Source organism: Glycine max, chromosome 8 (genome assembly GCF_000004515.6).
Source record: "Glycine max cultivar Williams 82 chromosome 8, Glycine_max_v4.0, whole genome shotgun sequence".
NCBI classification, from domain to species: Eukaryota; Viridiplantae; Streptophyta; class Magnoliopsida; order Fabales; family Fabaceae; genus Glycine; species Glycine max.
In genome coordinates, this window is record NC_038244.2 from 7214186 (window position 1) to 7285472 (window position 71287).

The 71287-nt window shown below is 31.3% G+C and overlaps 9 protein-coding genes across 11 annotated transcripts in view; 3 read left to right on the top strand and 6 right to left on the bottom strand.

The window, feature by feature from the left end:
• The window catches only part of LOC100795769 (cysteine-rich receptor-like protein kinase 10), a 4028-nt gene extending 147 nt beyond the window's left edge, over positions 1-3881 (bottom strand). Inside the window, exons 1-6 of one of the 2 annotated variants that reach the window (XM_014778796.3) lie at positions 3577-3881; positions 3334-3505; positions 2825-3035; positions 1474-1708; positions 970-1120; positions 1-453 (exon numbers count right to left, since the gene is read on the bottom strand). The exon at positions 1-453 is cut by the window's left edge and continues 147 nt beyond it. In XM_014778796.3, the coding sequence (XP_014634282.1) occupies positions 49-453; positions 970-1120; positions 1474-1708; positions 2825-3035; positions 3334-3444 (1113 nt within the window). In that variant the 5' untranslated portion in view covers positions 3445-3505; positions 3577-3881 and the 3' untranslated portion in view covers positions 1-48. The remainder of the gene's footprint in view (positions 454-969; positions 1121-1473; positions 1709-2824; positions 3036-3333; positions 3506-3576) is intronic. The other variant, XM_003532644.5, reaches the window with a different exon arrangement.
• A 5002-nt stretch (positions 3882-8883) lies between these two features.
• On the bottom strand, positions 8884-13343 carry LOC100796290 (myosin-binding protein 2). The gene is made up of 4 exons (XM_006585018.3): positions 11529-13343; positions 11240-11425; positions 9745-11148; positions 8884-9516 (listed from the first exon to the last, which is right to left on the bottom strand). Exons 1-3 carry the CDS (start codon positions 12955-12957, stop codon positions 9782-9784), a joined length of 2982 nt encoding a protein of 993 aa, XP_006585081.1. The 5' UTR covers positions 12958-13343; the 3' UTR covers positions 8884-9516; positions 9745-9781.
• A 7741-nt stretch (positions 13344-21084) lies between these two features.
• On the bottom strand, positions 21085-30465 carry LOC100794160 (putative clathrin assembly protein At2g01600). The gene is made up of 15 exons (XM_003531098.5): positions 30166-30465; positions 30007-30076; positions 29805-29902; positions 28826-28964; positions 28584-28711; positions 24267-24359; positions 24088-24138; positions 23553-23618; positions 23399-23464; positions 23222-23302; positions 23038-23118; positions 22691-22867; positions 22534-22615; positions 22313-22434; positions 21085-21656 (listed from the first exon to the last, which is right to left on the bottom strand). The coding sequence occupies exons 1-15, from the start codon at positions 30253-30255 to the stop codon at positions 21294-21296; spliced, it is 1707 nt and encodes a 568-aa protein (XP_003531146.1). The 5' UTR covers positions 30256-30465; the 3' UTR covers positions 21085-21293.
• A 2867-nt stretch (positions 30466-33332) lies between these two features.
• On the top strand, positions 33333-34980 carry LOC100500619 (uncharacterized). Of its 2 annotated transcripts, NM_001401292.1 has the most exons (5): positions 33333-33525; positions 33627-33729; positions 34123-34211; positions 34316-34410; positions 34649-34966. In NM_001401292.1, exons 1-5 carry the CDS (start codon positions 33388-33390, stop codon positions 34800-34802), a joined length of 579 nt encoding a protein of 192 aa, NP_001388221.1. In that variant the 5' UTR covers positions 33333-33387; the 3' UTR covers positions 34803-34966. The 2 variants fall into 2 exon arrangements, with proteins under 2 accessions (NP_001388221.1, NP_001236906.1); NM_001249977.2 differs by lacking the exons at positions 34123-34211; positions 34316-34410 and having other exon boundaries at positions 33627-33716; positions 34649-34980.
• Positions 34981-35526: 546 nt separating this feature from the next.
• Positions 35527-40570, bottom strand: LOC100795409 (uncharacterized). Its single transcript, XM_003531101.5, has 10 exons — positions 39933-40570; positions 39676-39813; positions 38786-38974; positions 37799-37936; positions 37552-37670; positions 37326-37458; positions 37108-37237; positions 36924-37003; positions 36271-36405; positions 35527-36124 (listed from the first exon to the last, which is right to left on the bottom strand). The coding sequence occupies exons 1-10, from the start codon at positions 40437-40439 to the stop codon at positions 35894-35896; spliced, it is 1800 nt and encodes a 599-aa protein (XP_003531149.1). The 5' UTR covers positions 40440-40570; the 3' UTR covers positions 35527-35893.
• Positions 40571-49043: 8473 nt separating this feature from the next.
• LOC102666897 (agamous-like MADS-box protein AGL8) lies at positions 49044-51088 on the bottom strand. Its single transcript, XM_006586297.4, has 2 exons — positions 51019-51088; positions 49044-50166 (listed from the first exon to the last, which is right to left on the bottom strand). The coding sequence occupies exon 2, from the start codon at positions 50157-50159 to the stop codon at positions 49338-49340; it is 822 nt and encodes a 273-aa protein (XP_006586360.1). The 5' UTR covers positions 50160-50166; positions 51019-51088; the 3' UTR covers positions 49044-49337.
• A 6637-nt stretch (positions 51089-57725) lies between these two features.
• LOC100306146 (protein BCCIP homolog) lies at positions 57726-61281 on the top strand. Its single transcript, XM_003531103.5, has 8 exons — positions 57726-58084; positions 58174-58236; positions 58334-58558; positions 58667-58879; positions 58993-59058; positions 59184-59273; positions 59348-59404; positions 60991-61281. Exons 1-8 carry the CDS (start codon positions 57896-57898, stop codon positions 61087-61089), a joined length of 1002 nt encoding a protein of 333 aa, XP_003531151.1. The 5' UTR covers positions 57726-57895; the 3' UTR covers positions 61090-61281.
• An 863-nt stretch (positions 61282-62144) lies between these two features.
• On the bottom strand, positions 62145-63714 carry LOC102667033 (agamous-like MADS-box protein AGL82). Its single transcript, XM_006586298.2, has one exon. It carries the CDS (start codon positions 63066-63068, stop codon positions 62145-62147), a length of 924 nt encoding a protein of 307 aa, XP_006586361.2. The 5' UTR covers positions 63069-63714.
• A 4873-nt stretch (positions 63715-68587) lies between these two features.
• Positions 68588-71287, top strand: part of LOC100797350 (putative ubiquitin-conjugating enzyme E2 38) — a 4570-nt gene continuing 1870 nt past the window's right edge. The window contains exons 1-4 of the mRNA XM_003532646.5: positions 68588-68756; positions 70174-70677; positions 70789-70852; positions 71152-71287. The exon at positions 71152-71287 is cut by the window's right edge and continues 4 nt beyond it. Coding sequence (XP_003532694.1) covers positions 68700-68756; positions 70174-70677; positions 70789-70852; positions 71152-71287 — 761 coding nt within the window. The 5' untranslated portion in view covers positions 68588-68699. The remainder of the gene's footprint in view (positions 68757-70173; positions 70678-70788; positions 70853-71151) is intronic.

Below are 71287 nucleotides of genomic sequence, written 5' to 3' on the forward strand. Positions count from 1 at the left end.
ACATTGCAAAAAGAATAACAGCAATATAGTGAAGCTAGACTAAGCTAACTAACCCTCCCGAATTGGACGTTTCCCTTTTGGGTCTGTTTCTGCAGTAGCTGAGATAGTCCCCGTGGCACTAGTAGTAACCGTGGTATTATAATTATTACTAGAATCAGAAGTGTGTGAATCAGAGGCACCAGAGGTACCCACTGTGGAAGACAATGCAGAGTGTCTCCGAGGTCTTCTGTATCTTGAACCTGGTACTCCTGGTCTCGTAGGTTCTTGCATGTTCCCTGGCTTCCTCGACAGCATCACAACCACGCGCCTCATCGTGGGACGTAGCTGAGGATCGCCTTGAGTGCATAACAGACCCAGCTGAACGCACATTGCTACTTCTTCGGCTACTATCGTAGATGCTAATGCAGAATCCACAATTTCTAAGCTCTTCCCTTTCTTGTACATCTTGTATGCCTATAACGAAAAGAAAAAATATTGCAAGTTTGATTCTCTCTCTGTTAATAAAAAAAATTAACATTTGTCCATTAAAAAAACAAAACACGAAGGCAAACATCAAATTGGGCTCGGTACTTTTTATAATTTGGGGTCAAAAAGCAAAAGGTCTAGTTCTTAATAGGAATTTTAGATGCAGTTTGATTATGTAGGCATGAGATAATGCCGTGACGGTGAAGTTAGGTTAGGGGTGTTGAGGTTAGAGCTAATTTTGTAAAGACTGAAAAGGTGCATTTAAGTGGGTTATCAATCAATGTCCAACGACCAGTTGCTACTAATTAATTAATTGATCGATGTCCATTGACCAGTTGCTACTAATTAATTTATTGATAAATAAAAAGTCCTCAAAACTTATGGAAATGTCAATGAGACGCATTTTCTTTCTAGAAAAATACAATAAATATTTTGGTGATAGAGAAACAACTATAACTAAACCCTCAGTGAAGGAAGTAAAAAATAAAAAATAAAAACTCTTACCCAATCAAGCAGATTTTGCGCATCCACGTCCAAATTAAAAGAAGAGTTTCGTTGGCCGGTGATCAACTCCAATACCAAAACTCCATAGCTAAATACATCTGCCTTCACCGAAAGATTTCCATGCATCACGTATTCCGGAGCCATATACCCACTGTATTATTCCCAAGTATTAGTATCAGTATTTTTATTATAAGAAACATAAGAGTATTAATTGGGTGATTTGATATATGATGTGCCATGGGTATTTACTAATATTTTAATGTATATTAAAATTTAATATACATTATCATTAAGAAAATTGATAGGCATAAAAAGTATATTGCCGCCCCTCTTTTAAATATTATCATATGATTTTTATGTTTTTACTATAATCAATATTTTTTCAATAAAAAGTTTTTTTTATCCTCTTAGTATCAAACCATGGCACATCATATATCAAATCACCCAATTAAAAACTTGCGTGTTAGCTACGACTCGTCTTGGGAAATAAAAACATAGGCTTACTTGGTTCCAGCCACACGTGTATGGACCTGGCTTTGATCTTCCGGGAAAAGACGAGCCATCCCAAAATCTGCAATCTTTGGCGTCCATTTATCATCAAGCAAGATGTTACTCGCCTTGATATCGCGATGGATGATGCAATTGTGTGAGTCTTCGTGAAGATAAAGCAACCCCTTTGCCACGCCTGTGATTATTCCAATCCTACGTTTCCAATCAAGCTGCTCTCTCTTTTGTGATTCTGCATCATCCATTTCAACTTACTGTTAAACAAAAAATTAATTAATCTCTAACAACAACAAGCACGATTTTTTTTTTTTAAAGGAACAACCATCATAAATTCAATTGTCAATTATTTTAGTAGAATATTGTTGGAAATTCTTGGTAACTACTTGTATTTGATTCTTATGAATTAAAACAAAAAGTGCCTCGCATAAATCATGATTCCTAAATTTATATTAACTTGATCAGATTTAGTGGATTAGTAATTATTCCACGACAACTAATATAGTATCTAGAAAAGAAGAGTTCAGGTTTAGGAAGTTTCCAGCATCCTTCGTAGAAAGTGGAAGCGTGATCCAAACTTGAAAGTTCGTTTTCTAACTCCAAATGCTACCTTTTAATAATTAACCCATGTGCTTGTTTCACAAGGAAAAGAGAAAATGGGAGGGATGGTTCATTCAACAAAAGTCGTCATGGCTTTGATAAGATGAATGAGGAGTTTCGTCGTGAACATTCTATTGTCTACGCAAGATATCCGATGAATCAGATAAATGAATAATTTTATGTGCATGAAAGTCAAGGTCTCGGGTGAAGTCTCTTTCAGAGTTTCAGGTCCATCATGGGTCGACATAATATAAAAAATAGTAAAAAAATAACTATATTTGAAGAAAATAGATTTGGTAAAGGTGAAGTTAAAATTGAACGGCACATAATTATAATTATGCAAATAAAAGTTGATTCTGATAGTGGAATGGAAAAATTGTTTGACCATTAGAAGATTTAATCACAAGGAAAAGGTACGCACGGAAAGACCATGTTCCGCAGTCGGCTAGACCAAATGAAATTTGGGCTGAAGGGAAAAACTCAATTCACATCCTTCATGGTAATTGGTAAATAATATGGACTAATGCTTAATTATCTTGATTGAGACTGTTAAAATTAAAATAAATTTCATCTTCTAGAAATAACGCTCACCAATTCAAATACCAGCACACCAAATCTTCCATTACGCTTCACAGACAAAAAGGCATGGTTTAAAAACAATCCTAACTGGAAGCAACTTTTTGAAACATAGGATTCATTTCATCAATGATTTTTGTTGGACAGAATAAAGGGTTGGCATAGAAGAACTTACTGAATAGAAGTTTGTCTAGGCTTTCATGAGCAACATACTCATAAACAAGTAGTTTCTCGGTGCCATGGACACAATAGCCCACCAAATTCACCACATTCCGATGCTGCACACGAGCCAACAACTTTGCCTCATTCATGAACTCCTTCTTCCCTTGGTTCGAAGTGTGTGATAACTTCTTCACAGCAATCTCTCTCCCATCATTCAGCTTCCCCTGCAAGGAAACCCCCAAAACACAAATTCCACTTATTAAAATGAGTCTTAGGTTCTCTCATTTTATCAAGTAAGCCACAATAATAATAAATAAATAAAGCATTTTGTTTTTGACGAATTTTGCGCAAAAGGGGGGAAAACCTAATACTTGCAAACCAATCAAGTTATTGAATCCAACCATTAATTTGATTCATTTTCAGAGAAAAGCTTTCTCAGTTTTTTTTTTTTCTTTCATGCCACTCATGCTAGCAACATAAGATAAAACAAATAACAAAAATGGTGATTAATTTTGAATTTACCTTGTAGACGGGTCCAAAGCCTCCTTCACCAAGCTTATGAATAGCACTAAAATTCTTAGTAGCAGCTGCCAAGGTTTCGTAGGCGAAGATCTTCTGCTCCTGTGCAGCCATTTGCTGTATGTCAGCTTCATTGTTTCGCTCTGATAAAACACGACAGAGCAGAAACAGAATCCTAGTATAATCAGAAAACTCATCGACCACAAAATTAAAACGCATGTTGAAGAAGAAAGAAAGGGAGATTACCTTTAGGGGAACCGAATTTGAAGTGTTTAACAATACTGTGAAGAAAGCTGTGAGTATTAGACTTGTCCTTGTCCATGCCTTGCGGTGTCTATGATTCCCGATTCCAAGAGATGCCCATGAAACAGGAACGGAAAAAGAGGAGTCTTCTAGATTGAAGCAAAGTTGTGATCTTTTTGGAAAAATAAAATGGGTTCGTGGGGAAATGAGAGGTGTGCACGAGTAAGAGAACAAAATAGAGTTTTTTTTGGGTTCTGAGAGAACAATAAACACAAACAAAGGGAAAGAAGACAGAAGCGTGTTGCGCTTCTTGACTTAGTGACACGAGCTTGACTTTTCTCTATGATCAGATCAATAATAATAATGGATTTTTTTTATTATGTGCCATTGTCATATATAGTTTAAAAGCATTAATATGATCTATTAAAATTATTAAAAATTTTAAAAAAATATTAATATGATTTTTTTGAAGCAAAATATCAATATGATAAATACTATTTTAAATAATTTTATATCTTTGACTTTATTATATTTTTACAGATATATTGTTAAAAGTAATAACAATAATAATAATAATAATAATAATAACAACAACGAGGATGAAGAAGAAGATTTGAGTGTGAAATTTGCTTGTTTTAATGCGGAGAATTTAAAGAACATTATTATTTTCAAAGAGGCCTCAAAAATTCAAAACAAATGTTAAGGAAAATTTTATGTAAGTAATTTCTATGTCTGCTTTTGTATTAGTATACTTAATTAATTTCATTTATTATACCATGTTTTTAATTTAATAATAGCAAACATGTTCCTATTTTTTTATATAATTTCAATTGAATGTGTTGAAAATATGAATAGTTTTTATATTGTATATGATATAAATTAAAAATTGTTTTTATATAATTATTTTAAGTTATTAAAAAAATAAGTGATTAACAATTTTACACTTATATAACATCAAAACCAAACCCTTTTTAGTAAGTTATTTATATCATAGATACCAACCCATCAAATTAGTTGGAGAGGAACTATATTTAAATTTCTTAAGATTTTATATTCAAATTTTATTGATGAAAAAATGATTGGAGGAGAGACTCAATAAAAATTATCAAATATATTTTTAAATAAACATTAGTTATCGATAAAATTAATAGATATTATACACTAACAACATGGTGACTCAAAAAATATTATATACGAAATTTTATATTATAAGTTATTTGATTTGATAAAAAAATACTCAAAGTGAAATATGATTATAGACTTATAGTTTTTTTTTAAAAAAAAATACTATATGAAAATATTACTTTATTACAAAACCATTAATGAAAAAACTTATTTAAAACAATAATTTTTCTAAAATTAAATCTATTTTGTCATTGTGTTAATTAGTTAATATCTTTAATCCATTCATATAATATACCTTGACTGAACCTTGATTAATTTATGAATAAATAGTTATTTTTGTTCTTAAATGTGTAGAGTGTCGACAAATTCGTCTCTCAAAGATAAAAATTTAAATTTTAGTTATCGAAAGTGAAAAAAGTGCGCCAAATTCATCAATTTGTTAACTTTCATTCGTTACCGTGAATGAAAAAATAATTATCAACATGAGTGTTGAATAGATTGGACCAAAATGTCAATAAGTTACTATTGGATAAAAATGTTAGTAAGTTACTATTGGATTAAAATGTCAATAATTTCTCATTGGACCAAAATGTTCAATAATTTTTTTTAGATCAGAATGTGTGTATGTTTCCATTGGATCAAAGTTAACATTCGATCAAAATGTTAATAATTTTTTTTGGACCAAAATATTAATATGTTTCCATTGACACGGGAGTTAATACTTTACCAAAAATATGAAACTCAAACAAACGATAAAGTATTGTCACATTAAAAATTTTATAACAACAAATATATTATGTTTATAATTAAGTTTGTTCTAACTTATGTTTGTTTCCTTATTTTTTTTAAGTGTTTATTGTAATGTTATGTTTTCAACAATAAAAAAATGAAAGAAAAATGAAGATTAAATCATATTTTACCCTTAAATGAAACGAAATTTAGGATTCAACAAATTAGTCTAATAGAAACCTACTGACATTTTGGTCCAATGAAAAATTATTGACATTTTGGTCAAATGGTAACTTATTAACATTTTGATCCAATGAAAACGTACTAATATTTTGGTCCAACAAATATTTTGGTTCAATAAAAAATTACTAATATGTTGGTCAAATGTAATTTATTGACATTTTGGTCAAATGATAATTTACTAATATTTTGGTTCAATATATTCAATAGTCATGTTGACAATCATTTTTGTGACATTTTTCGTCTCTCTATGCTACGTAGGTCCTTTCATTGATAGTAATAGAAGAAAGTTAAATGAATTTGTTGTATTTTTTTCACTTTTGGTAACTAAAATTTGAATTTTCATCTTTCGGGATGAATTTGTAAGTACTTTATACATTTAGGGCCAAAAATGACTATTCACTCTTTTTTATTCTTTAAAAAGTCTTTGAGATTTTGTTTTGTTTCGACAAAATAATAAACTTTGACTTATGATACTTGATATGGATGTTGATTATTTACAAATTTAATTTTAGACTATTTTGACTATAAATTTAATTCTAATTAAAATTGAGCTTCAAATGAATTAATTAAATATTATAATAAAATTTTAGTATGAAATTATCAACTCAAAATAAAAGGTATACATATTTTTATTTTAATTGAATTTTTTTTTATCATTAGGAAATAAAACAAACAGAAATATACTTTTAAAATACAAGTATACCTTAATAAAGTACAAGGAAACATTGTATTTTATTGAGTTTAATTTTGATATATTGTTAATTATATATATATATATATATATATATATATATATATATATATATATATATATATATATATATATTTCACTCAAACAATTACAAATCATTTAAAATATGGCTTTTAATGTAGTATTGTAAAAGTTAACTGTTTTACGATACTATAATTAAAATGATATGTTTCAGATGTGTTTTCAATTAAATATATTTTATCATAAAATCTTGTTTTTATTGTTTGGTTCTTTGTGTTGAACCATTTATTTAAAATGTGAATCCAAACATAGCAATCATATATTTTTTCTTATAAACTATACTTAGATTTAACAAAATACGATTCAACTAAAAAAAAAATTAACAAAATACTAATATTTTAAAAGTATTTTCTCACCTAATAAGTGAGAACTTGATCCTTCGCGATATATTCAAGCACGGTGGAGATATTAAAGTAAAAATTTATCTTAACAATTATATTTTTATATACATTACTTTTTTTAGATAAAATATTAATCACATGATAAAAGGATTTGAATAGCAATTGGAATATTTTGAGAGGCCGCGACTTACTTTGCCTAGTTCTATGGTAAACGTGATCAAACACATCCATGACCATGAGTTCAAACCTTTAACACCATTAACTCAAAGGGTTAGCATTTGGTCTTAGTTATTCGAATGGAGAAAGGAATAAATTAGAGATAAATAATCATTTTTATTTTTAAATATATGAAACGTTGTTAAATTTATTTTTAAAAAGATGAAAATTCAATTTTTAATCTTCAAAAGTGAAAAAATACTATAAATTTTATTAATTTCTATCCATTACCGTTAATGAAAAAATTTACGTGATGATACACAAGAATAAAAATATCACATAAATAATTCTCAACATGATCATTCGATAAAAATGTTAATAAATTATTATTAGATAAAATAACAATAAATTACTATTTGATCAAAATATCAATAAATGATCAAAATAAAATTTTAGTTGAGTCAAGATATAATTTATAATAAAAAAATTATATAAATTCCATACACGCATAAATATCTACATTAAAACTAGTGAAAGTAAGTAAAATTTGCTTAAACTTAATTTTAACAACTGCCAAAAACCCAAGTTAGGAATATATCCCTAGCAATATCATCGTCACCAAAAGAAAGGAATATTTCCTAAAATATTTCTATCTACTCACCTGTACTGGAAGTTCTCCTCTGTGCATGCTACCCTATCCCTATCCCCAAACATAAAAATAAACATAAGTAAGTCTGCACACCATGAGGAAAAAGAAATCATGAGTGCCGTGCATTAATAATCTCATTTGACGTAAAACCCTGCAATTGCATGATTTAATTTTGAAGACTTTTATAGTTTATTTTATTCACGTTAAAGTGATCGATAGGGAATATAACAAGTTTTTTTTTATTTAATTTAATTTTTGAACCAGAATTTCAAAAACTTAATACACAAAAAAATGCTTTCGGATGTAACTTATAATTTTTAAAATAAAATATATATTAGAAACGAATTATTGGAATTTTCAATATTTGAGCTTCTTTTTTTCTGAAAAATACTTGAGCTTCTTATGCTAGCAAATTAGTAAGAGAAGAGTGATGACCTATAATGACAATTTCTAAAAAGAGACGATTCTTATAAATATGACAAGTAATTAACTGTTATTTATACAAAAACAGACTTAAAAACCATTTATCACTTGAAAAATAGAAATTCTTGTAAAGTGAAGAAAAATATCTCAGGTTGAAGAGAGTATTACATACACAAATAGAAGAGACGCGGGAGTATGAGAAATGTGAGACTCTTAACATCTTATGAAAGTAAAATTTTATCATCTCTTATAATTTTTACGTGAGAGTTAGGTTTGTATGATAACATACTACTTGAAGAAGGTTTTATTTTTAAGTTGATGATCTAGAAAACGTATAATTTTGTTTAAGATAATAAATATCAAACTATATACATTAAATTAATGTCCTGTTTTTCTGAGGCACTTTGCAGCGTGTTGTCATCTTCAATCCTTCATGAGCCATTTTTTCATGAATAAATCCAAGGGTGACATGACTGATGAAATTTCTTGCTTTGGTGGCAATTGTTGCGTCGCTGTTCATACTTTTTAAAGCATTATTATTAGAAACCGTTCTCACCTTATCAGTAAATAAATACGCTTCTGTCTGTACCTTGTATCTTTGTGCCATCCTTCTATTGTTTTCAGCGCAGCATAATATAACTTACTAATCTTATTATTTTACTTTAGTTCTATTGTTTTCAATCTAATCTAACAAGAAGTTGCATTTTGCTTAAAGCACAATCAAATATTCCAATGTGAAAGCAGCGTAAGCTTTAAACAATCAAATATAAATACTCCATTCACTATATTTAGTTGTTTATAAAACATCTATCTCAGTCACAAGCTTTAAAAAATAACAATAAGCAAAGTTAATTATTTCCAAGCAGTATATATAAACAAACACTCACTTTTTTTTTTTATATAATTACAAATGAATACATGTAGTATACAAGTGACTCAGCTTTCCCCCCTCAGAAATAAACAAATCTCATAGGATGATGCAAGAATGCCAAAAAAATAAGAGAAAGAGAGAAGAAAGAGGCTACTTACCTCAATCTTTCACTCTAACCAAAAAGAAAAGAAATGACAAAACTAGTGGCCCTAATTCTGTCTGTCTAAACTAGTGCTATTTTACCTGGCACTGGAATCTTTTTGGGATCTCTCCAGCTTTGCAAGCCAGGTCTATGCTCTCACAAAATACAAGTGGACAGGGTGGCTTCACCTCACTAGCCTACACACACATATACTCATCATCCTCCTTTTCCCACAAAAGGTAATGATGGACACAACCCACCAAAAATTTGGGCTTACTTGGACTTGGACAAAAGAAACAAAGAAAAGAGAATGGTAGACTTCAGTTTTCTTGTCCACCATTGGATTCTCCCCTCTCCATCAGGGAAATCCCACTAACCTTTTTTTTGTTAAAATTGAAGTCATGCATTTGGTGTCCTCCATTATATGTAGACCACAGTGATGCTCATGCATGCTTCATTTGCAGCTTGTAGATCAACTCCAATGTAACAAATCTACATAATAAGTACATAAATAATGAATTTAGCTTCTATGCATCGTCGGTGTTAAATTTATATTGTTGATTAATCAGAAATCATCATTGATATAACTTTTAAGATGTATAAAACTCAATAAACTTACTGTATATAATGGTTGCATATACTATTTACTCATAAATAAATGATATTATGATTGAGAAATATAAATAATTTCTAATAGAGCAAGATTAGCATTATTTTTACCTATCATCTCTTTGGCATAGTTGAGCATGTAGACTTCTTATACTGCAAGATCTCCCATGTTCTTGACCCTGAGTTCTACACTCCTCAGTTCGCGAAGATGTTGTAAAATTTCTTGGAGAAGATGTAACCCTTTATCCCCTTTTCTCAATGAGCTGATGCAATGCTTTAGAAACTCTCTATCTGCCTCCAGCACCTGTAGTCTCTCGTAAAAATTATCGACCTCATCCTCTAAAGCAATATTTTTCTTATCCGGATTAACCTTTTCAACTGAATTGTTTTGCAAGTGAGGGAAATCTAACTCGTCTCCACTCAACTCTACATCTTCTGCTTCTGAACTCATTGCATCAAAAAGAGGAAGAAGCCTCTTTCCTTTTGCACCCATGAGTTTCCTCCCTTGATGCTTTCCATTTATTTTCTTTGCATGACCATTTGAAAATCCATTTACTTGACCATTGTGATCATCATGATCATGATGGTATCCATTTCCATTCTCTTCACAAAGATGTTCTACTAATTTAGCATCGTCAGAGCAGCGATCTTCCTCATAATTCAATATAACTAGCTTTTCTTCCAATACCTTGAGCTGTTCTAGAATTTGTAACCTCTCTTCCTCAAAGTTCGCCAATGATTCCTCTAAATATAAGACCGCGTCCACGGGGGTGTTCTGGTTGCTGCATTCTTGATCTTGATGACTATAAAACCCGTTTTCCTCCTTTGCTCCGTGATTCAAGTCAATGGACAATCCATCACTATCTTCAGCATTGCTACAAGAGGGAGATGAAGTTCTGCTTCTCATGCTACCATCTCTTCTTGACATCATCATCTTTTCTCTTACCTCATATTCATGAACCTTCTTTCTATATACTTCAAGCTCCTTTTCTAGCTCTAGCTTCTCTTTCTCCCTCTTCATCATGAGCTCATTCAAGAGTTGCAAAGCCTCCTGATCATACTCAGATTGTTCTTCCATCATTCTTTGATACTGCAAGGCTTCCATCTGCATTGCTGCTTTCTCTTCTTGAAGCCTATTTATCATTGCCATTGTTTGATTGGCTGCTATAGCAGATGCACTTCTCTCTTCTTCAAGTTCTGCATATAGAGTACTTAAGGCTTTCCTTTCAGATTTCAATGCTGATTTTAACTTATCAATTGTTACCTCACCACCTTCTATATCACTTATCACACTTCCATCCAATGACTCTTCTGTTCCTGATTCTTTCCTCTCAAGGAGAAGTAGTTTCTTGTGTAGCTGATGTAGACTCTCCAAAGAAGTGGGTGTGTAAGGAACCTTTTCTTCCTCATTCTCATTAAGCTCCAATAAAGATGGCAAATGGTTATTTACTGTTGGCATTTTCACTTCAAGTGACATGGTTTTAAATTCTACAAAATCTTCACCTTTGTCATCACCTAGTTATAAATTGCAATAAAAAGAAGTGATTTATTAAAAAGTTTTAAGGGTGGACTTAAGGAAAAGGGAAGATAAGAAGTTTAGGCTTACCAATTTCATCTTGCACATTAAATCTGACTGCGCTAGTAGATGCATCTTCTTGTATTTGTTGGTTTGTATACAAAAGAACATCTTGGCTTTCATACTCATCCATTTGCTCCTGATCAGGAATTTCAGTCCCTATTGAGACTTCTGCTTCATATTCCTCACCTTGCATTTGTGATGCATCTTCAGATGCTGCAGTAATTAAGAAAGTATTAGAGATCATTGCTCATAGAAAATCCAGAAGAAAAAGGTATAAGAACTGAAAAGACTTATTGAGGAGGAAAATAATTAGAACCTAGAGAAACATCTGAACATAGTTCTGCAACTCTTCTTTCCATGTTGGCTTCAACATTATCATCATTGGTCAAGTCATCAGCGGTTTGAACAAATCTCACATCTTCACAATTCTGCTCCAAACTTTCTTCTTCTACTTGTAACAACTCTGAAGACTGGCCTCTGGTCCTTAATTGAACTGATTCACCCCCATTGGACTTGGAAACATTTTCATTCCCTTGTGTTGGAAATTCTGCCACAACATCCCCAGAAATGTGCCAATTCTCAACAACCGGTTCAGCTTCTGCATCAGCACTCTTATCAAAGTCCAGAATAAAATCTTCATTGCTGTTGAGGTCTTCACCTCCCAACTTATATCTGCTTTGATTCCTGTTTTCTGGGGCAGGGGAGTCAACCAATTCAATAGGAATCAATCTGCAATCATCACCATGAATGAAAAATTCAAGATGTATGGGTGGAGTCTCCACAGTTATCTCTCTAGTGCAATCAACTTGAGCACTGGATTTCTCACAAGCTTGATCATCATCATCAGCAACAACAACATCATCATCACCATCATCAACCTTAGGATTAGGGACATTCAAACTTTCCTCTTCAATTGTTTCTTTTCCTTTCTCCACACCCAAATCCAACTTGCAAATTTCATCACACAGTATCTCCACACTAGCATCACACACAGAACAATCACAACTCTTCTCTGCCTCCTCATCTTTTCTATCCAAACCCTGATCAACCTCAAACACCATGTGGCTTCCCTTGTTTTCTTCACTCTCCTTTTCATCATGATGATGATCAAGCACAATATCAGATCCGGTGTGATCTTCATCAATCTCCAAACCAACGCCGCGCTCCGTCACCGAATTCTGCTTCTGGTCATACTCCAAAACATTGAGAGAAGGCTTGATCAAAATGCAAGGAGGGTAGAATCTGTTGTACAAGTTGACACCACAGCAAGAACACCTCAAAGCCTCTTCCACCTTCACAATTGCCTTGTCACCAGCATCCGCACCCTCACCCTGAATCATACCTATCTGCTTCATCCATGGAAAGAAACCAAAACTCTGGGAGAGTTTGACATAATCTGGTTGTGATGAGGATGAGCAATCCTCACACATGTCTTGTGACTCAGCCAGTTTGTGGTGATTGGAGCAGAATCCAAGTTTTGAAATCTCAGAGGCATGAGCTTCACACACAAGATCTTTGCAAGAACTCTTGTACTTCCCAGGCTCTAAGATGTGATCGATTCTGGTGCACCATATGCAAGGCCTTTTGAGGCCAAAGTAATCGGCAAACTTTATGATTAGATAAGAGAAGAGAGAATTGAGGAGGAGGAGGATGATCAGAATCCATTCTAGGATGGCATAGACTAGAACAAGGGTGATTTTGTTGGTGTTTCTATGTAACATGGTTGCAAACTTGTTGGCAGCCATGGTTGGTATTCTGTTTTTTTTTGTTTTTTTGTTTTTTTTTTTTATATGTACAAAGAAAGGTTTTACCTGGAATATCAGATTGGAACCTAAGCAAGTGTTGGAACGAGAGACAGAGAAAAAAGGTTTAAAGGGAAAGAGAGTTTTCAGACAAGATGTCAAAACTGTATTTTGGGTGTGTAATGTATATGAGAGAGAGAGAGAGTAGAAGAGAAGTAGATAGCAAGTGGTTTTATTTAGACTGAGTGAGAAATAGGCGGTTTGAATTGAATGGAATGATAACCAAGGAGGACTAAGGCAAGGGGGGGGAAATGAAATGTTCTTGAGTCAAAGAAAATCAAAGAATTTTATGTATTTTTTTCTTCTAAGGATTGTTTATGGAGTTCTTTTTGACAAAATGAAGCATGACAATTTAACAGTTAAATAGTTTCATTATACAAATTAATTAAGAGCTAAAAAATAATAAAAATACTGATATTCATTTAAGAAGTTAATATTTTTTAACATATATTATTTTGTATTTATAGACCAAGATATTGAACATCTACGTTTACAAAACATGATTATTTATCAATTAATTGTATTATACCATCTTGGCAATTTTACATTTGTAACTTAATATTGTTGTGAAACTGAAGAATTTTTCAGACAGAAAATGTGAAACTGTCCTTCTGTAATCACTGCTTTATGTGGATTAGTGTTTTGGGATCTGGATAGTTTGAGTTTGTAATGAGTTTTTTCATGGTCTAGAATTTTCTGTTGCTGAAAAATATTTTGATAATCCTGCTGCCAGCTCCTCTTCAATTTTTCTATTGAGGCAACAAAATGGAACGGCCCACCAAACCACACACATGAGCTGGTGGACCAGACCCAAAGTAAGGAGTGGGACCTGTTATAGCTGCAGATGCTTGAGTCATTATGTGGGTATGCTTCCTAAGAAACTTTGTTTTCTTTATATGAATATATTAATATACCCTCCTTCCAACCAATGAAATCATGTATAAAATCAAACTCTGTTTTGTAACATAGCTGCTTAAAAGTTAAATTTCATTTATTTTACTTTGTCGACAAGCCTCTTGTGTGGCAATTTTATTTCACAGGGGTAACACCTTTTTAGAGAAAGTTGATAATTAACTTCAACAGATGGACAACATATTAGAAAAAAGTTTGTTGTTATCCCCCTAAATAAGTTAGCTTATTTTAGGTTCATAACCTTTTTTTAGTTTAATTTTGATACACTACTTGTATATTTGTTTTTACACCATCGACATATTAGAAATTAATATAAATATAATTTCAATTATATGACAATTCAAAATTAGATGAATATTGCAATTCTTTTACACTATTGACATATTCTAATAAAAAAAATCTTTTTCTCTACTTCTAATTCGTGAATTTCTATGTTAAAATGAACTTGCCTCAAATAATTTATTCAATTATTTGAGTTTTTATTGTATTTTTGTTCTCTTTCCCATAAATTTCATGTTGGATGAACAATGAAATAACTCACTAGTTAGGTAATCCAATTAAACCTTAGAAAGAGAAAGGTGGCCTTAAGAAGCCGAAAACTAGTTGTTTTTGTTAGGGTCCAACAAGGATGAATTTGGCTTTTGGGGTCATGGCTGCACCGCCACTCACCGACTAATTGCCATAGCGATAGCACCCTATGTTTTGTAAAATAATATAATGTGATGACATTTCAAAAATTTGTTCCCATATGTACTTTCCAAAATAGTATCTACATTTCCACATCTCTTTTATAAAAGGAATCTATGGCTACCTTGGTGAATGTTGTGCTTTGGCCCTCCAACAAATTGCTTTTGCTTTAGTCAAGTCTCCACTGCACTACACCATAAGTTTTTCAGTGTCTCTCATTTGGCCCTACTGGTTATAATTGAGCAGATACCTCTCCCTCCCCCACCCCCCACTGCTAATATAATTAACCTAATTTGGACTGCCATTATAGAATTTATTTAGTACATATATGCCAGCTCAATGGAAATATATACCATCACACTTTTGCTCTTGTTGACGATAATATTTGAATGTAGATCCATTAAAATATCCAAAAATACAAATTAACATAGATAGTATCATATGATTGATAAATAATTTTATCTTTTAAATGCATGATCAAAGATTTAATATTCATGATCCTGTGTAAAAAAAATGTGTTAAAAAAAATCAATATCTTAAATATATCTTAATATCTATCTTAAAAAAATTTAGGCACTTCTTCCTATCATCAATTTTTTATGTGCACGTACAATATATTAATAAACTAATTTATTTATCAAAGTTCAATTGATAGAATGCTTTGTAGCAAATATATTAAATTTATTTATGTTTTCCCATAAAATATTTGTGCTAATGGGTTACATTATAAGTATTTGTGTAATTTGAAAGTTAATGAGAAAGGTGCTAGAGTATATGACAATTAAATGAAGGTTGGATGCGAAGATGGGACCATTTATTATGATGTATTGTTGATCAGGCAAAAGCGCAAAGAAGTAAACAAAACGAAAATAAAAGGGTTTTAAATTCAAAGCTAGACTATCTTTCTAGGAAGGAACATCAAAGCAAAACTCACTTTTTAAAGTTAATCACTGGTGGGAGTCCTTAATTAATTGCTCTTCCCAATCCCAATTTCTTCCCCCTTTTCTGACCGAAGAACCATAGCTATTTGAAATGTGAAACAAAAGAAGGGATCGAAAAATGTCATTGTTTTCTGTTGGAAGCCCTCACAATTGCTCCTTCTTAATCTCAATTTCCCGTCCTTATTCTGATCAAAAGATTATCAACCATCTAGAATATTAAACAAAAGGTAGAGCTTAAAAAATGTCATTGTTCTTCGATCAACTTTGCAATTCAGGAGGCTAATGAGTCCCATACTTCGAACACATGACATGATCCAGAAATTTGATTAAAAAAAACCACGTGAATAAGAATAATATACGCAAAAGATTGCCAATGTTGGTCCACTTATTGTTGAAAAATAGTCTAAATTATGGGGCAAATAGCTCCTAGTAAAAAGTTTTATTGAAATTTTCAAATTTGGCGACTTAAGCTAAAAATGAACTCACGGATTGCATTAGTTATCTAATTGATCAATTAGATTGGGACCCGTAGGCCTCATCTAAACGGCTTGCGTGGGTACAAAGACATCCCCCAACAAAATTTAAATTAATAAAACATAATGAAACGAATGTTGAAGTATTTTGCTTAATCTTACATATTAATCATAAAAATGGACCATATTTTCCATTTTCAATGATAACTATTACAACCTTATTTACGTTATATCATGATTCATTGATTCATGAAAATAACATCCTTTTAGCAAACTCCGACTTACTAAAGATATAGGAACTTAACAAAAAAAAAAACTGCGCCTTTGGAGGGGTACCAGAAATCTAATTGCAATTTACTTCTTTCACTTTTATTTATTTACTATTACATTGAAATCCTACATACTAGAACCGGTGGAATTGAGTTTCATTGTTTCAACTAATTACTGTTTTTTAAGCTAATTGATTGACTGATACTCTAAAAAAAAGTTAATTGACTGACAAATATCATATTCTAACTGGCAAATATAATGCTTTGAATTGGAGCCCTAATAGTAAGAGTGAGTTGGAAAAGTTAAATGGCCTACAAATTAAATTGGAATGCTACATATCTCATTCATTCCATTTAATTAGTTTTATGATAAAGTATCATATCCTATTATAGATGAGATAAGAATGGGTGATGGTTAGAATGTCTAAATCTTTGGTTCGTGAACATGAATAGGAAAAAATAGAACCTTTTTTTTATATAAAAAAAATACACTTTACAATGACTAAACCTTATTGTAATTAAATATTCTCTCATTTTCATTCCTAATTAACCAGTGAAAGGGATTTAGTTTTTCATGAAGTAATCCTCAGTTTATTTTTAGATATATGTATAAAATATATCATTAAAAAAGTCTCGACTTTTTATGTGTATAATATCTTATTTGCCTACTAAGTGAGGAATAAAAAATGTTTTGTTGAACCAAAACAGAAAGAGAGTTAATGATAAAGAAAAATAAAGTTCATGCTATGTCATCTTTAATCTTTCAAATCATAACGAAATATCCACGTATGGACTATGGACCAAGAACCAATAATAAGTTTTTGCTTTGGTTAGGGAAAGATGGCCTGCACTTATCTGTGTTTTCCACGGTATCAGTGTATATCCCAACCAATAAAGTGAATAAACACTAAACCTTGATGGATATTTCCTATTTCTTTCTTTTATTTATTTTTGTTTCAATTTTTAGGCACCGAATATCATGGATTTGAATGATACCGACATCATGTCTATACAAAAATAGCAAAGGAGTGAAAGGACATCTGTTATCGACAGAGACTTCTTTCAATGCTTTGTATTTCTGAATTGATATAATTTTAACCTTTTTTAGAACAAATCTGGAGAATGAAGTGAAATTAAACTCCAACAAATTAATCAGACACCATTTCATTCCTTAATCATTTTAAATCAAAATTAACTCTTATAAGCAACAATCAGCAAGCATTTAAGGGTCAGATCACCCAAATGGGACAAAAATTGCCCCAACTAAAAGAGATGATAATTGAGGTGTTTGGGGGTAGAAATGGAAATGCAATCAAAACTATTAAACCATTATGTCATTTTTAAAAATAAACAGAATTTCAATTATTAATGAGTGAAAACCAATAAAGTTAGAGAATAACATATCACAAACTTTTTCACAAGTGTATCAAGCAATTAAATGATAAATACTTGAATAGAGTATGTTATATCATGAGGAATGAATTTTTCTCATTATTTTACTTAATCAAATTAATTAATGGGGGCACTCTAAAAAATTTAGTGTGTGCTATTATTTTATATGATTACTGAAAAAGAAAAATAGAATTTCCCAAAAACAAGAATAAGGAAACTTAAAATTCAAATCTAGAAAATCGAATAATGACAAAGATAGTTAAAGCATAGACTTCACCTATTGTTCATGTGATTAACTCCAGCATAATTCAAGCATCTTCTTTTAATGTTTAAGATAATTTTCACTCATATAATTTATACTCAATTCCTTGGTATACAAATTCTTTTAAACTCATACACAAATATTCTTACATTTATTCCTTAATTTAAAATATCAAGAAGGCATGAACTAGGCTAGGACAATCTTTGTCTGGCGAAGCATGGATCCTCTGTTGCATCCACAATGCTCAATTTGGTGAGAGAGTACGAAGGGAGTGTAAATATAAAGTTAGATTCATATTTGACGGGCTAGATTACGCTTATATAGGGGTGATTTACCAACAATGGTTCAAAAAGTGACTGATTTGTGTTTTTGTATTTCTTAATTAAGTGATTTAAGTTTTAAATCTTTATTAACTTTTTTATTATATAATAAATCATGTAAGAAGAAAAATATTTATCTTATATATGATTATATGCTTAGAAAAAAAAATATAGTAGTAATTTTGATAGAAAAAAAATCATTAGAAAATTATTTATCATACAATTCTTTAATCTCATTAATTATATATACATCATAATTCTTAATTAAAATTAAGTCTGAAGTTTATTATTTAACTTGCTAATGCTTTTTTTAAGACCAAATATAAAAGATATAATTTTATTATTTTCAAGACCAATGAAACTCAATATTGATTTCTAAAACATCCTAACATCATCGGTAAATAGTTTTAACTCCTGATGAATAAGCTTTATTAAATCTTTCTATCCATCTATTATTCAGTAACTTCATTAGCTACTTGCATTCAACATTATCATTTGTTATAATTATAATAAAACATTTTATCATTTGTTATGATTAAAATAAAACATTCTTGATTAAAAAGCTTCTTATGTATCGGCAACAAGTAATTCAAATAGTCAACTATTAATATCAGAGGTAAGAATTTGAACTCCTGATAAATAAGATTTATTAATTAATTTTTTCTACCCTTATCTATTATTCAGTAAATTCATTAGCTACTGGCATTTTTTGAAGGATTTAGCTACTTGCATTGCATTCAACCTTATCATTTGTTACAATTATAATAAAACATTTTTTATTAAGCTTCGTTTTTCTTAGAGAGATATTTAAAAATACTTCTTATGCACCACCAACAAGTAAATAGTCGTTTTTAATTATATATGCACACATGTGCGCAAGATAAGATAAAATGCCATCAAGTATTAAACATAGTTTCTATTTATTATTGAAAAAGATACTAAATACGTATTTGATATAATTTATTCAAAAATAGTTTTTTATAAAATTAAAAAACAATTATTTCTATAAAAAAAGTCACTAACGTGAATTATCTGCTGTCTGCGGAGCCAAAACAGTCCTAGTCAGGAAAATATAAATTAAGAGCAATACCTTTTTTCTTTTTTAAGTATATAGATATATAGGTAGATATAATGAACCTACAGAAAGCAAACTGCCTTTATCCTTCTCTTATTTTAAAACTTAGAATTCTGTTAGGATAAAAATTAAGGAAAAAAAAATACACAATAGAGAGAAAGTAAGAATCATGGAAGTGTTGGCTAATGATAGGATACTACTCATGGTTCCTTAACCAAGAAAAATAAAAGATTAATTAAACTAAACTAGGGGGAAAAGGACACAGAAAATTGGGAAATCTAAGTTACATGAAGGGATGTGGTAGCAATGATGATGACTTGAAAGTGTTAGGATGTGTGGGACACAGGTCCCCTATTCACCTTGTCCTTTTCACCCTTCCCTTAACCATATTTTTCTCTTTGATACCTCCCCTTCTACCTACCAATAAATAACCTTCTCTTTATCTTTCTCACTCTCTTCTCTCTTCCCACTTCATGATGCCATACCACACAAATATACACACGCACGGGGACACAAGGGGTAACTATTATCCTGTGCACCGTACTCAATTTATATGTTCATGTGCTCGTACTTGTTAGATAGTAGCTAGTAAGCATGCTCAAACAAACTTCATCATTGAACTTAGGACAACACTTCCATTTTTCATTTTTCTTTTTTCTTTTACTTAGGAGGGATAGACCTACATTATAGGTACAGGGACATTTTTTTATAAGATGACGTATAATTTTATTATTTTAATATATAACTTGTTCAATCTTGAGAGGTAAATTTTTTCTAGAATTATATTATAATCTTATGCAACTTTCACAAAAGACAGTCGGTTGGAAATGACAATTATGGATGACAGAAGTTTATTTGTGTACTTAATACAATTATGTATCTAATATTTAAACTCAAGACCTACTTAAACTACAACAACTCTGTTTGTTTATTAACGTACTTGATGGTACATATAATTTTATGATAATATAAAAAATAATTTGCAATGATAAAAATTAAAAATTAAACTTGACAATTTTTCTTTTTTTGGTAGATCAACTTATCATTCTAAACCATAGAATATGTAAAAACATTCAACGATTTTTTTTCTCGTGTTCATATTGTTTTGAGTCATCAAACCGCCAGCACTTAATGCTCATTAATGGCTCATTTTGAACTGTTCGTTCAGTTTTATAGTGCTTAGTCGTGATCTAGTCTAGAAGAAAAAATCAAGGCAAATGCTACTCAATTCCAACATAATTAATGCATGTTCGGAAAATCGTAGGAGTCTCTCAAACATAAATTGAGTCCAAAAATATCGAAAGAATTCCTTTTGCAAACCTATATTCGGAGTCTCCAAACGAAGACCCAAACATGCACACACTAACTCGGATATAACCAGTTGTTTAGGCAAACCCTATATTGATCAAAACACACCTTGAGCCACGGAAAGTAATAAGAAAAGCAAAGTGAATTTTTCAATATACATATCAAATATCAAATCTAACATACTAGTATACATTTAGTATTCAAATGTTCAATAAAATCTGAATCATTGGCATTGATTAGGTATGACCAGAATCAACAACCCCAGGCTGCTCTAATTTTACCCCCTCGCCCCCAATTATAAACAAGAAATGTCAAATGAAAGCAATAATATGACACTGACACATAATGTAATACAAAATGTGGAACCATACAATGAATACATGATATATGAACATGTGTAAAAGTGTTCCAATTACTTGAGTTGGGAAACGTTCAAAGAAAGCTATCCCACCATTATGTATATTCATAAAATGATCAATACATAGTGTGTTGTCTGCATTTTACAAGGCACACCACCTCCCATTCCAGAAAACATCTATATATCAAGCAACAAATGAGAAACTCATGTTACAATTTGCTCAAAACCAACCAACTTGATCGATTAAATACATCCTCGTATCTTCAAAAAGGAATTTGTTCTTTATAACAAGCCTGTGCTTCCAAATGGATTGTTGTTCTGTGGGTGAGGAGCAGGATTGGGGGCAGGAAATGCTCCAAATCCTGCATCCCCAAAGGGATTTGCTGGGTTCATCAACATATGATGCTGCTGCTGCTGCGGTTGTGGCTGAGGCTGAAATGGTTGTTGGTAAGGACCAAATGGATTTGCTTGCTGTTGCATTGCTGCCAATTGGACAGCTGGCGGGGGAGGGATGCTGCTTGATAGAGCAAATGGATCCTGCATTTCAAATGGATTTGGGGCTGGTGCTCCATATACTGGTTGTTGAGATCTATATGCCGCTTCATCGTATAAGCTATTAAGAGTGAGAGAGTCCAATCCACCAGCCTGACATTCAATTGTACAAATATGCAAACACAGCGAGATTTATGTTATTCTCATCATTCACTATGGACCATCTACACTTATTTTTATCAGACAGTGACATTAAATATTAACCTATGGACTCTTTCGGTATCAGAACAAGCAAATGCTCATACAGATCAAATGTCTTGTAATAGAATAAAATATTAAAAGCGGATATAAACAATCAAATTACTTGTACCCCTCAAGTCCTGCATGTAATGCATATTTACGTCTGCTGAAATAGTATATTAACACCAAATCTTATTATGCATTGTGAATTTATGCAATATATTGATGCCAGAGTAAAACTTCACAGGATATGACAAAAAATAATTTATTGAACAATGTAATTTTCACTGTGTTGAATAATGAGGTACTGCTATGCTTATCCATAGTAAATACCAGTATAAAGCTAAATATTTTAGAAATCATATAATACATTAATTTCAGGAGCAAATAACAGACCGCAAACTAATCTTTTATTGATATGAAAGTTCCTGTGTGATCTACATCCTACTTGATGTCAGTTTTTAATCCAACGGTGAATTTTGTGGTTAGTTTACAATCGGAAAATTTTTCACAAAGATATCAATGGATATTTATATTAACAATCTCAAAAGGTCACGTGAAGGTCCTACCAATTGTCTCTCATTGGCTGCAGAAATATCAGTACTTGGAGTGCTGACCAGGGCAAGCTCCCATCCGGTTGGATCAAAATCTTTTGTCTGAGCAGCAGTCGTGTTAAAAGCTGATGTAGTACCTATATGCACAAAACAGTCAAATTTCATAGATAAGCAAAACAATCCACTAAACCTTTCTAAGCAGCAGAGTTTGAGAAGAAGCCAAAAACAAAACTCACCAGTTTCAGTGGGGACTATGGCTAGGGCAAGAGCATTTCTTTCCTCTATGGACGATGCATCAGGTGCAGTGTCATTCAATCCCTGCAACATGGACAGCATAAGGAAAATAAATCATACAAAAAAAATAACAGATAACTTTGGGATCCAAAACCCTACCAGCAAGTCTCCAGTTTCAAAATTGTTGTGAGACGACGGTGGTGGTGGTGGAGGTGCAGGTTCAGAATCAGAGACAACAACATTATTATCAACAGGAACTGGTGGCTCCTGTTCTTCATCAGATGGTTTAGCATCTTCAATTGCAAGAACTTCTTCTGGTCTGTAAGTCAACTGAAGCTGTTTATACAGCACAAGATATTAGTGGCTAGAACTTGAATGTGAAAGAAAACAAGGAAAATTATACATTGTTGTCCAACCAATGTTCAGCATAACCATAACAAAAATCCATTTACAAAAGGAACTGTAACAGCTATGTTCTACATAAACACAATAAATGATGTACTAACCAATGGCTCAGTTGGAACTGTAACCACTCGTGGTGCCTCCTTAATGTACTCTTCCATGGTTGTAAGAAAAGATTGTGGAGGCTAAAAAGATCGACAACGAAAATAATTGGAACCCCAAATTAAAAATGAACAGGAGGAACTTGTTAAATCAAAGCATGAGATTGCCATAACCATAAAGACGTACCTCTCTTAAGACAGGAAACTGAAAATTCCTAGCGAGTTCCAATCCTTTGCAAACATCATAGAAATCAGATAGACTTGCTGCCTACAACAATTTGGGTGTTTTAATAGCAACACATCATGAAATTAAAATGCAAACGACAGTGGTTAACTGAAAGAAATACAAGCAGCAAAATATCACCTGCTGACCCGCACGTTTATAGGCTTCAAGGGCTTTAATAGCTTCATGTCTGGGCATCTCAAAAAACTACACAAGGAAATTATCATTTTCCAGTATAAAACGCATTTTATTTAAACATGACACTCATCGCATTAATAAGGATAAGCCCATTTACCTTATCAACAAGATTGATAATGCCGTCATTAATAGCACAATAAATTTTAAAGCTCTCTTTCAGTACCTAGACAGAACAAAAGAAGCAGCTCAATATCAAGTTGGTGATCAAATTCACAACTATTTACTAACAAGGATCGTTTAACTATGACGACCAATTGCCACCATGTTGTCCCTTTCCTAAACATAGTTTTGGATGGAGACAATTTGATATCAATTCCAATTATCAACAACCTAATATGGAGGATAGTCCCAGTCCTACTTTAAATGGAAGAAGCATCAATAAATGGTTGCGAAAGTTGGAAGGTATTCCAATCAAAGTTCAATTTCTAATCCCAATATTCACATCTTAAAAGTTTCAATCAATGAAATAAAAGAAAAAGTATTCCACAACCTCAAGATCAACCAATACAGTTACAGTCAAACCAAAGAATCCCATGTCTTTCCCAACCATGCGCTATATATGCTATCTGCAAACTCTAAATCTCTAGCTCAATACAAAGAAAATATTTAGATAAACAGACAACAACACATACCAGGGCAAGAGCATATTGTATCACATAATTGCTAACAGCTGCTCCTTCTGGCTGTGTACAATGAAGCATACAATCAGTTTTTATTAAAAGATAAATAATCATTAAACCAAATGATATAAACTGGTCAAATTAAAAAATAATAATAAAAGATAATGAATATCCACATTTCACAATATTACCCGACAACCAACAAGTCGATACAGCAGCTGCTGCAAAGCAGGCAACTGCTCCAACAACTCCTCACTATCCAAATCCCTGGTCTTGCTGTACCCCTGTTTGAAAAACAAATAAGCATGAAGACTTTAAAAAACAAACACAATTCAAAATAAGAAAGCAACTTGCTTCAAAAACAAATAATCAAAGAATAACAAGTCAAATAAATCCACAACTAACCATTTAGAAGTTTTTAATAATGTCAATCAGCAATGAAAACCAATTTAAATAAAAAATATAGACAATTCCAATAATGAAAAATAATGTATTATATTGAATTTCTTCCACCCAGGTCAATTAATTTCCTTGCAATACCTACAAACCATAGAGCTCTACAGAATTCTACCACTAAAATAACTAAATGTTCAAACCTCTCCTCCTATTTAAGCTAAATACCCATCCTTCCAAGCTCCAACCTCAGTAACTAACTAATTGTTCTAACTATTGATACTCTATGAATCTTATTATTGATATTTGGGACTCTATCACACACACAGACACACACAAAGGACTTCTTTCTTGCCAAAACATTGTGGTTATCTTGAGAAACAGTTCCAAGGGTGAAAGATACGTCAACTGTACACCAAGAACCCCAAACTTTTACATAATGCAAAATAAGTTGGCTAATGTTTCTAAACTACACCAGCACATGACACAACTTTTCAAGAGAAAGAACAAATTACACCACACCAACCCATTAGTAAATGACTATTATCCAAATCCAAATTAATTCTTAAGACAACAAAAACATATATAGATAAAACACCCATTGAAATACTACTGATGAGTTTCAACACCAGAATACATATATTCAAAAGACAAACCAAGCTTTTCACTCCCAATTGGATATGAGTTCTGTCTAGGGAAAAGGGTGACAATCAGAGAAAATAGTACTCCCCTCTGTCCCATAATAATTGCCGTATAAGAATAAAAAATAAGTCTCAAAAGTAATTGTCGTTTTAGCTTTTCAATACAATATTATTTGTCTTTTTCCACTTATATTCCTTATAATATTAATGATGAGCAACAAAAACTAAAAATAATTAATGATGATAAAGTTAATTACGTAAAATTGCTATTCTCTTTCATCTGTTTATTAGTTTTTCTTGGTTTGTGTAAAAAAACCTCAGACGACAATAATTATGGGACAGAGGGAGTATTCACTATTCACCTTAGGTCTTAGTCTTAGTATTGGTTTTTCTTGAGAATCAGGAATTAAATATATAATGATGTGATAGGATATGTTATCTAATTTAGAGAATCTGATTTAGAGGAAACTAAATGTCCTCTAATTATGTGTAATCAATACTACCTGTCTATATAAACAACCATCCGTTGTGTACTCTGACATACGATTTCAGTCTACCATCCCTCTATATTTTCTCCCATTATACATGGTATGTTTTTCTCTCATTTTACATGGTATCAAAGCTAGGTTGAGGGAATAACAGAAAACCAAACCATCCCCCATTGTCCCCAGTGGACCTTTCTGGTCGTCACACTTATTTTGGTGACCTGCTTTCGTTTTTCGATGACCCTTTTCTTCTTTTCCAGTGACTTTTCTAGCCACTGCCGGCCACGTCACTTTTCTGACGACCCATTGTCCCTAGTGAGCCATTTTGCTCATCGCCCTTCTTCCAATGGACCTTTATACTCGCCACACATTTTTCGATCACCAACGTAACTCCGGTGACCTTTTTGGGAAACTTCCCGGTGACTTTTCCGACGACCACCCATTGGATTTGGGTTGCCCCACACCAATCTGCACAGTGTTCACGACATCGAAAACGGAGCATCCGCATGCCCTCACGAGCGCCATCTTTGCCCATCGGGGCTTGAAACTGCATCCAACACCTTTTTCGGTCACAATTTCCTGCAACTACATCGTCTACCTTATGTGCCTTTGCCCCTGGAGTTTCAACTCCATCGGACTTATTTTGGGAGAAACCCCCGTTTGGCAGCGTTTGTTTCTATTTTGTACTTTTTTAGGCACTGTTTGGTTCGCGTCTTGCAGTGACTGTTTTTACTCATCATGGCATTTACTGGTTCTTATGAGGATTTAAGCCAGTACTGCCTTTTTCTTGCCGTTCATTTTCCGGCAAAGAACTTCAGCCGCCTATTTTGTCTCCATCTTTTTCAACGTGTTTCTGGCCACCACCTTCAGCTTGCTGCTTATTTTTCGGAAAAGAACTTTTCAGTTGCCTATTCTGTCACTGTCCTTTTCCGGCGTGTTTCTCAGTGACTTCTCTCGCTTTGCTGTCACTTTATGATGATTCCGTCTCTTCAGTTTGAATAATTGGTTATAATTGCTATGCATACTTAGTTTGGGCACTTAAATTCCATAACAATTATCTAATTTCTTCTTTTCTGATGCTTCTTTTGACTTAAAAAAATAGGAATTTAGATTCTTTTGAGTTTTTATCTTAAGAATGCTAAAGTTAGTAAATATGCAGTGTTTTTTTTTTTTCTATTTTGTAGAGTTTTTGGGTACATGAACAAAGAATGGAAGATGTATGAAGAATTAGAGCAGCGCAATCAGCGTGTGAAGCCAAGCTGGAAGCCAATTGTATCGAGTATGGATGCTAAGCGTGCGTTGGTAGGCTTAGCACATGGTCACTTAAGCTAGCTGTACTTTGCATGTGCGCTCAATACGCACTTGTAGGCTTAGCGCACAGTCATTTCCAGGAAGCATGACTGTGCATCGTTTTGAAAATTATAAAAGGCTACACTATGCTTTTTGGAGGGAGTTCGTTTAGGGCATGCTCTAAAGCAAAAACTTCCACTTTGGGAGCTCTTCTTCCATTTTTCTTGTTTTATCTTTTGTTTTTGAGTCTTTGATGACTATGAGAGGCTAAATTACCCATTGTTGGGGGCTTGGATACCAACACTCTTTGATGTAATGATCTTTACTATTCATTTAATGCTATTTCAATATTATTGCTTCCTTTCTAAGTTTATTGTCTTGTTTATGGTTTGATCATCAATTCACATGTATGTTATAGGATTTTAATCATTGTAAAATATTTTTACCCTAAGAACTTGAAGGAATTTCTAGGTAATCCACGTTTAGGAATAGAATGGTGTTATTTAGCCTTATTTATACATCTTCATTCTTAAAGCAAATTATTTGGTTTAACTCTTAAGAGATTAGGAGTGAAATTAGGTGATTTAGGCTCTTTCACATGAGGAATCATTGTTAGAGTAGTTTAGTTGATGAAGGTAATAGTTGAAATAACTTTAAATGGTGAAAAAACTTTAACATTGCATCAAAAGTAATTTTGGTAAGCCAAGCATCCAACATTTCCACAAAAATCTACACTAAATATCACCTTCCACACCCAAGTGTTTGTTTTTCTTGTCTCTCGCACCTTGCTCTATTTTTATGTCCTTAATCATTGTTGAAGTTTACATTTCTGCACTTTAGTCATTTCATTGCTTAAAATTCGGTATATACAAACTTTAAGCACAATCAAAGTCCTTGTGGACTTAACACTCGGTCTTACCGTTTAATATTACTTTGACAAATTGGTGCACTTGCCAAGGAGTTAACAATTGGATCTCCACACTTTGTTTGAAGCTTCCAAACCTTGGTTTTAAGAAGATCAGAACTTGCTTTGGATTAACTTAAGTTGATGAGTGTTCCAGCTCTCTCTTCCTAGCAATATTTCCTGATTTAACCAAGATCCCTGAGTTGTCTTCAAAATATTGGTTTGAAGCTTCCAAATGTGGCTCTTAAGAAGGTCCGAACTTGCTTGCTTTGCTTGCCATGAATTTCTTATGCTGATGGTTATTCCAGCTCTTTGGAAATGTTATCTTTCTATCAATATTCCCTAACTTCGCCAGCATCCTTGAATTGTCTTTCAAACATTGTTTTTCGGTGGAACTCAATTTTATGTTTTTATTTATTAGTTGGGAATAAATTTTCTTATAACAAGCTAAAGCTTAAGCTTGAGGGGGAGAGTTGAGAATCAGGAATTTAATGTATAATGATGTGATAGGATATGAGATCTGATTTAGAGGAAACTGAATATCCTCTAATTATGTGTAATCAATACTACTTGTCTATATAAACAAGCATCCGTTGTCTACTCTGACATGCAGTTTCAGTCTATCATCCCTCTATATTTTCTCTCATTTTACATGGTATATTTTTCTCTCATTTTACAGTTTTCATGGAAACACTTCTCAAGCCATATAAAGACATCATCAGATGGTTACATACACATACACAAAACATGACCAGTTATCCCAAAAGAGTATAATAACGGGTTTATTGAAATTACCTTCTCCTGCCCTTGGACAGGTTTGGGTAGACGCTCAGCTTCAATATCATACTTCAGAATCCGAAAGCATTCAAGTCTTTCTTCCAAAAATAACGCATAGGTACGTACCCAGGCAGAGCAATCCCAAGCTGCAAGCAAATGAAATCATATGGGCAAAAAATATATAGTACACTTAGAAATCTCTAACTTAAGCCCATATGAAAGTTAAACAAAACATAAAGATGGTAAGGTAAAAAATTAACCAATTGGGCTAGAATCATCCTTGAAATTTGATAGTTGGAGAATTCGTCCTCTTTGTGAGAAATTCAGAAGTTCTTCTCTAAAAGTAGGATCACCCTCCCTCAATAACCTATGGATGACTATCAGTGTTTTCAATGCCACCTGTGAATGAGACACAGGGTAGTGAAACATAAGCATATCTTGTTATCTACATATACACATTATACAATTACGGGCTAGTCAAGGGAAATTGAGCTAGCAACTAATGCTAAAATACACATAAAAAGAAAATAGTTGAGACTCAAAATTTGAGACATTGCAAAGGACTAGGCATAAATTCTTTATATATAATCCTTAAACAATCTGACCTGAGGAATAATGAGTAATATTAGATGCTCAGTGGATATATCAATAATGGAAACATCTTAAGGAATAACAAAAACCATGTTGATATTCAGGAATTCCGTTACATGAATGAGAAACTCCCATGTTTTTACTTTTTAACCAAGAATTTTTATTTTTTTAAAAATTGAGAAAAAAATAATGGTGATTTTGTTTCATGGAATCCTATTCCCTCCCACACAAGGAAGAATCTAAAAAATAATGGCGTCATCAATGCCACATGCCACAAATCATTATCAAAATTCAGAAATAGCACAAAACCCAACACCAGCGCATTAAGAGGGAAAAACAAAAGAATCCAAATAAGCATTAGTTTCGCATTCAAAACTGGATTTCTAACAGGAAATGTTATTGAATTTGACAGTGAAGAACTTCACTTCCAAACTTTGTATAACATCTTCTAACATCAACAGGCCGATATCAATTTCAGACTATTGAATCTCTATTATCTCTATTCCTACCATTGAAACCTAACAACATCAATCCATCAAGTAAAACAAGAAAACACATACAAACAAATCATTGAATACTCAAACAAAATCAAATTGCACATCCATCAAGCGATTACATAGACTCTGCCATCGTCATCATCAATCCTACCGTCCAATTCCGCGTCTTTGTCAACCGCCGCGAAAGCGCATGGATACAGTAAGCGACATCAGCCCTAGGTCTCACAGCAGACGTGGCAAACAGAATCTCTACAACAAAACCAAAGAAAATTTCAACTTCATCATCATCATCTCTCCATACCAATAAGAACAAGATCAAACTAATTCGGATCTGAAAGCCTCAAATGACTCACTTCTGAGGTGCCTCTCTTTGGGGGGACACTCGACGTGGTTCGTGGCTTTGACTATGGCAACGTCCAAATCCTAAAATTAAGAACAAATAAAACCACCCCAAATAGCCAAAACGAATCGAAAGCAAAGAAAGATCCTATCTTTGGAAAGAGGGGAATTACCGCGTAATCGCTATTGACATGGGCAAGACCCACTTTGGTGGTATCCTTGATGGCACCGTAGGCTCTTCTCCAAGACTGAAGCGTACCCATCTTTCCGATCTCTCGGGGTTTTTTTTCTCTCTCTAACGCGTGGTGGGTGTCGATCAAGGGAGAGAAAGTGAGGAACTTTGATCGGAGAAATCGCGCAAGTGAAGAAGAATCAAATCCAATTCCGACAACCTTGGCTTTTAGCGGCCCCTCCTTCGCTGTGTATCATCTTCGGTTTTTTTTCTTTTCTTTATTTTTTTCCTTTTTAATAACTTCCCTTTTTATTAGTTATCATTATTTTAATATATATTTTTATGATATGGTAAGGGTCGGTGTCTTATTAATGTAATAATTGGTAATTAGTTATTGTTAACTATTTGCAATCAAGGACATTGAATGTGTGTATCATGAAAGTGAATATTGGTTGATGAAAAGGGGAGAAGTAATTTTGTGGTTGGCCTCACTCTCCAATCACAACTGAAGTGGCTATTAAGGAATGGAAGCTCCAAATGATTTAGATTATCCAACTGTAACTGGTGTTATAATTTGGCACCATCTGTGTTTTTTTTATATAGATAAATTTATGTTTTTTTAAAATTAATTTTTTTTATTTAGGATTAATTAGCTATAATGTATTTGAATTATTGAGATAACGATTTAATATAAGTAGGATCAATAATAAATTAAAATAAAATTGAATTATCCAATACTTGATGATTTTTTTTATTGAGGTAAAATTAGATCTATCATTCTAATCTTCCTCATTATATAACATAATTAGAGAAAGATATAATTACATCTTATTTTTCTTCATATAGTAAATCATTTATGAATTTATGAGTATTTTTTATATTTTTGTTATAAAAATAAAAAATTTCTCCTTCCTCATTTAAATCTGCAAGACTCCCTATGTATCGAGTAGCCTACCTAGTTGGCGAGTCCGAGTAATACACACTAAAACATAGAAATGTAATCTTTAAATTTAAGTTGTATTGTTTCACTCTAGACTAATTATTTTTAACAAAATATTATTATTAACTGTTAATATTAGTTTTGAGTATTTAAGAGTGGTAAATTTTTATCAAAACAATAGAATATTTATTGCATTTTTATATTTTAAATGTAATAAAAAAATTAACATTTTAAGATGTTTATTATTAATTGTTAAGATTAATATTAACAATGTTGTATTTTAAGTATGGAGTTTTTAAAATGTTTTAATTTAGTGCAAATAAAAGAATAGAAATGTTGATTAGGATTTTATTTGAGAAACAACTTGTCTAATGGGTGATTAGAAAGTTATAATTAAAAGTACTTAACGAGCAGTGTAAATAAAAAATAAAAAACTAAAGATTTTAATTTTTAGCATTCCTTTAAAATAAGTAAAATATAGTACATAATTTAGTTTTCTATGAAATAATGCAAACTTTATATGTACCTTTTCTTGGTCGCAGATGAGTCTTTATAGCAATTTTGTAAAAAAATATATATTTATTTATCGAACTATTAGGATAATCCTAAAGAATTTAATTTTGATGAAATGTAAATATGCAGGGGGGAAGTTGTAAATATCAGTCTTCATTCATTCCTTTATACACAGAACAGGAGAATGGTCTTTTTACTTTAAAATTTTAATTCACATAGAACTGTATATAATTAAATATTGATTTAAGTTTTTTCACATACTTTTAACTTTAAGTTCACATTCATTTTGCAGGAGCTGACAAAGAATCAGACTGAGTCTGAAAATACATGGCTCTACCACAAGTTTCGTGCTAATATGAGATCATCAAGTTAGCTAACAAATAATTATGGATCCCTATTTATACCCACACGTAATCTACGTTTAACTTCACCAAACTTCGTGGAGGCCAAATCCACCATAAGCTAATCAAAACTATCATCATGCATTATGCATACCTATGTGTTAACCGTAAAATTTGCAATTTGTGGTTTTGTTTTTTAACCATCATAATCTTATAGTTATATTTAAATAATGAGACAATTGAAAAATAACGATGTTAACAACAAAATTTAAGTGCACGGAATTCACATAAAAGCAATGAAGTGCGACAGTTTCATATGAAAATGATTAAATAAAATCACGTGAAAGCATAGTAGCACAGTAACCTACAAAGAATTGAAACTACTATAATTTTAATCTTTTTTGGTAGATCCTATCATACCATATCAATTTTAAAAACTTTTAACAAATTTTACCACAACAATGCAACTCTTTAAGAATTTGAAATAGGTCCAATAATAGTGAACTAAGTTATGAACAGTTCTTAAATTTAGGAAGAAGCAACCTAACAGCTATCGCTAAAGATACTCTCGATAAAATATAAAAGTTATTTTACTTACACGTCGTATGAGTCAATATACTAATTAATAATTCATTGGTATAATTTGACTCTTTCAAGAACTGTAAACATTACCTCAAATTTAAAATGGTTGAGGAAAGGTGTGACGTCCTCCATTTATAAGGCAATGCTTCAACTTTGAAAATGCCCAAAATGGGAAGGGCGTCGCGTTTGGAAAACTTTGTTGATGAAATTAATATTAATGCTATAAGATTTCATGAAAAAGAAAAATGTATCATGTGGACGGGTATTGAACTATAAAATGTTCTCGATTGTTTAAAGGAGAAATTAAAGCCATATTAATTTTCTCCCGGTTGGAACCTCTGATTCTCACCCATTCTACTTCTATCTTTTAAAACCCAGTGATTGAATTCTTACCAGCCTTCTCACATTAAAATCGTAGTCACAATGTACCACAAGAATTATAACTATTCACCAAACAAAAAGAATTATAATTTATTTAATGCACAAATATAAAAAAAAAATAAACAAATTAATGTGTAAAAAATATTAGAAGTAAAATTTCATGTTATATTTTCGTTCAACAATTAAGTAGTTTTTTTTGTTTTTTTTTTTTGCAAAACTCATCGGTCAACACGTTTATGTTGACCACAAACTATAAAAAGTTTGGAGAATTTGTGTTACCCTGATCAAAACTTGAATGGACAAGAAAAAAAATGGAGGTGGATGAGTCTAATGTCCACGTGTCATCTCAATCAACATTTAATTTTGTCATTTTTTTGCCCTCAGAAGGCCATTCACTCATTGCCATGGAACTGAAGTGAGAAAAAAGGATAAGGAAGGAGCCAAACTGTGAGAGCTCTAAACAAAAATGAGCTTCACATTCAACCTCCATGTTCCCAAAGCTCTGCCTCCTCTTCCCTCTTCATCACGTGGAACAACTTCTCTCTTCTTTTCTTCAAAGCAGAAATCATACCACAACAACACTAGTCCTTGCCAATCACTACTTGTACTTTGCTTTTTCTTCTGCCAACTAATTCTCTACTAGTTCTAGTTATCCTCATTTCATTGAAAAACTTGTCTAACATGAACTCATGAATTCAATTGCAGATAACATGCAGAAGCCACAAACCAAATTATGATGATACCAGCCTAAAGTATACAAGTTTGGCACTGCAAGTAGGAGCACTCTTGGCCTTGGTGAGATTCTTGTGTACATAGAAATTCAGTTTTTGTTACTCTTCCAGCAAACGAGTAACCTAAACTCCTAAAGGTCCCGGTTAAATAGTAATCAATAAATAGATATTTTTTTATTGAAAATTATGAAAGAGTGTATTGGTAGCGTTAAATTATACTTTTCTACCAACAACGATTGACATAAGTGATAGAGACTTATGTTCCTTTTCAAGTGGTCCAGGGTCAGCAATAACATGGTTAGCAAAAAAATTACACTTTTTCAGTTGGTTGATTAAGGTGTTTGAGTTATTACACATTCCCTTTAAAAAAACAACTTTATAAAGTTTCCTTAAACAGGTATCTTTGAGCACTAGTTAGCATTATTCTTCATTGTTTTTGTTTTTTTTTTACATACAAAAGTTGAGTGTAGCAGTGACTGGAGAGAATAACCGGCCAGAACTCATCTGGGTTTTGACCCAATGGGGGGTTGTTCTCTTTGGATATTTCCTTGTCGTGCCAGTAAGTTCTTTTCTTTCACAACTTTTGAAGTTTGTCCTTATGTAGCAGTATCTAAAACTGAGTTGTGAAATGTGAGTGAGCATAACATAGTGAGTGAATTGTAGCCAATAATCTTTTACTGGCTTTGGAAAAGATGGTACAGAAGAAACTTGCTGGAGATGTATTTACAATTCATGTGTGTCTTCATTTTCTTCCCAGGGTGAGCACCTCTTCCTCTAAAAGCAAAATATATGTACTGTTCTCTAACTTTGTAAAAAACTACTCTCATTTAAAATTTTGCATGAGCTCAGGTGTCAATTAGGAACATTTTTCATGTTATTATATAAGGATGAAGCAACTAGTATAATTGTGCGCAGTGATAACAAATCTACAAATTAAGTTGGTTCCATGACTTTTGAAATTATTTGTTTTTAAGAATTAGCAGTGAATTCTTGCAGGGTTCTTCTTTGGGCACCATTTTTAAACTTCAGGAAATTCCCTCGGGACACTTCCTTGCAGTACCCTTGGTCTGTACCTGAAGATCCTTCAAAAATTAGAAGTTCATACGCAAAGTACCCATATGCCGAACCTGAAGATTATGATAATCTATGAGATCAAGACCAAAACACAACAAATCAGATGTTCTACATATGTGCAGTTCCCCAAAACTACATTGTTGTGAATGTAGAGTTATACCTATTTTTCTGCTTTTGATTACAAAATGAATATATTGAATGGGATTCAGTTGCAAAATTAAAGGTATCCCTTCAAATTTACACTTTCTATGTGGAACAATATGGGATTCCGTAAAAGAATTCAACAACTTTTTTCACTAACCTAATATAATAAGACTGATCTTGACGTATGTCAAGTTATACAAATTAATGCGAGAGGTGGAGGTTAAAATTAATGGACATTAATGTATTACATTTGACAAAAAAATTCATTGAATCAAGGCAGTAATTGATCTACAAGTTATGATGTCGATCCTGCAATGCAAATTTCAGAAAATTTGATCAAAATATGTGGTTTGACATGTCTCTGAAGAAGAAAAGGATTCTATCTGGCATCAATATGCTAGTGTCGAGAGCCTTAAAATGTTAAGCGCTTATCAAATCGAAATATATATTTTACTGAAATCAATTATCCTATTTCTCCCTTTCTCACACACCCAAAAAAAAATACATTTTCGTGGATTAAATCGATCATCTGATAAGCTCAATAATGTTTAATCAAAGGAAAAACAAAGCATCGAGACCAGGGAAAAGGCAACAGAAAAGGGCACAACCATCCACCCATGATAACAGAGCAAAAGGTAGAGAAAAAATTCGCCATGTACCACCAAAATTCCTTTGATTAAAACTAACTTCAGGATACAGCTGTAGTTACCTCATTGGCATTTTGCCAGCATAAGTTAATGTAAAGACATAGAAACTAAAATAAAATTAAAACTCAACAGAAACAAGAACAACAAATAAATTATAAAATGGTCAAACTAAAGTAAACCTCAAAGCATTGTTGACCTCCATTCTCTGTCATCCGAACAGGATTTGAACTAAGTGTACAATCTCCGCATTAAGCACTTTATTATGAGGCTATTGGTTTACTGTACCCATTGTGATTTGTGAATGAGATGGGCTGAAAAGAAAATCGCCGTTTTGAACCAACCAACTGCCGGTAATGCGGAATATTCTCCAGACTACTCAGTGCCGAACGATGAAAAGTTCCGAGAGCTTCTTAAAATCCAAAGATTCCAAATTGGGGGACAAGGAAACAGCAGCACCCACAGCCAAAGCAAGAACTGTAAAGGTTAAACAAGTCGTGCACCCATGACTTCGCGAAACTCTTCCTAAGATTATCTTACAATATTTATCGGCATCCTTGAAGTGTGCATGACGAGCAGCATCAGTCTCAGAGTCCAATACTTTCTCATTCTGCAGCCAAAAAAAAGTTAATCCATTATTTGCTTCAAACATTCTGTGACTTCAGTACAATAAAACACAATTCAACCAGGGGGAGATTGGAGAGCAATCCCAGATGCAATAAACTCAAAGTCTAGCTCTTTTGCCTGTAAAACTACCTTTTGCTTGAAGTTCTTTATGGTATCCCTCAGATGATCATGAGGAGACAATTTTGTTGATAGCTCCTTCCAATCATCAGAAAGCTTCTTCAGAACTGAAGCACTTGCTTCAATGTTGTCCTGATAAACATTTTCCTGTCCATATAAAATGAGGAATAAGACCAAATAAGTAAAATCTAGTTTTATGATTGGGTTAGGTAATAAGCCCAATGGGCTGGTTTTTGTTAGTTGAGGGAGTTAAGAGTTTGCGTTGGTAAGAATTCTATCAGAATTTGGCAGAGATAGGCAGCAACATAGAGGCAGAGATGATTAGGGGTTTTGTTGGATTTAGTTAGAGATTGGTTTGGGGGAGAAATCTCGGACTGATTGGCTCATGAAATCCTGAGAGGAACAATTTGTATTTATTCTTTTCTCCTCCTAGCCGGGTTGATCACTTAACCAGGGCTATGGGAGATCTCATATTATCAACAAAACCCTATCTTTTCCTTGATTCTTTCTCAAATACTCAGAACCATTATCTATCACATTGTCACAAATATTAAAAAAAATGCAAAGAAATTGTTTCATATAACAAATTTTCTAGCTCTATCCAAAAGAAAAATCAATCACTTGCATAAACTCGAAAAGGTAAGCTTCTAGACAAAAATACTCACCCATTGCTTGTAGCATTCAGTGTTTTGACTCAAACACCAAATAAAAATACCAGCTGCTTCTTTTGATAACTCAGGATTATCTGAAAATGCAGTATGTTTCAGAATACCCTCAAACATTTATTTCATGATTTTCATCAAATAAGAAAAGAAGCACAAATGTAATAATAAAATCAGGTTTCCATACTTTCTCCAGCTGCTTTGATAGCAAAACTGAATATCTGCAGTGCAACTTGTTTCATTGATTTACTTCCAGCAGAACCTCCAAGAGCCACCTCTTTCAGAGTGGGATATATGGCCTCAAATCTTTCAGTAGCCTATATAAAAGCAACATATTGACATAAATTTTGAAGATCGGCTATGATAGACTAAAATACAAACATACAAAGCCAGCTGAACGTCTACCTTTACTCTAGTTGAAGATGGAGGGAAAGTAACCCGGACCAAAATTTCAAACGCAGAAGGAGGAATTAATCGTTCTCCTTTTCTCACAGCACTGTTTACTAAAACAGGTCGTGCTTTGGGGGTAGACAAAATTCTGCCAGCAAATCACGGAAAACACAATGGTGATCACAATAGCGACAATAATGAGATAGGGATATTAAAAAAGAAAGTAGCTATATTTACATACTTTTCCACTAGCTGCAAAACCAAATCCCTGGATTGGGGGTTACCACCTTTGCCAATCACTATGGGTAGGAGATTCCGTGCCCAAGCATACAAACCTACTGAGAGATCTCCTACAGCAGCCTACTCAGAAAATATTAAGCATTAATAAAATGAAGGGAAAATGAAATGCTACACAGAAAAAGTCAAACAACTTATTTTTTTGGGATTTCTTATAAGATCTCTTAGTTATTTTGGCTTTTACCCCTCACCTGAGCTATCATCCATACAATCACTGGAAGCTTATCTTGCCCTTGATACTTTGTACTCTCCCTCAATGTGGGCAATACAGATATAAGAGCATCAGGCTTCCGACGCAATACCATTGCTAAAACAACGAACATTGCAACCTGCAGTTCATGTGAACTAAATGTCAGTCTACAGCTGAAAAGAGCAAAAAAGACAAGTATATCTGCATTTGGATACCTACAAATAGTTATGCAAAGGTTGAATGTGATTTAGAAACCAAAATTACAAAAGGAAATTTCAAGTCAAATTTAAGGGCACCTGTGAATTTACTGCTTATCTCAAGAGCACCTACTTGTGTTATCTATCTTGACATTGACTATTCATTCATATTGAGTGTACAGATCAAAGAAGATCAAAATGGAAAAATAAAAAATAGAACTAAAAATAAAATTTAGCAACACTGCCTCCTCCATGTTCTTAATTTATGCCAATCCCAGTCATTTGAAAACTTGAGAGCAGAGTTAATCATATCAAAACTAACAACTTATCACAAACATATTAATTAATATATCAAAGTGCACTAAGGCATATAATATAGAATTTCGAAGTCATGCAATGCAGTCATGCACTAATCATGCATCCCTATTGCATTTGGTTAAAAGATAATTTCTGGATTTATAAAGGAAGATGTCCTTTGCTAATCAATCATGCTTTGGGACCATATTGTTTAATTGACCTCTCTTTAGCTGTTCAGCACATGGGTTCTTCCAGAGAGTCCCCTTGATGGTTGCAGAGTGAACAGACAGCTATTCTGAATTGGTATTTTCTTTTTAGCTTAGCTTTGGTTCAATTTGGCGAGTGGCCTTCCTATTAGTTTTCAAGAGTGTTTCGTTATCCTTCTTCTCCTTAACAAATCTTATCCTCTAGTACAAGTTATTTCTGTTATCCAATAACCAAAAGGGGGAAAAAAACACTAGTTCTTGACAGAGAAGAGTATATAGTATAAGTACCTGAGATTTTGAGGACACTTGTTGCACAGCCTTTTTGGAACCCTTGGCCACATTTTGCTGGCTACCCAAGTCAGCAAGAATGCTATCTAAAGACCAAATCAGAAAGGTACTAAGTGCCTCAGGAGAACGGTGGTTAATCCAGTCGATTGATGTTTTATATACAGCATCAGATATGTGAGAAAGTGGCGTCTGGCAAAAAGGAAATTCATTAACAAACATCACAGGCGAAGATCAGAAACTAGAACAAGATTCTAATAAACACCAAAGATAGAATATGAATAAAATATTCTTCAAAAATCAATTTACCCATAAAACAACAAGAACAAGACACAGTACTATGATTCTGAAGCTGATGAAAGGACACGTTTAATAACTATGATTCTCAAGGTCATAAAGCATCAATAACAAGACAGTACTATTTATCGTGGTAGAAAAAGACAACAGGTTTAGGAAAAGTCTTCTTTAACTAACCGTATTAAATTACCAGTTTTAAAATAGTAAATACAGTAAATGGTATCATCACATAAACCAATGTCGATTTAGTAAAGCATCAATATGCATCTCAATTAAATTTCACTTCACCAAAGACACTAACTTTGTATAATATCTTTCTAAACCGCAAATGTACTTAACAGACTTGAATAATTTGAATGCAAATAAGTAAATGATTTGCTGCTATGAACCTTTTGAAATAATTTCTTCATAAGCTATTAATTAGAGAAAAATGTGACTGAACTTCATAGAGATCTAGTGTGGTGACAACTGACAACCCATCTTTGAATTGAAGAACTAATTTGGTGACATAAACATCTTGAGAGGATCAAATTGAAAATCTTTTTCTAATATCTACAATGAAGAACAAAAAAAAATACAAGATATCCGAGACTCACATCGGTGATCTTAGCCACGCTTGACTCCCTGAACAATTTCACCCAGGGAAACTGAGATGCGGTCACAGCAGAAAAGGCACGTCCAAAATAATCAGCGAATCGCATCATCAATATATCCTGCTGTTTCTCGAACGATCCCTGTGGTGAAAACAAACAACAAATCAAACGAATCGCATCACATCATCTTCCTGTTCCAACTAGATCAAAGCAAAAAATACAAAACCTAAACATGCACGATTCAATTCACAATGCCCTACTGATATCTCGATGAGGAAAGCGCCCAGATCAGCGGCGTCGATCTTCGCCGCGGCCTCCGCGACCGTCACCTTAGGCTTCTTCGGTTTCTTCGGCTTCACCTTCTTCGCCTCCTCGGCCTTCCCGTTCTCCGCGGAACGGTCCACATTCTCGTCATCGTAGTCGTATTCGTCGTCGTCGTCGCGATGCCGCTGCTTCGATCTGAGCGGCGCGTCTTCGTCGTCGTACGCGGCATCAGCCAGCTTCTTCGCCTCCACAATTTTTCGGCGCCGGTCCTCCGATTGCAGTTCGAGCGACCGGAACACGCCGTCGTTGCCGGACAGCGTGCCGTTCGGAACGAGCTTGCTGGAATTGGCGCGGGAATCGGGGCCGCCGTTAGCGGCGTTAACAGTCTTCTTCTTCTGTTTCTTAGCGTAGGTCACCTTCTGCCAGCCGTGGTCGGCGCCGTGAGAGACGCCGTTAGATTCGGCGTGTGCGGATTCGATGGCTGCTGCGTGCTTTTCCTCCATTGCCGTGATGTGATTTTCTTCGATGCGTGTCTCTTTCGAGAGGGGAAATTGCGAAGGGGAAACGAGAGAAAGTGATGGAAAGTGAAAGGAAAATGGTAGGAGGAGAGGAAGAAGAAATTCCAAAAGGGAAATTTTCGATTTTTCAAAGAGTTGACTTCCTGAAATTGACCTCGCTCTGGCCCCGGAATTACGGAAATGCCATGTGGTAGTTGTGTGTTGAAAGAAGCACGTGTTTTGTCGAATAGGCTTTTAACACGTGTATAGTCCCATTCGTACACACGACGTATTTCACTTCGTTACGAGTGCCCAAGCTTACAAATCCTAAAACATCACCTTATCTCAAATCTCAAATATTGACATTTTTATAGGGACATTTTTTTATTGTAAATATTAGTTATTAATCTCTTAGCTTTTATTACTAAAGGATCTGAACCTAGAATATTATATTTTTATTGGTTCAAGCTTCTTTTTTTTCTTTTTAATCAAATTTAACAAAGATTAAGTGTACAAGCTTACAAACCTATTAGAAGATTTTTTTTTTTTAAAGGAGGTCATAAGATTCCAATAAGAGATGAAATTAAAACTCATCCAGAAAATAAATCTAAATTACATTAGCTAAAATTTTGCTAAAGAATCCACCACTTGATTGGCTTCCCAGTAAACATGATGTCAAACCAAACTTATTTGATCAGCCAATTGATTAATACTGCAGACAATCTGATAAGAAGAATGAGAAGGATTATAAATCCCAATAGGAAGTTTGATGACAGTCGGAGAGTCTTATTCAACTATCAAATCACTAAATCATTTCTCAAACGCCAACTTTAAACCAATATTAATAGCCTTGAGCTCAGCTGCTAAAATAGAACAAGATCCAAAAAACATTACAAATGAGAACAAAACCACACCAAAATGATCCCTCAACACCCCTGCCCCCACACATGCGCGCAGCATAGCCTCATCACAATTCACCTTGAACTCATTTGAAGGAGCGCAGACCCAGGAAATAGAACCACTAGAGCTATGGTTCCTATTAGAAGCACCTAAACGCTACTTGTCCTTTTGACGTTGCAGAATACTACCAATTTCCTTAGAGATATCAAAAGCTATATGAGATGGCATATGAGTCTTCCCACGAAAAACTAGATCATTCCTAGCCCGCCATAACCCTGGCAAAGCCACAACAAACAACACATTAGCCTTGGATAGTTGATCCAGGGGAGGTTTAAGAGAGATTGAAGGCTAGCTAGCTATTAAATTCCATATTAAAAAAGTCTAGGGGAAGGGAAGCACCATTCAAAATATGTCATACCTAAATTACATGCGAGCAATCCCTCACACACTTATTGGAGTACAAATGTGAAGTGAAGTCTTACATCGAGCATAATGGAAAAAGTTGAGCATCATATAAGTGAGAAGAAGACCATAAACCGGAGTCTTAAGATTTTGGATTAAAGTGTAATGTCAAGTTTCATCATGTGGTTGTTTATGACTCGTTAGTGTAAATCTCTCCAATATTTACTCTCCTTAATTCCTTAACAATTGGTACCAGAGCGATGGTTTGACTTAGTGATCGGCTCATACGAGTAAGATGGTAGTGATGGATCCTTAGCCTATGGATCTCTTGTATCGAAAGTCTTCTTGATGGCGGGTCCAGGCGGCGTGTCCCGTGGGTGGATAGCATGTGGACTCTAATGGCTACCATGAAATACTCGTGGATGATAATGACTTTCACTCGAGAAGGAAGCTACTATGTGGAAGAGACTGGCACTTGAGGGAGAGATTGTTGAAGTACAAGTATGAGGTAAAGTCTTATATCGAGTAGAAGTAAAAAAGTTGAACATCATATAAGTGAGAAGAAGATCCATAATCCTAAGTCGTTTTGGGTTAAAGTGTAGTGTTAAATTCTCATCATCATATAAGATGGTAACACCTAAACCAGATCAAATTAAAGTTTTGATGATAAATTTAAAAAAATCAAAATAATTGAATCCTTAATTTTGCATGTGGCAAAACATTCTTTAATATAATATAATATTAGATATTGCCTTAAAAAATGATTTGTTTTTGTACAAGGTATGTTAACAATGTTATTAATTTATTATATATATTATTTAAAAAATCTAAAATCAATTCAAATTTTTGCAATAAGAAACTTATTCAAAAATAAAAAACTATAAAAGATAGTTAAATGTGTTTATTTTATAATACAACTATTAAATTTATAAATTTTATATAGACAAATTAAAATATATAACAAAAATAAGATTAAAATAATAAAAAATGGTTAAAATATATTTTTAATCCTTAATAAACATCCAATTTTTTATTTGTTCCTAATAATTTCTTCTTTGGGATGATTACCTAATAAAATAATAATTTTAATTTTAATTTTAATTTTTTTAGTCCTTAATAAATTAATAATTTTATTTTTGATTTCTAATAAATTTTGTTCATTTAATATTTTTAGGCTCTTATAAATTAGCCATCTTATCTTTTCGAGCGGACAATTAGCATGTTAAGAAACGTAAATATAATTATATTAATTAACCTCTTGTATGATTTATAAATTAAAATATAAAACGTAAAAAACAAATTATTACCTTTTTTAATGAAACCGTGTGGACAATTAGCGCGCAATAACATATGGATATTTATAATAGTGTCACAATTGATGATTATCTACATTATTTAAATTTAAACATTATCCTCTTCCAAATTATTTACAATTTTGTAACACCAACCGCAATTAATCTTACCACACACTTTCTTCAATCTCATGATTATATGGTATTTCAAATTGAGCACCGCTACAAATATAGGAATAATTAAATGTATTGAAATGTGATTAGTATGAATTATAGGTTCCATTTTGGCAGTCCCTTATAATTTAATATCCTAAAATTCCTTTAAATACATGATTTATGCTAAAAAAAATTAAAGAAAAAGATAACAAATATATCAATAGACGATGATGAAGAAAAAGATAAAAAACAAAAAAAATATGTTATTAATCGTGAAAATTATATATATTTCTCGAAACAAAAATATTTTTAAGATAATAAAAAAAATTACTTAATAATTCTATTAACAAATAAATATTTAAAAATGAGACATAAAATTTATTTTCGATTATAAGTTCTTTTTGGTTAAACAAACAAGTTCATAGTTTTCAATTTAATAGAAAATTATTTAATATTTAATGTAAATTATGATAATAATTTCAATAAACATATTTATTTAAGTTATAATAAGATTATAATCCACAAGATAATAGAATAACTTTTGATAAAAGTATTTTCGATTCAATAATTAGTTTGTAAGTGATTTCGACAATAATAAGAAATAAAGATTGGAAAAGTAAAATTTTGAGAAGAAATTGAGATTGGAAAAGTAAAAATGCACAATAAAATAAACAAACATAAATTCATAAAAGATCAAAATAGAATACATATATGATAATCTGTTGAACTTTTATCAATTTCGATGATAGGTGTGTTGATGTTTTGAAAAATTAAATAATTGTGTATCAATCCCTCGAAATTGGTCATTAATATTGACAATTATCTTAAGATAACTTCTCCACATCTACACTAACTAGTATTTTGATTTGTCGGAAAAATTATTTGCTCTTAAGTATTTTTCAATCTCTCACATGTGAATGAAATTATTAAAATGAACAATTCTAATCGAAATAAATTCCTTTGATTGTACAATCAATTTTTTTCATATTTTGCTTGTTTCTTTTTGTTTTGAAGGATTTTCTCCACCTGTCTTCAAGCAATTACATCGAATTTTGATTTATATAACTTAATTAAATTTTATATAACAGAACTAAGAAGTAACACATGTATAAGCCAAATAATTTTTAAAAACAAAACAAAACATAAATGGAAAATAAATCATAATTTCTTATGCGAAAAAAAATTCAAATTGAAAATTAAAAAAGGGTCTTGGAACAAAGTGAATGAAAAAAAAGGATTTTGACTCTAAAACGTAAAAGATTTTTTCTCTTCATCTACCTTGCTTGTGCTCTATCTTAAGATCAAATTATTAACGTAAAAAATATGTTTTATATAATATACTAACGTAAAATCTTGTATCTTGGACAGGTATTAAGTTTAAACTTCATAATATATAATTTTAATATTATTATAATTTTAAGCTATAATTTTTTATATTTAATTAAAAATTATAGTTTTGTATTACTAAAATTATGATAATTTATTCCTTCAAAAGAAAGTTTTGATAATTTACATATGATTATTTATTATTGTACATTTTTAATTTATTTATCTATTCGTATAAAGTGTATAAAAATAAAGTAATAGATTACTATTAACAAAAAAAATATTTGTCATGTTGTGGCAAATTGATAATAATTTTTTTAAAATTTTAAATAATTACTAGTAATAAAGAAACCATGTATTTTAGATTACACACACGATTGATTTTAATTATGTTTTTACTTGTTACATATTTATACGATGTCAACTAAGTAGCAATGGAGGTGGTATTTTTTCTAGTAATGAGGGTGGGTGTTTTAGTATATTTTGGGGGCCGTTAAGTCTCTGCCAGTCTGAAAAAAAAAGTAATGAAGGTGGTCGATAATTTCAATTCACAATTTTTTAATTTTGTGTCCCTTTTTATATAAGTTTTCTATATATTTTTATTGCCTTCATTTCATAAAATTGGTGTTTGATATTAAATTAATGGATTAAGTATGCTATTTTCTTTACATGAACACTTAAAATTTTTTCTATTATTCAAGCTAGTTTTGTAATTAGATTAAAAATGTAAAAATATTAATTTAAAATTTTGGATAATTTACATGCAAATTATTTGGTATTATTCTTGTTACTTGTATAAGCTTTATAATTTAACTGTAATATTTTGGATATGAATCACTTTAACTAGAAATTGATTTAATATGATTTAAGTCAAAAATATTATTTTAGTTTAAATTTAAAATACTTATTTTAGTAAACACAAAAAAAAAAACACCTAGGATATATTTTATTTGACGTCCAGTCAAATCACCGAGTTCAAAGGGTTGATTTCCAGTGAGTAATTTTACATAAATTGTTAATTAAAAAAAACTTAAATCTTCTGTAATATTATTTTTGTGTGTCAAACAGAGGACAATAATTGTAATGCACTTTAAGGGAATGTTCATGCTGCTTTGCAAGCTTTGCTTTTTCTTCTGGTAGCAACCCGAACAAAAACACAACCACCCAAAACACACTTCAAAATAAGATAATATTATCATCTTTGAGTAGGCATCAAACATATTTATTATGATTAGAAAGTCTTAGTTTTAGTTTCATGCGAGTAGTGTGTTAATAACAAAAAAGAAGAGTATAGACCGAAAGTAAGCAAACCATGCAATGTAAAATGAAATCATTGGATTGGTGGTTTTGTATTCATAATTATTCAACGTCACCATTAGATTTTTAATCTCGTAGCAAGTTTCATTCATTAAGAGTGATTTAAATTTCTTAACCTAATTACTCCAAATCTTACCTTAAATCTTTCATAGCTGCATGAAAAGGAAATTAGCAGGTATGAATACTTTGAATTCATAAAATTAATTGAAAAAAATTGGTTTAAAAACATATTCTCATCCATGATGACTATTTTGATAAAATCATTCAAATGTGATTGTCTGGAAAGTCTCTAAACACAATAAATTTGAACTTGAAATTTCCATATTTTTCTATCATTTTTTTCGTTCACACTTGTAATTGAGTCGAGAGATGGTAGAGGGACAAACTTAGTGCCTAGCCTTCGATAGAGCACATGCATGTTCTCTTATTATATAATTGATGATGTATATCTTTACAAATAAAATAATAACAATATTAGAGGTAATCAATCAATTATATATTTTTAACTAATCAATTAAAAAGGTCAATTTTAGATTTATATTGATAGTTTTCTTTACAGAATTTATATTGATAGTTTATTTATTTAAAAGTGGAAATAATAATAGTTTATATTTATATATTTAACAATGAAAATAATTATAATGATAATCAATCAATTAAAATATATTTTATCCAAAACTATTATTTTAAAATATAAGATTAAAAGCGAATTTTCATCAAATCTCAAAGGATCTGAAATATATTTTTATCCAAAATGAATATCAGCTACAAATAAAGAGGAAACCGTGGATTGAAAATATAAAACAAAATAAACTAAATTAATAGTTTTTTAAAAAACTTTAATTTAGCAATATAATAAATAATATTAGAGGGAATGATTTTGGGATTGACACATTCAAGAAAAGACTCATATAAAGTAGAATAATATTCATTATAAAAAAATTTGAACGCACAACAGGTCAGAGAATAAAATCAAAGAAATATGCTCTCTTATGAAATAAACACTAGTTTATTTATTTATTTTTTTAATTATGAAATTTTGATGTAATGTGATTTGGTATTGTAAATGTTGTTGAATACTTTGGTTTCTTTGGATCCTTCTGCCATTGCTGTATCTTCACCCAGCACTTGTCGCCACATGAATGACTTATCGTTGTGTTGTTAGGGTCGATCGTGAGATATTTTGTGTCCTGCATAATTTTTAAAATATTATCCGTTTTGCAATTTTTTTGTTATAATAATTCATTCATAGTCAAGATTCTTTAAAGCACCGATAACATCAATAATTAGTATTATTCTATAATTTTTTATTAATAATGACGTAAATATTTAATAATTTGTATAAAATTATTTAAAACAAAGAATTTTAACCCAAAAAAAATTAAGCAAAGAAAAATTATTTTCAAAAACTTATTTTAGTAGATTCAATGATAACTCGAATAATAACTTTTAATTTTTATGTAAGTTATACATGCAATAAAAAAAATTAAATTTTAATTTTAATTCAATTGTTGAAATTTATATAATAACTTTTAATTATTTAAATACAAGTTATAGCATCAAGATCATATGAATTATCATGTTTTAGATAAGTTTCAATTTTTACTATTTTCTTTTATTTTCATAGTTGACCTCTCTTTACACAATCCAATTGAAAAAAAGTTTCACATTGATATATTATAACATTATATAAAAAAAAACATATATGCTTAATGGTTTTTATGATTCAAATATGCTTCAACATTCATAATTACCAGGGTTTGAACTTAATTGTTTTTATGATTCAAATATGCTTCAACCTCAATTTTTTTACTACATGCAAGGAAGGAGCTAGATCTCATTACTGAAAATATGCTTTCTGTTTTGTTTTTAATTTTCTTAGGTTATCAAGCATGGATTATGCTTTACAGACTTGTTTAATTTCTTTTGTTTTATTGGTTGAGTATGGATTTTAACATTTTACATATTGTTTTTCACAACATGTGTCACTAACATGTGTACGAGATTCACCTAACATGCGTAACATACTTCATTCTAGAGTCTGAATAAACAAATATTTTTTTCTTTCTTGATGTCCGCCTTGTGTGCCCTGTTGGATTTTGACATTCATCCTTGATCCTTTGAAATTTGTAAACTCGTGTTTTTTTTTTCTTTTTCTTTTTCTTTCTGATGAAATGTTTTTTTTTCTTTCTCTTATGAAATGATTTTGACATTTCATGCTTTGGTTCACAATATTGAACATTGGGTCGATTAATGTTGTAAAAAACTCAAATCTTACCTTGGATTTATAAATGAATATAACTCTCACCCTATGAATTAAGATAGTATCAAAGTTTAAATCCAATAATAGTATTTATAATCACAAGTTACAATATTGACAAGAGATAAATGTATTTATTTAATATTTTAGTGATAAGACTATCATATTGAAAATATTTTTTTAAAAAGTTTAATATAAAATTAATAATTAATTATTTTTGTGACATATAAAAAAGATATTTTATGTTTTGATAGATTATTAATGTGATTTAACGTATTAAAAAATCAAATTTCAAATATTTTGTATAAAACTGATGATAAAAAGTCATCTAGATGAATTTTATAATTTGTGATTGACCGATTGATATTTTAGTCTGGATCCGTCCCTCATTAAAAAAAACACCATAAAGAAAAGAAAAAACAACTTGGCTATGTGTAATAGAGGCAAACAAGCAACATAACCTCTGTTTCTGGTTAATTTCATGCAATAATCCTTGAGCTCCATCCAAACACATTATGCATCATGTGCTTCACACGCATACAACTGGCAATGTGGCACACAACATGCAGAACTAAAAATTAAACTTAGCGTCTTAACTAAAAAAAATGTGGATAGACTGCTATGTATATAAAACTTGAACGCGAGTTGTAAAGTTGATACATGAACATTATCAAGTTTTTATAAATGTTGCTCATATTTAATTTTATTTAAAATAAATAGAGAGAATATCAATGGCTCTAGATACACACAAAAAATAAGATAAAAACAACGGTTTAGTATCATATATGAATCTTTGTCTTGAACGCATCATTAAAAAAATAAAATCTTTTATTCAACTCTAGAATGTTATGTTACTATATCAGTGTCATTACACGTGTCAGTGTGCAACACATGTTGAACACACACCATTAACATACAAATGCTACATAGTCATTTGTTAAGTTCTGGTGACCATTATGTAAAATGTTCAAATCCAACCAATAAAATAAATTCAACAACTCTTTAAAGCATAAGCAATGCTTGGAAACTGAAGAAAATTAAAAACCTTAACTAACAATCCAACAAAAAGCATATATCTTTAAGTAATGGGACCTACTTCTTTCCATGCATGTAGTTAAAAAATTGAGATTGAAACATATTTGAATCGTAAAAACTGTTATGTTCAAACCCTGGTGGTTGTCCTAGTTGATTTGATAGGATCTGAAAAGTTGCATCGTACTGCAATAGAGAATGAAGAGTTTGCATATATGACTATGTAGTTTGCATATTTCCATTGTAGTAGCATGGTGAGGAGTTTTGAGTTTTGTTAGATTGATCCTCCTTTAGTACACCCATTTTGGGATCACAATTAGCACCAACACCAACTTGATTAGCCCAATCCACCATTGCATTTTTCTCCATCAATTGCACACAACTTTGACCACCATGAAACGTAGAAGGTTGAGAACTTTGGCTAAGCTGAAATGGGTAAAATGCTACTTGATTGTTATCACTAGGAGTGAAAAGTTGTGTTTGAGACATGAAATTTAGGTGACTACCTAAATTTGAGGCCATGTAGGGAGTAAGCGTCTCAATTTTGTCCGATTTTGCTATTCCTTTTCCCTTTGAATCTTGCTTTAACATATTCATCCTTTGATTACAAGCATCAAGTTTGGCATCCAGAATACCAACAAACATCCTCAATTGTTTCTCTCCAAGAGTATTGTAAGACTCATTCCAAGTTGGGTACATGAGCTTTATCTCCTCTTTGTGCACTTTGGAAATCTCACTTTCAATCTTTTTCATTCTATCGTTAAAATACTCTTGCACATCATACACCTTAGGATGCCTATCACTAGTGGTGTTATGATATTTTTGAATGACACGTTTTACCTCTCTTGAGTCTTTGTCTTGGGGCCATGTTTCAGGTTCATTAAGATATTTGGGAGCATAGATAATAACGCCAACATCAACTGCACAAAGGGTGGAAAACTCATAAGCTTTCTTCAATAACCCCTTTTTTCTCTTGTGAAATGTTTTTTCACAGGCTTTCTCCTCCTTAATGAGTTCCATAGGTATTCTTCCACGACCCATTTATTTTCTGCATAGTTGGTCACATTCTGATTTAGCATATACTATATATACAAGTGTCTAGACAAATTTAGATAGCCAAACACGAGAATTTTTTTTATCAAAAAATAACATAAAAAATTGTTTTCATTCTGTATGGATTTTAATTTATTACTTTATAAGAACTTTAGTAATTATCAAAATCACTATTTAGTCCCGCTCAATATCATAATAACAATTTATTTCCGGTTCATCCTATCTAATTGCGGCCACTCACCTAACATTTAGTTGTGTACCTCTCATTTCTTTTTTCCGTGTCACACACGCTAAAAATAAAATAACTAATTACCCTCATTTTCTCTCTCACCGTAGGCCACATAGCACACACACTTATTTATTTCTGTGTAACTTGCACTCTCTCTCATAATTCATGCATTGCACCCACAAAACGTCAATTCTAGTTTAATTATAAACACTCCACAGCCTTTGGTTGAGTGCACACTAAAACATGTTGTTCCTATTATTTTTTAAAATATAAATTATATTTGAAATTTACAAATAATTTTTTTAATTGTGATATAAAATTATTAAAGTAAGATAAAATTATCTTCTCTTGTCTAAATTAAAGACTCGCAATTAGAAATTTCCTAGGTTCTTATTTTTTATAAACCTAAATTTATAAAATCCAGAGGAACAAGAATGAAAGTCTAAATCCAAGAGAATACACAAGGAATATATATATATATATATATATATAAGGCCATATGCATATGAATATTAAAGTTTACCCATAATCTAAGTACGAAAAACATGATTTATACTAACTATTGCACAAGAAACGAAAAATGAAATGTTTTTTCAGAGAATCGATAGAAATGTGTACCTGCTGGCGGCTCCGGCTTTCGTTTCTTCAATTGGATTGGAAGATCAATTGTTTATTTCTCTAATACGTGTATTCTAATTTATAATAATATGACGGGATAGAAATAAGTAATTAATGATATGCGGTGGATACAAAAATCGCCCCTCAAAAGTTTAAAGGTCATCTTTGTCGTTTCAAATGCATTAAAATAGTCACAAAAGTTTAAAATAAAATAAAAAAAAGTTATTAATATTTTTAATTATCATTTATGTGAAAATAATAAAAAATAAATAGTTAATTTTTATTAATTAATAAATATTTAATTCGAATCAATGTAGATTCTAAGATATTTTATTTTATTTTATTTAAATATAAAGCAATAAAACATTAATAATAGTGGATTCTAATTAGCATACGACTAAAAATTAATATATCCGGCACCTAAAATCTCACATGACCCTAATTAACATGTATATCTTAAATCCGTTTTTTATTACATTCAAATTCAAAGTATGAAAACAGCTGAAAAATTATTTCTAAAAATAATTACCAATAAAATTAACATGTACTACTGTTTATCTTAATTCTCAATAATAATCATGATGTTATTCTTTACAATTACATTAATTATGGATTATGGATAGCATATCATGATATTCTTAATATATTAATTTATTGATATTTTTTTGAAGGGAATTAATTCATTGATATTGAATATACGTGTCAATGGTATTTTTTTTGTGTGAATACGTATCAATGGAATAATGATTTTTTATCAGCAATTTTATAGTGATTAGTAAACTAAAATTATATTATATATAATATATACTAAATACTAAGAGTTTAATATATTCTGTAGTCATCCCATCATAAATCATCTTTTAATTATTTTAAAATAATATTATCTCAACAAAAAAAAATTGCAAATATTTGACACCTAAAATCCACAACTCCAATGATATATATGCGCGCGCGGAAAGCAAAAATGTTAATGAAAATGCTGTAAAAAATAGGAAATTTTAATATCTCCTTTTTACCAAACTAGTAAAAGAATAATTTTAATTTCCTTTACACTAGAATGTTATATTAAGCAAAGTTTCAAAAATATTTTTAAAAAATATCAAGTAAAAAGAACCATTTAAAGTTAATTATATATTTTCTAATTTTATTTTTTTAGTGAAAAGGTAATAAAAATAATTTAATATTTTTATTTAGTTTCTTATTAGATGGTGTTAATTATGGTTGATGATTATTTATTTATTTCTCTCTTTTTATTGTGTTAAAAATATAAAATATATTTCCTTATCTAATATAATATAATAATATAAAATTTGTCAATATTTACTTTGGTTCCATATCCATATGACCATCAAATAGAAGTTATTATGGTTTGAAGTAAAAGTATGGAGTATCAACTATACAGAAGTCCTTATTACACACGTGATGTTATATTTTGATCTTTCGAATTTTTTATATTTTTAAATTTTAAATATAATTTTCATATCTTTTTTATCATATCTTTCTAAAAGTACTCCAAGCGAAAATACTTACTCATTTTTTTTTTCATTTTTACCTTTAAAAATATTCTTTGCCCCTCTTTTTTCCTGTGTAATAACAAAAAATTGATTCAGTTACTAATTATATATATTTATTAGATTTAAATATATTTTACGTGCATGCAAACAAAGACGACGGATATGCGGATAGAAGGGGGCACCCAGGGGTTTCAGTCCCCCTCCTCCCTCAATCTTCTTTCAATATAAAAATAAAATAGAATAATATACACTAATTACTAAATCTTATTATTAATATATGTTATATCACTGATTATATACTGATTTTTTAATACAGAAAAATATCATTTTTTCAATAATAAAAATTGTCACTACTTACTATTATAATCTAATTAATAAATCTAACAACAATCACATTTTTATATGACTTTCGATTAATTGTTATTATCTATGTTAATTATAGTGTATTTATTATTATAAGTCTCATTTATTTATATATCAATATATCTAATTATTAATAACATTATATTATAAATATATTTATATATTATATATATAATCTTTCAGAAATTTGATAACTTTTAATTATTGTTAATGAATGTGTTTGTTACTTTTTTATTGTGAAAGTATTATTGTGAGACTGATTTGATTATTATTATGCTTATGAGATGAAAAAGTTTTTCAAAATTTGAAAAAAAAAAAACTGTTTGAGTTATAAAGTGTAAGCACATGTAATTTTTTCTTTGCAAAACTAATAAATAATTTTATAAAAATTATTATTTATTAAATATTATTTTTAAGAAGTTATTGTAGATATTTAAATAATTAAAGTAAAAAATATCCAACCCCTTTGATGATTTTATGCATCCATCCTTTTATGTAAGTTATCATATTTTTTATTTTCATCCTTATATTTTTTTTGTCCTTACAAAATGTGTATGCTTTGTTTCTTTATCGTTAAAAAGCTTTCAATAACATTTGAATGGTAAAAAAAATGTTTTGAACAGTTAAATAAGTATTATTAAAGCGTTTTAAGGATGATAAACAAAATAAATTAATAAAAATTATAAGGACTAAAACGATAAAAAAAAATTATAAAACAAAAATGAAAAAAAATGTTAAATTGCATAAACAATTTTTTAAAAAACTATTTATCATATTAATTACAGTAATTGCAGAAATTAATAACATTAGCTAATGAGATTAAATTTATATTTTAAACTTTGGATATATTTGTATAAATATCAGTCTTTTATCAACCAAATAATCACAATTATTGTGATTACAAATCTCAGCCTTTTATCAGCCTCATATTTGTTTTCCAATTAGCCAACTTTAATAACATGTTTTCACAATTATTGGTAACCAATTACTAAATTCAATAACTAATTATAACTTGATTAAAAACATACAGTTAATCACAAATTTAAACGAGTTACAAATTGTGTTTAATTTTTTTTAAAATTAAATCCTTTTTCTATTTTAAGTTTTATCTTAAAAATATTATTGTTATTATTTTGGCCTATACATTAAACATGATAAATATTTTTTTATATAACGAATGCTAAATTTTGAATTTACAATATTTGAATAATACAAGTGCATTTGAGAATTATTCTTTTCAAAATATATGTTTGATAAAATTAACTTGAAAAATTAGTTAAAAGTTTAAAAAATGGTAGTTAAAAGCTAAAAAATTAACTTATTAAATTATAAATGTTTGATAAAATTTATTATTGAAGTAATTAAAAAGTATAAAATAATTGAAAATAATAAATATACTAAGGATAAAACAAAAAAATATATAAAAAATTAAAAATTTATATTTTAAAAAATGTTACTTCAAGTAACATTTTAAAAAATGTTAAAAAAATACTAAAAAAATTATTTACCAAATAATTAAATAAACTTTCAACTTAAAACTAACTGAAATGTGAATTATAACCTTCATTTTTAAATTTTGGGACAGAAAGGAAATGTTCTGCATGCTGTGTGTTACAGTGCCAATTGTATGCGTGTGAAGCACATGGTGCATTATGTGATTGGATGAAGATCAAACATTATTACATGAAATTAAGCAGAAACAGAGGCTATGTATGTTGCTTGCATTACCTCTCTAGGAATGAAAATGATCAAAATATTGGTAGAATAATAATTAATTGGCCGGGTCTTTTCTTACATCTTTATCGTTCTTCCTTTGTGCATTCGTTTTATGTTAGAATTCTGATTTACCTATTGAGAAAATGTCACCACAATAACTCCTTAAATCAAGTCGTGTTGATCCATATATAATTACTTCTTCAATGGGTAGACAGGATAATATATAAAATCAGATATGAGTAATGTGGTGTCATTTTCACCAATGAGTTAGGGAAGAATAAAGATTTAGAAAAGCAACAAATTGATAGGGTAAAATAATTTAAAATTATTATCCAATTATAAATAATTATCAGCAAGACTTTTAAAATAATTATTAATTATAATTTGTGATTTAATAACATTATAAACTTGTTGTTTTATACTGTTAGTATATAATTTTTTTCTCTTATTTTAATATAGTTGATTAAATATAATTTTTTTATAAATATTATAATGCAATTTTGAATATACAATATAATAAAAAAGACAAAGTCCATTTTTCTCCTTATTAAAAATAAGTTCAAATGTATTTATTTACTTTTATCAAAATCGAACTAAAGTAGTTGAAAAAATTAAACAATAAATCCTCATTTTGTTTTTTGAAAATGAATAACTTACCAGATTAGTTCTTAAAACTAAAAATATTCCAAATAATTAAGAAAATCCCTAAAATAAATTTAATTAGTGTACATATCAATTTGTTAGTAGAAGACAATTCTAAAATCTTTTCACATTACCAGTTAATGAAGTACTTTCTCTATATAAAAAACCATGTATTTATATTTCTTTTTATAATTATATAATAATTTTTGTTTGAAATAAAAGAAAATCTTTACTGTTTAAATAATAAATAAATGAGAATGTTGAAATTATTTGTATTTTTTTCGTTGAAAGCTGGCACCGTTTACAAACTTTGCACTCCATGAATTTCCTTCCATTTGTGAATAATCCAACAAAAACAATCTGCAATTTTAAAAAATAACGAATTGGTTGCCTTGATTGTTCACTTGTCTTAGCAACTGGAATAGATAAAATTAAACATTGGTAACGAATTAATCTTTCACATGTCACAGAGAAAAGAAATCAAGAGAAATGTCAGAGGTTTGGCATCTTTTGAAGAAATCACTTCATTGCAAACCTCATTCATCAGAAGTTCATGATCCAAAAGCATATAGCAGTACTCAGAGATAACCACAAGGCAAGATTAACACTCAGAGACACTGACTAGAGCACCATGTTAGCCATGAAATTATCCTTGATGGATCAAGCGGTGAGATTATGCTTTGCATTGTCCATGTTGTCCTTGTTCTCATGAAGAAGATGGAGAAAGTGTACAAGAAGAGCCTCATCCTCCTAGATCAACCAAGCGAATTATACCTTCATCAAAAACACATTATGTCGATTGTGAAGAATGTATGCAATCTTTTCACAAAGAAAAAGGTGCCACTGAAGAAACAATCTAATGATGATCTCCCAATATCAACTCGTCATCATGAATGTGTTGACACTGTTGAAGAACATGATCATAATTAATATCCCTGAACATTTAGGTAAGAGATAAGTGCCTTTTCTAGTTGAATTAGCATGAATGAGTTTGAAGTGCTTATATATATATGGTTTACGAGTCAATTGTTCTCTGCTTAATTTTCTTTATATTATTATATGATGTGTTTTTGTGCCGTGTTATGGGATAGCTAATTAATTATCTATGAATATAGCCCCTTATTAGAGGAACTCTAGTAGATACTTTGAGAAAGGGATTGAGAATGAAAAAGAAGTGGTCCTCAACTCGACACTATTAAATTTGACCAATTACCATCGAACAATTTTGACACTAGTATGAGAAATCAATTATATAGATATATGAACATTGGGAAGAATACTCATGTGATTTTTTGTAACTTAACACGGGTTGAACATTGTCTAGTCTGTAGACTGTATCTGCTGTAGGTTCTCTTATTAGAAGTACTTTTACTAGTAAAATTTAATATGGAACATCTACATGTACATTTTTGCAGTGATCCAACTTGAGAGAGAAGGTTCATCTTGCAAGATCATCTAACAAATATGCAAAGATAACTTGATCGAAAGCAGGGCAGCACAGATTGAATGTATCTTGAGAGTTCAGAAGAAGCAAGAAACGTTTGCATGCTTTGAGGAAAGTAGGGATATGGTAAGGACTAAAGCTGAAAGGTTACAAAATGAGCACCCAAGATGCTTGGTTGATGGAAATGAGCTATTGAGATTTCATGGTACAACAATTGCATGCTTCCTTGGTTTAAATGGCTCTTGTACCCTTTGCACTTTAGACCAATGTGGTTTGTGTCAAATTTTGAGGCATGGTTTCTCCGCCAATAAAGAATTTCATGGTGCACGTGGGGTTTACACACCACTTCTACTAGTGGAAAAACCATTGATTCCATTTGTTCATCATCCAATAAATCTGTGTCTGTCCATAGAATGTATGTTATGCGGTGCAGAGTAATAGCTGGGAGAATCCATAATCCTCTACAAGAGATCAAGGAAGTGGTTGATCCCGAGTTTGATTCTTTGGTAAAGAAAATGAGTGACCAATCAGAGATTGAACAACTCATTGTTTTGAATCCTAGAACTTGCTCCCTTGCTTTTTGGTAATCTTAGATTCAACTAAAGATCAGGCATATGCTTTGATTTATTTATTTATTTACTTGGATATTAAGAAGCTTTGAATTATAATTTTCATTTAGACTGGAATATGTATTTGTTCCGAATTAAGGTTGGAGCTTCAATGATTTTTTTTAAAATTTTTTACTGCTTCACAAACTTGGCAACAATTCATGTTCGAAAACACTTACAAACATAAAGTTCATCGTTAATTTCTCAGCAACAAAGCGTCGGTTTTGACGTTTTCACGGACAATAAAGCTTATTTGAATTGAAAACGATATAAATTTTTTTACAATACTTAAATATCATGATTAACTAACTAAGTTATATCCTTTAGCGCCTATTCGAATATAAAGCTTATAAGGTTAAGTTAGTTTTAGGAGAAAAAATGAATAATTAACAAGTAATATTTACGAACAAAAAAATAATAGAAAATGAGATGGAAACCCTAGCACGAGACAAGAGGCGTAGCGTAGGAGATGGTGCGGAGGTTTTAACTAGAGCGCGGGCTTCCAACACTGGGAAACATCAATTTAGAGCGGGAACTCAATTAACATTTAACAGCAACATAACACAACACAACCCTGTCTCCACTTCATCATGCGTTCTCAGCTTGTGAAATCGAATATCAAAACCCCTCCAAGGCCAAAACGGCGTCGTCAACCACTCAAATCATGGCCTGTTACTTTCTCCCCCTTTGCTCGCGCTCTCGCTCTCTCTCGCATCACCTCTCTCTCTCCACCAAACCCTACCCCAACCCTCTCTGCTAAGAAACCGCAACCCTCTCATGTAAGACCTCTTTTCTCAATCCTAATCTATTCTCACTATAGACTCTTTCAAATTCTACATTGAACTAACTAATGTGCGTCTTGTTCAAGGGATCTGTCCATGCAGATTTATCCCAACCGGAACACTCCGAGTCTTCCGACGAGGACTTCGATGTACGACCTCTCATCCTAACCCTAACGTGTTTTTCCATTGTTAAAACTGTTTCCAATTCAACATTTGAACTATTGAGTTTAATTGTTGTTGTTTTAGGGAGTTGTCCAAGCAGATTTTTCATTTTTCGATCCCAAACCTAATGATTTTCACGGAGCCAAGACCTTGCTGCAAACCTACCTCGACGACCAGGAATGGGATTTGAGTGCCTTTGTAGACTTGATTTTGGCACAGACCACCGTAGGCTCTGTTGTTAAGATAGAGGACGACGAGGATGAAGGGCTCTTCGCTCTTGTTACTGCTCTTAATTTATATAGATACAGGGTAACTGGCAACTCACGTTCTCTTATGTATCTATCAGTTTTGCTCTGTGACTGGTTTAGCAATAGCAACTCATTTTTCAGCTGTTTTGTTAATACTTTTGCTGCCTAGGAGCATAAGTGTATTGCGACAGTTAAGGATTTTCTCCTCCATAAAGTGCGCCAAGAGAAGAGTGTCCATGACCAGTTGAAATTGCTGTTGGGGGAGCAAGCGCATGATGTTGGTCTCCTGGTATCGCAGCGCATGGTGAACCTTCCTCCCCAGCTTCTGCCACCTCTTTATGATGCCCTTTTTGATGAAGTGTCCTGGGCCACGGAAGATGAGGTTAGATGTTGGTAGTATCACATCGGTGAGGGTGTTACTATGTGTTTATGATTGACTGCTAGAGATGGATTTTCTATCTAGAACTTAAAATTGTTGTGTTTTGTGTTTTACAGCCGACGGAGGAGCTCCAGAATTCCTTCAAGTTTAAGCATTATATAATACTTACCAAAATTTACGTGGTATATATGCTCTGCAGTGTCTCCATTTTTATATATTTCTAGCTTACGTGGTTTAGATCATTTGCTTATGCTCCACTTTCATTGTTTCCTGACATTTTATTTCTTTTTTGGGTGTTAAAATATAGCTCAAGAATGTAGAACAGAAAAGAAAACAGAGCAATGGTAGTGATGAGGCAATAATATACATAAAGCTTGAGGATGAAATTTTTCACAAGGTATTGATATTTTCTGGCATCATTTTGAATAGTTTTGTTTCTGATTACTGATTATTTTCCAAATTAATTTGCAGTTAAGCTCGTGGTCCTTCTGTTTTCCATTGCAAACTCAGCAGCTTGCACCTCATGAGGCAAGTTTTATGTTTCTTCAATCTCAATTACCATTTTTGTGATGCTCTTATTAACTTGCTGAAAGTTACTTTTTTTTTTTTTTGTCAATTTCTGAATGTAATTTAGAATACATAGTGATACCTCTGCTTGTAGGAGAAATATACACTTTGTTTACTACTTTGGATCTTGGCAATGTGGTCTTTCTGTATGGTTGTGATGTTTATATAAAAGGAGTACTGTGCCCAATACTGATCAGTTAAATTATTGCGTATTGATTATTGTTCCCTTAATCAGGTAACTATCAAGTTTCCAATTCCTATGGTTGATAAATTACTTGATGAGTTGCACATGGCTTGTTTCTTTTCCACGCTTGAGTTCATGAGTTGCACGTGAATTTATCTGTATATGAACAGAATTGTCAAATATAGTGAACGAAAACCTGCAAAGAAGGCCCCATCAAATTCAATATTCCAGTTGTTTCTTGAGGCTCTTGTCCCAAGTTTCCAAGAGCATAATTTACTGCAACCCAAGAAGATTGTTCGTCCCCTATATTTAGATTATAAACTTCATCATTGACATGAATAACTTCACAGTTCACACTCTTTAAAAAAATCAATATTAAATTAAAAGATGAAATCCGTAAAATAATTTTTTCTAATACTTAAGTGACATTAGTAATAACTAATAAGTCACACTGTTTTATAATTTCTATGATAGGATTGTGTGTTGTGAATTCTCATTGTTCTGTATCTGTTCATGGCTGTTTCAAGAAAGTTTCTATCACTGATTGTGGGCAGCCTTGTTTATTTGGGCCACCTAGGCACAATGTTCTTTTTAATTTCTATACTTCTCAGAAGCATTCCTTTTCCTCCCTCAGATGTACTTTTACTTCTATATTCCTTTCTATCCATTCTTCTTTTATGACAGAAAAGTAAAGTTCAATTGAATACAAATGATGGACACAATGGGAAAGGGGGAAGCAGCAAATAGTTTTCCCCATCCATCTTTTTGGAGACAGAATAAAAAATTTTAATTCCTCGTGGGTAGCAGCAAATAGTTTTCTTTTCTTTTTATTTTGGGGAGGGGGGCTTCTGTTAGAGATTGACACACTGGATAGCTCGTTGAATCTGAGGTTTGTTTCTTGTGTGTTTTTCTTTGGTTGTTTTGAGAATCTTAGACAAGCTTTGATGTTAAGGGAATGAGTAGTGTTATTAGTTACCATCTAAATTGCAGTGCCTTTGTTTAACAGTCAACAAAGCAATCATATCACATAGAATTTTACTTTCAGTACCACTGGAAATGATTGATTGCCTCATTCCTCTCCACACCATATAATAACACATGATTTAAACTTTAATTTGCTTTTAGTTTGAACGAATAAGGCTCTTCATTACATTTAAAGATTAGATAGGTTCTACATATTTAAAATTATTAACATGGAAGGCAATCAAACAATTGTTTTTAATTCATTTTTAAGTTGTAATGTAATAATTCTGAGTTTTCTTTCAATTATAGTTTCTTGCTAAAATTTGATATTGTAGAAGCGGACAGCAGTCTCTTTTATCAATGATTCTAAACAATCTATTCTTGTTTCTGCCTGTTACAGCTGAGGAATTACAGGTCAACGGGATTAATCGTGGCTGTTGAAGCTGACAAAATTCCAACATTTCGTCAAGAATTAGCTTCTCTAATAAATGAAACCTGAAGGCATCGACAAGGCTACTGGATAATTTATTATATGATAGAATCTTAATACTTTCATGAGACATGCATTTTTACGCAGATTGAATTCTTTTTGCAAGGGTTTGAGCTGCCAAATTTTGAAATTTTGTTTTTTAATTTTCTATGATCCCTTTTGTTCTGCAATGACTATTGCCAAGACTACTTTCCCCTTCCTGATTTTGTTCGTATGCCTTTCTCTTTCTGGGTTTCTCCCTTAGCGAACCTGCATAATAGTATGTGCTGCGAGGCAAGGCATTGATTTGATTGTGAATATCACTATTCATTCAAAACAGAGAAAATTAGTTTTTTTTTATTTGTAGGAATTACTAAACTAAAGAATAGTCATACGACAAGAATTAGTGTAATCAGCTCTTTGGTTGTCATATGACAAGGAAAAAATATACTCTCTTAAATTGTTTCAAATAGAAACAAAAATTTAATTAGATAGCAGTGAAAGTGTAAACAATTTAATTAAGATTAAAAAATTAAATTCACTCAAATATGCAATGACCAATAATGATAATTGAATAATAGTAATTTAATGGTTAATTTATTAGCTTGAGATCTGTGTATGGATAATTTTTTTTCAATTAAAAATTCCAAAAATTATGCTAAAAAATATCAAAGAATCTTTTCAATTTTAAATAATCTTTACCATAAAAATCCCATTTCAAATCTTAAATCGTGAAAATAAATATCATTTACCAGAAAAAATAAAAAAACACCGGTTTAGTGTTGTATCTTAACCTTTGTCTTGAACTTGGCATCTAGAAAAAATGATTCTTTTATTCAACTCTAGAATGATATATGCGATACATGTTGAACACCCCATTAACGTGCAAGTGCTACATAACAGGTCATTTGTCAAGTTATGAAGACCATTGTGTGAAATGTTCAAATCCATACTCAACCAAGAAAAAAGAAAAAGAAATTAAAAAACTCTTTAAAGCATAAGCAATGCTTGAAAGCCTAGAAAAATTAAAACCTTAACTGATATTCCAAAAAAAAGCATATATGTTTGTAGTGATGAGATGAGGCTTAGTTTCTTCCATGCATGTAGTTAAAAAAATGAGGTTGAAGCATATTTGAATCATAAAAACCATTAAGTTCAAATCCTGGTGGTTGTCTTGGTTGATCTGGTAGGGTCTGGAAAGTTGCATCATATTGCAAGTGAGAAGGAAGATTTCTATTGTAGTAGGAGTTTTGATTTTTGTCAGATCCATCCTCCTTTAGTACTACACCCATTTTGGGATCACAATTAGCATCAACACCAACTTGATCAGCCCAATCCACCATTGTACTTTTTCCCATCAATTGCATACAACTTTTATCAAAATGGAACATAGAAGGTTGAGAACTTTGGCTAAGTTGAAATGGGTAAAATGCTACTTGTTTGTTATCACTAGGTGGGAAAAATTGTGTTTGAGACATGTTTTGCATACCTACATTTGAGGTCATGTAGGGAGTAAGTGTCTCAACTTTGTCTTTTCCCTTCTTTAACATATTCATCCTTTGACTACAAGCATCAAACTTAGCATCCAAAATACTAACAAACATCCTCAATTGTTCCTCTCCAAGAGTATTGTAAGAGTCATTCCAAGTTGGATACATGAGTTTGATCTTCTCTTTGTGCACTTTGGAAATCTCACCTTCAATCTTTTTCATTTTGTCGTTAAAATACTCTTGCACACTATACACCTTAGGACATCTGTCACTAGTGGTGTTCTGATATTTTTGAATGACACGTTTTAACTCTCTTGAGTCTTGGTCTTGGGGCCATGTTTCAGGTTCATCAAGAAACTTGGGGGCATAGATAATTATACCAACATCAACCGCACAAAGAATGGAAAATTCATAAGCTTTCTTCAATAATCCTTTCTTTCTCTTGTTGAATGTTGTCTTGCGAGCTTTCTCCTTCTGAATTAGTTCCATAGGCATTCTTTCAAGACACATTTTCTGCATAATTAGTCACATTCAAATTCAGTATATATTATATATACAAGTGTTTAGACAAATTTATTATTATTATTGCTATATAGCAATATTATGAGTCAAAACGTGAAAAATCAAAATCATTTCATAAAAAAGGGGGAAAAACAAAGGAAACAAAATTATAAAAAAAAACGTGAGTTCACAAAAATTCTAAGGATCAAGAATAAAAGTCAAAATCCAACAGGACACACAAAGGCCAACATGAACAAGAAAAAAAAAATATAACCCCATATGATAATGCATTAAAGTTTACCCGTATTCTAAGTACGAAAAACATGATTTTATACTAATGATTGCACAAGAAACGAAAAATTAAGAACAAAAACGGAATATTTTTTGGGAGAATCGGTGGAAAGGGGTACCTACTCTGGCTTTCATTTCTTAAATTGGATTGGAAGAGTAATTGTTTCATTTTCTAATACGTATAATCTAATTTATAATATGTGACTGAATAAAAATAATGATAGAGGAATCTATTTTTTTACAGAAATAATTAACAGTGGATTCTAATTAGCATACTTTCTTTTTTAATCAGCAAATCGAGATCCAATTTCATTAAAAAGGTATAAGATATACCTCAGCCAATTACAAACAGTTAGTTTTTCTTTCCCCCACTACACCCACCAGTCATGGTTACACAGCATTAATTGAAACAGAGCCATTAATAAGGGGTAACCAATCACAAAAGCATGCACCCATCACGTAAACAACAAAAGGAAAACTATGTATATACAGCATCAATGGACCAATTTCACCAAGAGCACCCAGACCATGTTTTCACGCGTAGCCAAACCATGGTAATGCCATCAACAGAATACCCCAGCAACTTAGTTTACCACCAAAAAGCAAGCCCCAGGATTAAGGTACCATTGCACATGTGAGTAGCTAAAACCACTAGAAAACCTCGATAGCCATTTCCACCCCATTAACATGAATTCCTGCCATAACTTCTCCTTCTCGAAAGGGCTTGTTATTAAAGATGCATATACACTAATTACTATTTGGCACCTAAGATCTCACATGACCCTAATTAACAAGTATATCTTAAATTCATTTTTTTATTACATTTTATGAAAACAGATAAAAAGTTATTTCTAAAAATAATCAGGAATAAAATTACGTATTAACTTAATTCTAAATAATAATCATGATTTGTTTAAGATAAAGATAATCAGGGCATTTCATTCATAATAGTAGAGTAGATACATTGAGGAATATTATCAAACTTAGAGATGCCAGCACAAAAGCGAGTTGTCCTAGCTAGGGAGTGAATAACTTGGTTAGTTTGTCTTCTCACAAAACTCACTGTAGAGTTGAAAAATAAAGTTCTACACTTAGATACAATGTTATGATATTCTGAAGAACCTCTGAGGGAGCCATTTATTGAGTCTACAACAAGCTTAGAATGAAGCTCAAATATGATACTCTCTTTTCGCATTTGTGAAGTTCAACTAAGAGCATGGAAAGACCGCAGGCCTCTGCTTCCCTAGGATCTGAAATGCCCGATGAACAAACTGAATTGGCTTTGATGAAATTCTGTTATGATCCCACAGGCAAATACCAACATCATAGCTATTGGATGGATGAGCATCAACATTGCTCTTCCCGTATCCAGTTGGTGGTTTCGACCAAGAACATTAATTTAATAATAATAATCATGATGTTATTCTTTACAATTGCATTAATTATGTATTATGTATTCTTTACAATTACATTAATTATGGGTAACATATCATGATATTTTTAATATATTAATATTAAATATACGTGTCAATGGTATTTTTTTTGGTGAATACGTTTCAATGGTATAGTGATTAGTATACTAAAATTAGTATATTGTATTGTTAAATTATATACTAGCTAATTACTATTTGGCGCCTAAAATCCACTTAGGGACGTAAATATGTGCCTATATATATTAATTAATTGTTGGGAAATAAAACTAATTTCGTATATAAATTCATTCCAAGTGCTTTCTAATCAGGTAAGATTGTATTTGAGTTTTTGAAAATATTTTTATTGTTAAAGTATAAAATCATAATATATATCATTAACGAAAAAGAAGAAGTGCTGAAAGAAAAAATGTTGTAAAAAAAGGAATTTTTAATATCTCCTTTTTACCAAACTAGTAAAAGAAGAATTTTAATTTCCTTCACACTAGAATGTTGTGTTAACAAAGTTTAGAAAACATTTTTATAAAAAGCAAGGAAAGAGAACCATTTAAAGTTAATTATATATTCTTCTAATCTTATTTTATTATTTTGTAGGTCAAAAGGTAATAAACATAATTTAATATTTTTATTCGGTTTCTTATTAGATTATTTTAATTAGGATTAATGATTTTTTTTATTATATTTCTCTCTTTTTAGTGTTATAAAAATATAAAATATATTTATTAATTTTAAATAAATATAATAAAATTTGTGAACAAATAAAAGGAATTGGATTCATTAAAAAAATAAAAATAGATAAACGTAATTTATAGTATATCCTGGATGATGTGAGTCCACAAGAAATTGTGAAATGGGAAATGAGAGAAAGTGCAGTTTGCGCCTTGACTTGACTTGGGTCATTATACTCTACGGTATGATCTTTTGCTTAAATGCTACATTGGAGCATTTGATTGGTTATCTAGACTCCACGTGGGGTATGCACATGTGCTTATGGTGGGCATCAGTTTGCTAGATTGCTGCCGTCTGGTGTACTTCAAACTTCAAAGTCTGGCAGTACCATAAATACGATGCGTATTTATGATGTTGTTTAATGAAATTTCTTATTCGTATATATAGAGATTGAGAGAATGTTTTTCATTTTCGAAACTTCTTTTGTTTGATATAGGCATAATTGAATCCGGTTCAAATCGATTTTATTATTAGATTGATTATATAATTAATTGAAGATGATTCGATCAAATTCAACCAATTAGCTACTGGATTTCAATTGGAATCCATGCAGCTCAACCAATTTTATAAAAAAATGTATCACCTTTATAATGCTATTTTGATGTCTCATTATCATCCATTATTATTTTAGATTTTGAAATATGAATAAACTCTTCTTACTCAATTAATGTTAATTGAATATAATTTTAAATTTTTAATATACATCAGGTCAAATCAAATCAAGTCAATTACTAGCTCATTAATTAGATCATGATCTATTATCTTGACTAGATTGCAGATTTTGTAATTTTTAAATAATTATTATTATCAACATTTTTTATTCTTGATTATGCTATTATTTCAAATTCAAATTTAAATTAAACATTTTTAAATTTTAAATAATAGTAACTACTGCACTATTAGTATTAAATTAAATTAAATTGCATTAATTATATTAAAAGGAGAACACGTGACTTTTTTTCTCCATCTATGCATAAAATGGGAAATAAGAAATATATGTGTGTAACTTTAAAAGAGACAAATATAATGAAAAAAACCATTAATATTAATTAACATAATCTAACAAGAAATTAAATAAAAATGTTAAATTTTTTTTACTACATTTTGACCAATAAAATATTTTAAAAAAATCTATAATTAACTTTAATATGTTCTTTTTACTTTTTATTTTTTAAGTTCATTTTCAAACTTTGTTTAACATGGCATTCTAGTGTTAAGGAAATTAAATTTTTTTTCTTTTACTTGTTTGGCATCAAGGAAATACTAAAAATATATTTTTTACCCTCCAAGTGCATAGTCTTCATTATCCTTCGTTAATTAATAATTATATTATATATATATATATATATATTATGATTTTCTATTTTTTTTAAAATATTTTTCAAAAACTCAAACACAAACTTATATATATTTTAATTTTGGTATACTACCAATACTTTTTATTTTTAGGAATATTTTTTTCATTATTCACCTTATTTAATTCATTTTATTATTTTTAGTAATTGTTAAGAAATAAAAATAATTTAATTTTTATACTGTTCTGGACCCACAAGATACACTTATCAGGATGATATGATGTTCTAATACGTATACTAGCTCTCTATATCAGACATGACACATGACATTGTAGGAACACAAACACATTGTCCTTAGCAATTGGACTCCCAAATCGACAAGTTATTTTTAGTCACTTCATTATTTGAATGTCACAACCTCTTTACCACGTGTGATGTATTCAATTATTTATAAGCTACAACATTATCTCTTAATTATAATTATCTACTAACTATCATATAGACGCTAGTAATTATCTCTAACAATTCCTACAAACAACTCCCCTCTCTCACTTAAGTTTTAAGTGAGAGATGAGAGTTGTTTAATTTAATTGTTAGGAAATAAAAATAATTTAATTTTTATATTGTTCTGGACCCACAAGATACATGTATCAAGACGATATGATGTTCCAATACGTATACTAGCTCTCTATATCAGATATGACACATGACATAGGAACACAGACACATTGTCCTTAGCTATTGGACTCCCAACTCGACAAATTATTTTTAATCACTTCATTATTTGAATGTCACAACCTTTTTATCACATGTCATGTATTCAATTATTTATAAGCTACAACATTATCTCTTAATTATAATTATCTACTAGCTATCATATAAACGCTAGTAATTATCTCTAACAATTCCTACAAACAACTTCCATCTCTCACTTAAGTTTTAAGTTTTATCGTCCTTTATTTTGCAAGCTCTACTCTTATCCCATTAACAAGGGTACTCTTAGTACAACTTGTGAGATAATGAGTCTGCTTATCATGTGTACCTTGACATTGGTTAGTTCCATTCCGGTAAGTATAATTTTTTATTTAATTTCTTTTTAAGATTAAGTTAAATAAAGATTAATGTTTTTTTTTATATTTAAATCTTTTCAACTTCTAAAAAATTAATACTGTAACAATGTCATATATATACATTTTTACTTCCTGAACATAATTTTATGAAACAATACAAAAACAAAAACAGAATGATATAATTGCGTAAATGAAGGAAATAATTGTCCATTTCCTTTTTTATTTTTTATTTTAAATGTTAGTTTCTTTTTATTAGTTGTTTTTAATTATACGGTCTTGGATTGGTGCTTCTCTAACTACAATTATAAAAATTAATATCCTGTCAAGAATTTTTTTAAAAAAATACATTTATTATTTTTAAAATTGTTATTTAGTTGAGTTTTTTAAACTAATATGGGAATGATTCGATACATAGTGGATAAATAGTAGAAGCAGATACACAGGAGATATATTAATGTTTCTTTATTTTTTTTTGTGTGAATCAAGTATTTTTCAATCGAAATTAATCATTAATTATTCTGAGGTATTGATGTCGATTTAAGTTAATAGATACTTTTTATCTTATAATTTAAATTATTATTTAGTTTTAAATATAAAATGAAATTTATAGATTTAATTTTTTATTAAAAAATATAATTACGTAAAAATCAGTTTTTTTTCTCTTCCTAAAGAAAAACATTTACAGTATTCTGTATATTAATTAACACTAGGTATTATTTTGACCCCTTTTTTGGAGTGTAAGTGGCTCTTCGTCTGCACTTAGGTGGTATCTTTCTCTCTAAGCTTGTATTGTTTAACTTGTGTTGTGTTGTGTTGGGGTTCTGTTCAATTCCGATGGATCTTCACGAAACCCCTCACAATTCTGGGATGAAGAAACGAAAACCGGAGCAGGTACCCCTTTCCACCAATTCACCGTAAAAATATTCCCTTTTTTCTTCTTCATTTTCCGTTCCTTGTATCACTCATGTTTGTCGGACTTATATTATGGGTAAAGGTTGTTGCTTTATCATATGGGCTTATGTTTTCGTTCTGTTCATGTTCGTCTTCTGTGCCCTTTTGGATTTTGACCCTTCATCCTCGATCGTCTGAATTTTGCAAGCTCACGTTTTTTTTCTTTCTTTTTTGATGATTTTTTTCTCCCTTTGTTCTTTTGGTCCTCTTCTTTTTTTATGAAAGGATTTTTACCTTCCTCGTTTTGGCTCATAAATTTGTTGCTATCGGGAGTGTTGATTTCTGGCTGGTGTGCAACGGAACAATTGAAACGTCGCCATTAATAATTTAACAGCGATATTTCCTAATGTGGGTGGGAGCAATGCGTAAAATGCCATACAACTAGCTCGTTTTTTCTAAGAACTCATCATCTTTGAAAATAGCCAAAAGACCGACTTTGATAACGTGTTTGTGTTTGTTTGTACATTTGATTTGGGAGTATGTAAATATCTTCTAAGCTTTTTAGTATTAAATTTCTATTGTTGTAAAAAAAATGAAACTGGACTTTTTTTTTATGGGCAAATATTAGTTGTTAATTGTTAGTATATTGAGTGAAACTGACTGGACTTTTGTTTCGAGTGCCAGTTACATCGCATGCAAATTCTGGGTATGATCCTAAACTGAATAAGTAGTTGGTACATGTTAAATTCATGGATAAGGGATTGTCTTTTTCCCCTACCCCTTAAAATTAATGATTTTGATATGCACCCAAGTACTTAGAGAACCCTCCCTTAAAAACTAGGCACTTAAGTACTTCACTATGCATCATATACTACTCGATGTGGGACTTAGGCACCCCATAGTATCAAAGCCCCTATCAGAGTTGACTTCATAGCCTATCGATACCTGTAGCTGAATCTTATTACTTCTTAACAGTGATATGATGTGGTTGGTATGTTCTTCATGATATATCATGCCTACGGTTTAATAATAGAGACAAGAGAGTGTTCTTAAATCACCCAAACTTAGTAGCAAAGTGAAAAATCTGTTGACATGGTGGCTTACTGCTGGACTTACTAATCTGCACATTGCAGCAAAGTCACTTCCTGTGTCAATCCTGCATATTATGCCATTACACAATGGATGGGTTACTTTTTACATAATCAAGGTTGAAAAAAAGAACAATTTCTGGGGGGAAAAGATGGGGTGTGTGTATTGGGGAGGGTGGGGGGGAGTATAGTGAAAAAGTTGCAATAGGTGGCAGTGGAAAACTATTTAATTTTTTGTTTAGCTTGGGGACGAACCCATGTGCTTAGCATTACCTATAGTACTATGTGTTTATTTTTTAAAATTTTTTTTGGCTTATCTTCTTTTGCAGGACACTTTGATCAGTGATCATGGAAATTCTGTGAGTGTTGGAGAGTCATCTGGGAGTGGTGATCTCTGCAAGAGTTCTACCTCAGGATCACTGAATTCAAACAATCATAATGGTTCCAATTCTGATATTTCATGTCAAGATGACGAGGATATGATTGATGATGATGCAGATATGATTGACGATGACGGAGATGAAGATGCTGATTATGATTTTGATTACAATGATGATGATATTTATGAAGATGACTATTCAAGTATGCAGGACCAATTAGACAATGTGGATTTGCCTCCTGGGGTGGAGGCATCACTGCCTTGGTTGAAGGACATTTCTTCTTGTGAATGCAAGCAGGCTGTTGCTTTTTCCCGTACAGAATCTAGTTCCAAGGCAAAAGTGGATGAAACTGAAGATATTGTCCTGCAAAAGTTTCGACAGTTTAAGCAATTTGATACTGTTGACTCTTTTCCCGATCATCACTATGATAAGGAGGAAACTAAAGATGCACAGGTGATAAATATTGGGAAACTATTTTTGTGTAATAGGTTGCATTTGCCAACATGTATTTTTAAATTTTAAGCAACTGATTGCATATAATCTGCCTTTTTTAAAATGTTACAGAAGCCTAAAAATTGGGCCAAAAAGATCCAGGAGGAATGGAAAATTTTAGAGGAAAATCTGCCAGGTAAAGTCTTTCTCTCTCTAAAAAAGATATTCGTTATCCTTTATCTACAAGATTATATTTGTTGCTGTTGTGGCCTTTCCTTGAGATGTATTATTTGAAGTGTCTCTCGTGCAATTTTTTTAATCCACTTTTCTAATAACAATTGCCATCTTTAAAATCTTTTTTGGGAGAATGGAAAATCATCATCCAACCTCTTTTGTTACCATCCAATCTTTTACCATTTTGGTGAAACATGAAATTCAACCTTTATGAAAATTTGCTTTGATTTTCAATCATTGCTTGTGAACTTACTTTTACAGAGACAATCTTTGTGAGAGTTAGTGAATCAAGGATGGAGCTTCTAAGGGCTGTTATAATTGGACCTCAAGGCACCCCATACCATGATGGTCTTTTCTTTTTCGATTGCCTCTTTCCTTCTACCTACCCTGCAGGTCC

Excerpts from the sequence above, each read along its gene's own strand:
- LOC100796290 (XM_006585018.3), bottom strand. The coding sequence starts at position 12,957 with ATGGCTGCCAACAAGTTTGCAACCATGTTACATAGAAACACCAACAAA. Across the intron at positions 11,426-11,528 it reads ATGTTCAGATGTTTCTCTAG|CATCTGAAGATGCATCACAA; the intron begins GTTCTAATTATT and ends TAATTACTGCAG. Across the intron at positions 11,149-11,239 it reads TAATGTGCAAGATGAAATTG|GTGATGACAAAGGTGAAGAT; the intron begins GTAAGCCTAAAC and ends ATTTATAACTAG.
- LOC100794160 (XM_003531098.5), bottom strand. The coding sequence starts at position 30,255 with ATGGGTACGCTTCAGTCTTGGAGAAGAGCCTACGGTGCCATCAAGGAT. Across the intron at positions 23,619-24,087 it reads TACAATATGCTCTTGCCCTG|GTACTGAAAGAGAGCTTTAA; the intron begins GTATGTGTTGTT and ends TGTTCTGTCTAG. Across the intron at positions 22,616-22,690 it reads TTGAAACTGGAGACTTGCTG|GGATTGAATGACACTGCACC; the intron begins GTAGGGTTTTGG and ends TCCATGTTGCAG.
- LOC100500619 (NM_001401292.1), top strand. The coding sequence starts at position 33,388 with ATGAGCTTCACATTCAACCTCCATGTTCCCAAAGCTCTGCCTCCTCTT. Across the intron at positions 33,526-33,626 it reads GTCCTTGCCAATCACTACTT|ATAACATGCAGAAGCCACAA; the intron begins GTACTTTGCTTT and ends ATTCAATTGCAG. Across the intron at positions 33,730-34,122 it reads GGCCTTGGTGAGATTCTTGT|CAGTGACTGGAGAGAATAAC; the intron begins GTACATAGAAAT and ends AGTTGAGTGTAG.
- LOC100795409 (XM_003531101.5), bottom strand. The coding sequence starts at position 40,439 with ATGGAGGAAAAGCACGCAGCAGCCATCGAATCCGCACACGCCGAATCT. Across the intron at positions 37,937-38,785 it reads AAGTGTCCTCAAAATCTCAG|GTTGCAATGTTCGTTGTTTT; the intron begins GTACTTATACTA and ends CATGAACTGCAG. Across the intron at positions 37,459-37,551 it reads GTTTTGCAGCTAGTGGAAAA|AATTTTGTCTACCCCCAAAG; the intron begins GTATGTAAATAT and ends ATTTGCTGGCAG.
- LOC102666897 (XM_006586297.4), bottom strand. The coding sequence starts at position 50,159 with ATGGGTCGTGGAAGAATACCTATGGAACTCATTAAGGAGGAGAAAGCC.
- LOC100306146 (XM_003531103.5), top strand. The coding sequence starts at position 57,896 with ATGCGTTCTCAGCTTGTGAAATCGAATATCAAAACCCCTCCAAGGCCA. Across the intron at positions 58,880-58,992 it reads CCTGGGCCACGGAAGATGAG|CCGACGGAGGAGCTCCAGAA; the intron begins GTTAGATGTTGG and ends TGTGTTTTACAG. Across the intron at positions 59,274-59,347 it reads AGGATGAAATTTTTCACAAG|TTAAGCTCGTGGTCCTTCTG; the intron begins GTATTGATATTT and ends ATTAATTTGCAG.
- LOC102667033 (XM_006586298.2), bottom strand. The coding sequence starts at position 63,068 with ATGCAGAAAATGTGTCTTGAAAGAATGCCTATGGAACTAATTCAGAAG.